General features: G+C 43.1%; 1 protein-coding gene and 1 long non-coding RNA gene across 2 annotated transcripts; both read right to left on the bottom strand.

The window, feature by feature from the left end:
* Positions 1–30,960: 30,960 nt before the first annotated feature.
* Positions 30,961–46,932, bottom strand: LOC146173703 (male-specific histamine-binding salivary protein-like). Its single transcript, XM_084583166.1, has 5 exons — positions 46,723–46,932; positions 39,007–39,176; positions 37,102–37,184; positions 36,122–36,208; positions 30,961–31,159 (listed from the first exon to the last, which is right to left on the bottom strand). Exons 1-5 carry the CDS (start codon positions 46,837–46,839, stop codon positions 31,020–31,022), a joined length of 597 nt encoding a protein of 198 aa, XP_084439292.1. The 5' UTR covers positions 46,840–46,932; the 3' UTR covers positions 30,961–31,019.
* A 10,456-nt stretch (positions 46,933–57,388) lies between these two features.
* On the bottom strand, positions 57,389–69,670 carry LOC146173702 (uncharacterized). Its single transcript, XR_014701785.1, has 5 exons — positions 69,367–69,670; positions 68,299–68,486; positions 64,463–64,542; positions 59,909–59,995; positions 57,389–57,600 (listed from the first exon to the last, which is right to left on the bottom strand). It is a non-coding gene; the product is annotated as an uncharacterized LOC146173702 (long non-coding RNA).
* Between the last annotated feature and the right edge of the window lie 2,419 nt (positions 69,671–72,089).

The following is a 72,089-nucleotide window of genomic DNA, read 5'->3' as shown; positions in this document are numbered from 1 at the left end:
CACTCAATGGACACCGCAATAGGTACGCTAAAACACCTTGCATTCTTAATGAGTGACATTAAGATTAGTTATCTTTTGTGCTTCTAGTTAACAGGTAGAAACAGATCTATGTATTAAAGGGTGGCATTAGTTTTGAAGCAGGACTATGACCAGATGGGCCACTACGCTGAAGACTGAGATACATTACTTTCGAGATGCTCCCGCCTCTTTGAGCGGCTGTCTCCAGCAGAAGAAAGGAGACGACGCAACCGCGAAAGCGGATCTGAAGAAGTCTACAGCCACCGAAATTTGCAGATTAAGAATCGAGAACTTGTTTTGAGGAAAGATTCGCGTTCGCCTCGTGTAAAACGGTATCTCTTGCATCCGGGTTCTCTTATCGCAAAAAGTACTTGTCACCCGCCAATTCGTAGCTTAAAACGAACGGTAAACGATCTTTTATTTCATGTCCTTCGCTTATTTTTTTGCCGGACCAATTTTGGCGTTCTCGCTTCGCAGGCCTCGGAAGAAAAAAAACAGCGCTACAAAGTTGCTCCCTCAGTTTATTTTGTGCTTAATTTTTATTTTTTGCACGCAACATCCCACTGTCAGAACAGAGGATCCGGGTCGCCTCTGGGTTCCTGCCAGATAACGTTCAGAAGCCATGAAGCTACTTATCACCACCACAAATTAAAGTGCTTAGATAAATGTGCGGCAGCACGCTTATATATTATAATGCTAGGGCAAGACGGAAAAATCGTTACATTCAGCTACAAAAGGAAAGAAAAGATTCCACTGACAGCCGAGCAGAATGTGGGGGGGAGAAATGTATATGTCCGTCTATTTGCTTTTGTTTTGTAAGTGATAAAGGAGCTAAAATGCAAAGGAAATTAACTTTGTGATGATACAGAATTGGAGCGAAGTTAAGGTTCCTTCTGAGTGTTGATGTACTGGTGAGTGTCAACGTCAGATGCGATTTGAATGCTGGAGCCGAAGTGGAAGCTGCCGCATAGGGTCAGATATATGTTTTGACCCCACTTTATTTTGTGGTTTACTGGCAGAGCCCATTTGCTACTCATACTCAAGCAAAAGAATAAATAAATAAGGGGGGGGGGGGGGCGTCATTCTCTGGAAACCCACAGAGAAACGTATTTTTTTTTTTTTTAGAAACCTCGAAACAAAAGGGTTAGCTTTGAAAACAGCGTAAATATAGCTCCTTTCCATATTTCACTTGTTCATACCCTCCCGTGGCATGGTACCTAGACTCAGTACAAGAAAGACGATCCCGGACAGCCAATAGGACAGAACAAACATCGCCATCTACTGCGAGATCCTGTTTATCTTTCTTGAGGCTGCCACACCTTTTTGAAACGAAGGCTGCACTATGACATTTAACAGCCAAGGTCAACCTGGCGCGCCGCTTGACCTTCAATGAGCCAGAGGACACAGTATGGCTATGTAGCTTGACTATGGTACCTCTTATGGCGTACCGCCTCTTGACCTTAGATCTGGACCTGCGTCATTGAGCTTTGACGTAAGATACAACATCACATATTCCATCTTGTAATTGATGGTGTCCTCGACTCCATAGTCTCGGCAATCTATTCGCCGCAAAACCGTCTGCCCATTCTAAATCTAAGCTAACCTAAGCCTAACCTAAGCTAAACCTAGTAAAACGTCGCTTTCGCTTCTCTTAACTAGATTTAACAGGGTTAAACCTCATATATTTTTGTTCCTTGGTTTCGCAAAGAGCCTAATTCGCTAAAGTGCAGCTATTTTGTCTATACATCGTGTACAGTTTCTTGTAATAACCAGGATTATAAAAGCATCGTCGTTTGCTGCACAAACCCAAAATATTTGTTCTCGACATTTAGCGGGTCAGTGAACTCCCAGGGAAAGGTCTATTTTCACACCTGTGATATCCTCATGCTAGGAATCAAACGTACATGTAGTTTTCAGCATTTACTGACTCGCCTGTGGCAATGTGAACTGAAACCTAAAGGTAATATTGGAAGGGGGGGGGGGGGGATTAAGGTAAGGAGAAGGAATCAAGGCCGTTATACGTTGTTCAATGGGCGTTTTATTCTATAGCTATATTGCTGCGCATTTCTGGAGACATACGTACATGAGACAAGGCCCTTCAGAACATGCAGATGAAAAATATAACAACGTCATCATGTTCATCTTAAAAGATCAGAGTGCGTCCGATGCGTGATATAAGGAATAAGCAATTCTAATAGGACGTAGAACTTATTATGGCTTACAAAGCATGCATTACGCACTGCCCCACTTTCGAAACAAATTTCGCGCTGAGGACCTTGACTTCTGAAGGACATGCTTATGGAACTCGGAAGAAAAGTCTCTCGGAAAAAATACGAGCCTTCCTGTTCGCATAGGAACAATCCGTTGGTCACTTCTTTCTGTAGAGGCCGTTGTGAATTTTTATCTTTCCCTGTGTAATCATTTCCACATTTATTTATTTGCAATACTGCCAGTGTCTCGTTGACACCTCATCGGCATAATATTATATTATTCATATTTACCACATAGTAACGATAATAGCCAAAGCAGAGATACATTCATAATTCAAGTAATCCACGGAGCACAATGTGACCAAATATCCGTTCATAAATTGGAACAAGCGCCTCAGAAAAGCAAACAGACAGACAAACAAACAAACAAACAAACAAACAAACAAACAAACAAACAAACAAACAAACAAACAAACAAACGAATAAGCAACCAAGCAAGCAAACAAATAAACACATACAACTTCAAAAACAGAATGATTGGGATTATATAATATTTCTCCTAAGCATTTTATAAACTGCATTTACCTCTCTTTAGCTATTTCATTTACTTTCTTTTGAAATGCAATAAAGGTCTGTTGCGATTATGTTCAGCATCGAATTTCTTTTTGTCTTCGTACATATGTGTGACTGCGAATGCTGCTATGCGTAATCACGGGCGTTGTCATCTCACGCCGAATAATAAAACAGCACACTAATGGAAGCAGCGGTGGCAGTCTTTAAGGGCAATGAAGATAATCGTGGCGTTTCCGGAAGAGGATGCAGCGGCCCCGGTAGCTCTTTAATTAAAAGGAACCGATATCTATTGCCAATTCAAAACACATAAATCCAAATCCCGGAGCTGGCACAGCAGGGGTTGACGGACGTGCAAGGAGAAATTACCATGAATATTTTCTCCTCGATCCAAAACAAGCTGCCGAGAAAGTTTCTCAGAGCCAGAGAGCCGATCACTTTCCGGGACCTTCCGAAAGACGCTCGCTTTACAAAAAGCAAATAATCCCGAGATGTGCTACAAAAAGTGCGTGACCAAGAAAAATATAAGGCGACTGTTTTCACACGCTGATTGCGACAGCGCACCGGCTACTGTTGGCTTCCAGGGGTGCTTAAAGTGCTGCTTTTTGTTTTTCATTCCCGGCTTCTTTTACGCCACTCGGCGCATTTGTTTTTTACTTCGAACCATTATCTTTTCTACGACCCTTTGGTGATCGCTTTTAGCGACATTTATTGGGAAGCATTTTATATTTTGCTTCGAAGGCGGCACATATCGCTTCGAGCCAAGTCGTCTGCAAAAACCTGTACTCGTTGGCCGCCCTGCTGTAGCTTGTCGTCTGCTACTTCGTCTGCGAAGCTCCGCGGCCGCCAGCTTTCCAAGGCATGGGAGCGCGCCGCTCGAGATAACACGGTGACGGAGTTCGGGATTGTCTAAGGACCTTTCATAATTGTTAAGTTCTTGAAAACACGCCTGTCCCCTTCACTACACGGTTGTTAAAGGAATATAATGACACCACACCCGTACACGTTTCTGGTCTGTTTAGCGTTTTACTTTCTTCCAGTTGTGGCGTCCGTCTCTATAGGTCGTCTGCATACACGTTCTTCTTCTTGTGGTCCCGATACGCGCTCTTATTGGGCCACATTTAATCGGTCGCCCTAATTGGGAATCAAGGCTATAGCTGACCTGTGAGAGTGAAGGCCTGGATTTTTTCCCGGGATAATACAGTATGGGAGACCACAGACGGTCGCCAAACAACGGCCTTTGAATGGCGGATGGCGTATCGTATCGGTAATCGTAGCAGTGGACAAGTGGAAACCTTCGGCGGCTGAGACGAAGCCCTACTTGAAGCCAATCTCGCGCTTCGGCATTATGCGTATATCTTTATTAGCTCTCGCTCCCAGCGTTCTATAGCTAAAGCTTTGCAGGAAAACTGCGGCCGAAATTACATTCAAAGCCAGCTGCTATCATTGCCATGATTCTTTCTTCGAAAAATAAGGGAGTGCATTTGCAAAACCACCCACGATAAGTTTATTGTGAGGGTGCATCAGTTAAGAACTTCATTCCATGGATTCTTTAAGCTGATAAATTTAAGCTACCTTTGATGATTGCGTAAACGTATACATGTAGTTCCTAGCTCAGAATTTCACTGTGCCATTTTTTATTGCTAGGAATTTCGCAACCGTTCTTAAATATTACACTCGTATTCGTTTCGAGCCCTATTACAAGGTGTTCGGGCAAATTACTAGTTAGCCCACAACGTCTACGGCATTCTGGATAACCGTATAAACACTGTCAGTTTTAATTCAAAACGAACCACTCCGGATTGTGGAAATATTTTGTGCAATCTTAGTTGCTGTTCCGTGGTTCCTATATATATATATATATATATATATATATATATTCGAAACCGACGCATTGTTCTTTATACATGGATTTTGTGCTACCCATGATTTCGCTATGAAATGCCCTTTTTCTACGTTTCACTTTGCTTAATTTTTGCACTGGTTAGCTCCTCAGTCTTTTTGTTGTGGTTGTTGCATTCTCTCGTGCTGCGTTGTACGAATGCCATGCATACCGCACATTTGTTCACACAGTTTTGAAGGCAAGGCTGCCAAGATTCTCTTTTTTTTTTGTTAGTACGGCGATTTGTATTATCTGCACTCTTTCTCTCTTACTCTTTAGTAATGCATTTACGTACACACATGAGCTCTGCATACAATTTTTTCGCCTAATTTTATGTTGCATTAGTTATGATTACCATGTGTATAAAAACAGTCCTACCGGCACAATAAGGGGGGGGGGGGGGGGGGGGGGAGAAAGAAGGGGCAAATTCTGTTTGAGCCTTCGTCAGCTACCTATATGTTGCTCCTAGCCCAAGGAAATAACTTGTAAGGAAAGTTTGAATCTTAAAGAAATACATTCGTTCATATCTATCTTAGGCACAAGATGCAGGTATGCAGTGCGCGTGTAAAATAAATTGGTAAAGGTCTTGACATGGACGTAACTTCTAGAAGGAAACTATGATAGAGTACGAAATTTGCGTCCAAGCAACGGTGCTGCGCCCTTGTTAAAATATTTATTTATTTGTTTATTCAAATACCCTAAAGGCCCTCCGGGGAGGGTATTACATAGAGGGGGACACACGAAGCACTTTGATAACACTTAGTTCAAAAACAGAAAAGAGAAACAAAATACAAACACCATTTTAGAAGAACTGTAGAACAACACTAGGGCGCAAATGGAAAAGTGTAAAAATTTGAACAGTTGAGATTAATCATACAAAAGGAGGATTAATAACTCTATATAATATTAATCAGTGGTGTACAGGGACGTCACATAAAATATGATGATAATTACTGTCTGAGAGGCCCTAATCCGCCCCTCCCCTCTGCCCTACACACACTTTTCGGTGCGGGAAAATTTATGAAAAAAAAAAACAAAAAAAAAAGCAACAACAACGCTAATGCTTATTTTTTCCACCCAAAAAATCAAATAAATATATGGTTCCATTAGAAAAACTTCCCCCGGTTCGCCGCCGCCTCAATGAGCGATCCCCTGGCACTTTATTTTCAATCCTCTAGTTAGCAGATCCTGAAATCTAATCTCGGTGGCACTAAATAAGCGTCTCACTTTCGACAAAGTTCCTATACTCAGAAAAAGACAGACAATCAACTTTTACGAGTCCAACAATTGTATGTAGTTGTCCTCTAAACCCCTTCGGTGCGATCGCATGCAAGACAATTCCAAGTAGCTTCGAAGACGCCGCCGAAATTCGAGGAGAGCGCAGAGAAGGGAGTTGCTCTCAAGCACACAAGCGAAAAAAGTGAGGTACTGAAAGGGCAATGCGAGGAACGAGAGGAAGCACCTGAAAGAAACTGCAAAGAAAAGAAAGAAGCAAGAAGGCCGGTGGTGGTGCGGAGGGGGCTGTCACTGTTGACTGCGACCGCTCTTCTTTCTTCGACAAACTCAGGAGGAAGGGGAACAGCTGTGGCCTCGTGTGGTGCGAGGCGCGGTGTTCTCCTCCATGTGGCGCCGTCGGGTGACTGAAGACGGCGCCACTACTGCGGCGGACATTTGCGCCACCTGGCTACCTACTGGTCAACTAGGGAGCGACGTGCTGACCAGAACGGCAGTTCCGGAATTTTCACTATAAATGGAAATCCTCGTATTAACGAAATCCCACCCTCCAACCCCCCTAAACCCTCACGGGTTGGTAATACCTTGCAATTAAGTGTTGATCAATAAAAAAACTCCCAATCTGCGTTGTCCTTTTACGCCAAGGTGTACCCTTTCGTAGAAGACTACTTCACTTAAAATTCTCTTAACCCTTTTAGCTAACTTCTTCGTGATGAGCCACGATTGTCCCCTAGAAGCTGTAAATTTTGCTAATTTCTGTTTTAAAGATAGATGCTTGACCGTGGTATCGTGTTTATTCTCTGCTTCCCCTTGAGCCCTGACACCTCCTCCCTCCCCCATTTATTTTTCTTCCGCCACTTTGTGACTGCCCTGTTTTCCAATCCATTGTCGTTGTGCGATACCACCCTTGCATCGTGATGAAAAGAAGCATGCAGTGATACGGAAATTAACGTTGTAGTTTATCCGATCAAGAGAAACGGCACCGCTGCACTCCATGACGTACCTCTTTCATGTAGAAAAAAGAAAACAATAAATTTTTTTTCTCCACCCGATGGCTGACAGCAATAAAAACAGCAAAATGAGGAATGAAGGCGTCACGACAAGATAAACCAAATATTCGTCCAGCTTTCTTCCTACTGCACGGAACTGGAGCAGCGCGGCAAAATCGGCCGCACCATCCGAAGGAGGGCGAGGGATTCAACGTAGCAGGAAAAGGAGACAGCACAAAAAGAGATAAGTTAAATAAAATGAAAAGCTAAGGAGAGGCAGCGACGTCTTCGCGGTTGCTGCCGAGAGGGGCGGAGTAGACGGGCACCTGTCCGGGCCGGACGGGGGGCAAAGCGTGGGAAAAAAAGACCCGCACGCGACCCAAGTTTTGCTCACTTTCGTTTCGTGTGCTGCTCCATTTTGGTACATATTTCGTATTTTCCCTTCCTTCCGTACTTAATCTTTGTCAGTTACTATTTCTTTATTTCTTGTTACCCTCTGTCAATGTCGCCTCTGTTTACCTCTCCGGCCGTTCGTTCACCTTATTTGCTTTTGCTGCTCTCTCTTTACGGATGATTTCAACTGGGACTGCAATAGTCCCCTCGATAGAGAAAAAAGAAAGTTGCTATTTGAAGATACTGCAGTCTCTCTTTTACTTCATTAATTACAATGCTAATTGCATAAATTTAATTATTTGTAAAAATGAGACAGATAAGACTACTGATGAATTTGTTGTGTATGGTGGGCCCCAAGTATCGCTCAACGAAGGATAACAGGTGAGTCCAGTAAACGGCAAAAAAAAAAAAGACAAGGAAAACTAAACTACAGTACCAATTATTAGAGTTTGCTTAAATATGTGTTTTAAGAAAACAATAAATAGAAAACATGTAAGCCAGTTGCAGATGAGCGAAAAAGGAGATCTTGAAACCCGACAGATAATTGCAATACCTGCGAAACAGCGGAGTACCTTATCAGTCAGACAGCTATAATATTAAACGAATCGTTTTCTTGAATATCGAGGTAGAGAGAGAGAGAAAGGGAGAGCTTTTAGGTGCTGCTACTTTTTAGCTATCGCCTCGTCCGAAATATTGGCGTTTGAGTTAACGATTGTGTCGATGTGAGCCTCAAGCGGCTCATGCATTAATCTTGATAGCAGTTTAAAGCAACCCAAATGAAGGGCTGAAGAATTGTGACCGTCCGGAGCTAATGCTGAATTTGAGGCATTCAATTCTGTAAATAGTTTCAAACGATTGTCTTAAAATGGCACAAAAATAAAAAAAGGAAAGAACTTTGGCAGGGTACGTATGAAATACAGTTCTTTATTTATTTCTATTAAGATATGAAGGAGACGTTGGTGCGTAGTAGCGGCACTAGTCATTTCCTTGTACAGAACTGAAGAAAGCCCTTGCTCTGACTTTGAAGGAAACGAGTAAAACTGCGCTAAAGACGGGACTGAAGGGACACGCAGGCACAAACAAGGCCCAACTATATTTATTTTCGAAACAGGCGGCTTATAAAGCCTCTCAACAAAACAAGAAAGACACTATCGCGAAAACGCTCGACATGCGAAACACGCACAACAGCATTCATCAAAGAACACAACATACGAAACTGCACAAACGCAGTACACGCGTCCGGAGAAACAACATTAATGAGTGGGCATAATCACTGTTGATTGCACAGTTAAATATTGTGAACAGTTAACACAATAGCGAATAATGGACATTAGCGGGACATATGAGTGTTGCAATATGCAATGGCAGAGCAGAATGAAACTATAGGGCCCACTGAGATCCGTTTCTTTGGGTATGGCGCGGCAGCATCAATGACACCTGACTGCAGTTCCGCTTGATGATCCTCACGTTCGCGTATATACACTTTGCTACTTTCCGAATCACTGGTCCCTTGCCTTGTGCCTGCATTATCCTATGCATACTCACTCATTAGCGCATATAGTCTTAAGGTACCTAATAGTGTGAGAGCCCACGCTACGTAGATACTTATAAAATCCTGCTTTAACCAACCTGTATGGACGTGCCTGTGTGGCCTATAGAAGAAGCTTGTCTTATTCATCGCCCAAAAATCCTGGAAGCTTCGATTCCCCTGAAGTCCTGGAAGCTTCGATTCTCCTGTCATCTTCCTATCTCGAAGGAGAGGCTCGAGTTGGCAGCGCCTGCCATGTCACGTGGTCTCGCGATGCAACGCAGTCTGCCGAGCAGTGAGTATCAGCCATCACATTTAGCTATATACCATGCTCCCAGGGTCATACCCAAGATTTCTCGCTAAAAATATCGACAGCTCCGAAAAGAGCGGAGTTTCTGCCAGGCAGCGCGATCCATATAGGCAAATACTGAAACTACGCTGGTAGCACAGACAGTACGCTCCCAGCATAATCCAATACTGGGCCGTTGTTTTGTGCTGCCTGGGCGGTCGCGTTAAAATAGGGGAACATACTTATAGGCACTTGCCCGACTTAGGCGGGGATAGAAGAATATGAACCCGAAAAGAAGCTAGTTTCCTGGTTCCATCACAATATTAAATATCTCAGCACTAGGAAGGAGGCCAGCGTCAAAGGATAGTGAATACTATAGTGAAAACTTCAGCGGACCCTGACTTTCATTTAATGTATAGTTTATTTTAACAGAGTCGGATTCGAAAACAGGGGAAAACCGGAATGCTCTGGATTTCTTTTGATTGCCCCTTCCTTGGCTGCACCACAAGACTTGTTTCCTCCAGACACAAGAAGGCATAAAAAAAAAAAAATAACTTGAGCCTAAATAATAGTTGTACGATCGATAGCCCGTTTTGTTTCAAGCGTTGGCAATAAGTCTTTTAAGACGCGTAGACAAATGGAAGACAGAACACAACACTTATCTCGCCAACCCCTGGATCGCATGTATAGGGCTGTCAAAAGTAAATAGGCAATATTAACAAAATAATAATAGTTTCACTGTACCTACTTTATGCATTATTGGATAGCTATTGCAGACTTAATGCCACCATGAGGATTACATTGGGCAGAAATTAACCTCCAGCATTACGCTTCGGGTTAAAGAAATCAATATTTCCGATAGAGTCGCGTTCCATTTACTTTTGACGGCAACTATTATGTTAAAAAATGCGAAAATAATGCATCATAAGATCGGAAACTGCATTTTAGAAAACGTTTCAAGCCTCGGATCGTTGTGAAATGGACAATACTGTCTCTGGGGAAAGCTCCTTGCTTCTTCACGCTGCCTAGTTTAACTCCGTCGGAAACCAGTTCTTAGATTTAATGAAAGCCGAGCACGTCTCCTATTTTCGTAACCATTCGAAGCGGAACAGTGAATTTCTTTTTCTCTTCCCACGATATTTGAATGCGATAATATTACGTTCCCGCGCATCGCGTGTTGTTATACATGGTCAATGAAGTAGATAAAATGCATCCGAAACACATGTGCGATGTCCCCGCCGGGGTGGCGCAGTGGTTACGGCGATCGACTACTGTTCCCCAAGGACGCGGGATCGAATCCCGGCCTCGGCGGCAGCTTTTCGATGGAGGCGAAAAGCAAGGCGCCCGTGTGCTGTGCGATGTCAGTGCACGTTAAAGAACCCCAGGAGGTGGAAATTTCCGGAGTCCTCCACTACGGCGTCTCTCATAGCCTGAGTCGCTCTGGGACGTTAAATCCCACAACCAAGCACATGCACGATGTGCTCATTATAGCCTATTGAGTGCCAGTCAGTAGCTGCATCGGGCGCTGACAAAATTTTCTGGAAATGCCGGGATGTAAAGACAAAGCGATCTTTTCCTTCGTTATACATATGAATGGAGTGTAAGCAGGGGTGCTGCTTGTTGCGTTTGTGATAAGACCGATATCAGCAAGTATATATATACACACTGAAAAGTTTGCGCGTGGACACAAAGACAAGAGAGGAAAACAAAGCCGAGTGCTATTACAACTAAAGTTTGTTCATGACGTAAGCCCAAATAAAGAGGAAGGAACAACAAAAAACCAAACAAAGCTGATAAGAAGAAAAGCGCGTTACCCAGGATATCTGAGTGATTTGGCCAGAATAGCAGAATAGCAGATGCAGATAGCGCTCGCCTTTATTTTCCTCTCTTGTCTTTGTGTGTGTGTGTGTGTGTTTGTGTTTGTGGGGTTTAACGTCCCAAAGCAACTCAGGCTATGAGAGACGCCGTAGTGGAGAACTCCGGAAAGTTCGACCAACGGGGGTTCTTTAACGTGCACTGACATCGCACAGCACACGGGCGCCTTGCTTTTCGCCTCCATCGAACAGCGGCCGCCGAGGCTGGGATTTGATCCCGCATCCTTGGGAACAGTAGTCGAGCGCCGTAACCACTGCGCCACCCCGGGGGGGTCTCTTGTCTTTGTGTCCACGCGCAAACTTTTCAGTATGCATTTCAACCAATTCGCCAACTTCCCGCGACTCAGACTATGGAGGAAGCCACGGAGGGCTCCAGAATTTACGACCACCTAGGGTTGTTTATCATGCGTTGACATCGCAGAGCACATGGGAGCCTCGCATTTCGCTTCCATCGAAAAGCAGCCGTCGCTGCGGGATTCGATCTCGCCTCCTTAGGTTCAATAGTCGAACGCCCTAACCACTGAACCCCCGCGGCGGGGTCCAGGAAGTATATATAGGGCTTGATTGCTACTTAATAAACCACACGTTAAACTAAAACTCACTAACTGACTCGATAGCACTTAATGAAGCCGCATCGCGCGCGGGGTTGGATGGCGCGTCCTCTGCTATATGAGAAGGGTTCAATGCTACTGAACCGAACGTGGAGCGAAAGCATTAGCTGAAGGTGAACGTGAGCTCCACTTCTTCTCGTATAGCTACGCCTATTCACGACGTAGCTGCGGCCACCCGAGGTCTTGAAAACCTACCACAGTGTAGCTTTCGCTAAATAATAATAATAATAATAATAATAATAATAATAATAATAATAATAATAATAATAATAATAATAATAATAATAATAATAATAATAATAATAATAATAATAATAATAATAATAATAATAATAATAATAATAATCGTCATCTTCGTCATCATCATCATGACTATGATGATGATAATGATCCTTTTGTAGCGAAAGCTACACTGTGGTATAAAAGAATGATGCTTGTTTATTAATATTTATTCATTCCGGCTTTAACACGTCCCTGCTAAACGTGTGTCTGCTGAAATCAAATCACTGCCGACGTCACAGCTGAAAAATGCTGCAAAAAAACAGATTGCACATTACACTTCAAGTCACTGCATTCTACTACGGGCCATTTATACCGTTTGGAATGCGCTGTTGTGTCCTTCGCTCCTTCCGTATACGTTATTTCAACGCACATGTGTCCAGACGAGTATGCTGCTTCAGCATTAAGGTATCTATGCGTGCGCGTGATACCGAGATATGTTACGGAGGATAAAAATAAAAATGAGCGATCAGAAAGCCATCTTTTCATCCGGGGCGTCACAAAGAGGGCTTTCGGAAATGTCACGAAATCCACTTCATTGATCAAAGTGCAGTGATTTGTTACGTAATATCTCTGTCATGCGTTTCGGCTCTAAGGATGTCCATTGCTAATTTAAACAGCGCGAACAAGAAGACACAGGACAAGATAAAAGGAAGCCACAGTACAAGCGCTCACTCACAACTCAGCCTAAGTCTTTACTCCAAGGCCCAGATAAAAACAAATATGACGAAAACGAAACAATCACGTGAAACAATCCCTGGGTTCACCTCCTGCACAAAAAGTCACTCAAAAAAGACGTCTCTGCTTGAAAGAGCAAGGGAAGTCTTGCTAACACACTTATTGTCTTTTGAAATAAAATATGATCCAACTATCTCTCTCGTCATCTTTTCTTTGTGGTGATACAAGTGGAAAGTGGCAAGGACAAAACATTTCTTGTCTGACATTGCCATTCCTATGAAACGATGAAGAAGGAGAAGAAGAAGAGGTGTACTCCCATGTTTGACCAGGTTAGGATTTTGTATAGCCACAAAGAAAAGATGACGAGAGAGATAGTTGAATCATATTTTATTTTAAGGGACAATAAGTGTGTCAGCAAGACTTCTCTTGCTCTTTCAAGCAAAGAGACGTCTTTTTTGAGTGACTTTTTGTCCAGCAGGTGAACCCAGGGGTTGTTTCCTGTGATTGTTTCGTTTTCGTCATATTTGTTTTTGTCTGGGCCTTGGAGTAAAGACTTAGGCTGAGTTGTGAGGCAGCGCTTGTATTGTGGCTTCCTTTTCTTGTCCTGTTTCTTCTTGCTCGCGCTGCTTAAATTAGCAATGGATGTTTACCAACTCGCCCAACAAAGTATATTTCTAAGGATGTCGTTTTATGTGCAGCCTTCTGGGGCATCACTTTTAATATCGAGGTGACGGTGGTATACCCTCTACTGTTATGCCCATGTTGACTGCAGTTGTCAAAGCATCCAATAAATCGGAAACATTTCATATTATAGCTTTTCCTGGGCTCGCATGCCAACTAGTTAAACCTCACATAGAAATTCAAGGGGATGTGCTTTCAGTACTTGCGAGGCAAACGTAGAATAGTTGTAAAAAGCTGTTTGTGGCAATGGTCAATCTCTCCGGGGGGCAGCAAAATATTTACTCTGAAATTGTTTGGCTTACGCTCGCAATTGTGCGTGTAGTTGAGGCTTCCAAAGAAAACCAATTGGGCGTGTTCTTGACAAAAGAAAAAAAAAATATCTACAAGCACATCGAGGAAGGATCTGCGAATTGCTACGGCGCAGTCTTACAAAATATTACATAATGTTATCACAGAATTTGAGCAACATTTCTGAGAATGAATCAGCAGAAGGCGTTCAGAGGATGTTATAAAGCCAAAGTTTTGGATTTCTAAAAATTACGCCGCATCTCCGCGGGAAGCTCCGTTAGCATCTGCCGTTTGAAAATACAGAAAAAGCGATGAATGATTTAAAAAAAAAAAAGAAAAGAAAAGCTGAGTTACGGGCGAAAAAGCCCTGATCTCTTCCTGGCGGCGGGAGACATTCCTGTTTTCAGCGAGTACTCCACGGGGAAGCCGGCATAATGCGCTATCAGTCGGAAGTAGCCGTAAATCTACATTAGCGCGATCTGCTGAGAGCGGCAGAAAGCGACGTCCGTTCTCACGAGCTGTTAAACGCCTCGTCATGAGACGTGTATTGAATTACGCGGAGACTTCGCGTCACTCATTGCGAATAGAAGCGTGCAGCATTGCGCTGATTATGAACGATTAGGCTCCGCGGCATCAAGTATCATTGCTCACTGAGCACGAAACATTGGTATTCTGGTTGCTTTAATACGCAATGCTGTAAGTACTAGTGCAATGTGACCACTAAATTTATGAAACATTATTGTAGTTTGCATTCAGTAATGAGTGGCGGGTTGAAACAAACGCAAAAAAAAAATATCCTCCCGCTTAATCCAGTCTTGGGTTTGTTTTAATCTACAGAAGCGAATAAAGTTTATAAAGATGGCTTTAGTTCATGAGGTCTCAACTTTTGATTCTTTGCTGATACTCCAACTGCAGCTACCCTTAAACCTCTGGTGCGTCAGTTGTCGTGTTATAATTACTTGTTTATTTAGGTGATAGGGCCGATCCCGTCCAAAATACGAGGGTATACACGTCACAAAAATCAATGAGTTTAAGTGCCTGTTATATGTCTGCCTAAATATATATATCAGCAATATGAGAGTTCAGAAGTATATTACAAGGTGGCAAGAACTGATCTTCGCAAATATGTGATTGCAACTCGAAACGCACAACGAATGTAAGAAAAGGTTAGTGACAAAACAAATAATTATTGGGATGTAAGATGGTTATATGGTTATCGGCAACGAACGCTGTAAAATCATTGAATGATGAACTGTTAGGTGAAACCTGTTAAAAGTGTGTCATTTAATTACGTGCAGCCCACGAAAAAAATATATACATATTAATCCTGATATCATATATCATGACATATATATCATGACTAGCGATATGTCAATTGTTGCAGCAAGTTATAATTAGTTTTGCATTTGACCACCATGTATTCAACCAAACTTAATCAAACCGTGCTATGATCGTGCTATGACTGTGATTACCAGAAGAAGCTAGTCAGCTGTAAAGCATACCGTATACTCTACTACCCTGCTGCACGTTAATGGGGCGTGGAAGAGCACGCACATATTTTCCGAGGGGTGACACTTCCGCGAGGTGGCGCGAGCGAGTGCGCGGGTAGGTCAACACTTCCGTGGGAAAATCGCCTGCTCGCTTGGATGTCACGTCTGCTCAAGCGGGGGAAGTCACGTTTGAAACGCGAAGTGACGAGACGAATGTCCTCATTTGAGTGACATTTAGCGCAGAGTTGTCTGGCTCCTTTTACTACACCTTTTTTTGCTTTGGGTGCGTTTGTATATGTTGTTCTTCGCTTCAGAGACGAGCTTCATTTCCTGGCACTTCCTCAAATCCCATGTCGTTCCTAATAACAACGCCGTTGAAGGATAAGAAGACACAGAAGAGAATTCATTGCTCTGGGATGTATGAGAGGATCTTCCGGCTTTTTCATCAGAGCCGCTATAGAGTTTCCACTCCTGGATGCAGATTTTTCTTGCTTTATTTGGATTGCAGGATTTTTTTGCATTTCTCATGGCATTTGCCAGGATTTGCTTTGTTTTTTTTTTCTGTATGGCAAAGAATCCTCCAAATTCTATGCCTGTAATTGTGATCCTCATATTGCCATTTGATCATGTATTCAACTCCATACAGCTAATACTGCATCGACCATAGAGCACTAGCTTAGGTACCTTCTCCACATTCTTCGCAACCGGGAAAGCAACCATTAATTGTTACACATCTTGACATCCTACCGATTATACGCGTACCTATTGTACAGTGTATTCATCTGGCAACCACACTCTCTTTATGTCCGTGATTGTAATCGCTCCCTTAATTGCCGTTATCGGCTCGGAAGTAAAACTTATATCAGTCATCCTCACAGGATTCTCACCTAAATTGTACTCACCAGGAGTCGAAATAAGTCCTTATTAGCACTTTACAGAGCTTCTTGAAGTGCAAAAAGTAAACGTTTTTCGTCTCATCCTGTGTACACACTGATGGCAACTGGCATAGTGGCGTCGCAAAATGTTTTTATCTGGTTTTCTTCATTCGAGAACAGTATGCACTCTCTTTACGTAGTTTGCCACACCTCCAGTCTATGGCTATAGTAGCTACCAACTACCTCTCACACGCTTTGGATTACAGCGGCGCAACCAGCACTACACTCAAAATCCGGGTGAACTTCTTTCAGCAGTGAAGCACTTTCCACATTACAGAACACAATTGGTTTAATAAGTTGATACACCGAAGTTTTTATTTTGTTCGTCGCTGTGATTGACCAATCGAGTGATCCTGTATCCACCAGGCCATTTATTGTTCGTGCTAACTTCTGTTGTTTAATTTGTATCCACCCTTGCATGCATGGTGTGACGAGATTGATTACACAACCGACACATTCTAAAGTCACCACTTGAATAGATCTATATGCTTCCACAGCTTCTATGTACCCTTAAGTACTTCTTGAATTTAGGAAACGTGACACAAGCGCTTGTGTCACGTTGTGTTCTTTTGTTTCCTGCAGTAGCACTCCTTTGCGCTGTTCAACATGTACCAAGTCGCACAAGAAGGAGATTTAATTAAGTACTTCTACCATCTCAATCTGTGCTTGATATCAACGGAAGCGAAACGATCAAGGTGCGCTTGCGTTGTGATGCGCCCGTTCACGCTTCCTTCGGGGCCCGGTCGTGTGCTGCTTCTAGATCTTCGAGAGACTTACCTGAAATCAGACAACATTGTGATCCCGAACTTCCGGCCTTCCGACTTCCTGTCACATTTTTTTTTTTTAGTACCTCCGTGAAAAGCACGTTGTGGCTGCTGCCTTCCACCCCATCCCTACGGCGAAGAGCATAGGGTAGTCTCTATACCCTCTTTCCCCTCACCCCAACTTTAAACCCCCTCCCCCCCCGCGCCCGCTAAGAGCCCGCCGGAAGTCGCTGGTGGGGCGAGGACTCCTTCGAGTCTGGGAACCACTCCGACCGCCAAGGAAGAGGGTGGGGGACGGGCAGTGGTGCGAGCTATTCGGAAATCGAGAAACGAAGGGAAATGAAATTGTTTAAAGAAAAAAAAATACCGCCCGCTATAAAACGTAGCCTAGAGATGAAGAAGGAAGGGAGCAAAGAACGCGTAACGAGACCGTAGTGGTGCTTTAAAGATTGTAACGGAGCCGAAAGCAAGAATGAAAATCAAAATAAGTAATAAAGAAGGCGGGACGCGAGACGAAAGGAGCTAGCCGACAAGTAAATACTCGAATTCGATGTCTGCTTGCGCTGCTCAAGCTTGGGTTAAAAGAGAGGACGCGTGCTGAGATGGACGAAGCAAAAATTGAGATAAAAAAGGACAGCGTGCGTGAGTACGCGCGTAAATACGATAGAATGCCTTTTTATTTTCTTTCTTAATACTTTTCTTTGAAGGTTCATTCAAACGTGGCAGCTAGGTGAGCAAAGAACGCGGTCGCTTAGTAGGGTACGCTGTAGTACAGCGTAGCTTGCCTACGGGAAAGAAAGTTGCTATTTCGAAGGCATGAATGAAATCTCCTTCCCCCTCTCTCTCTCTCTCTTACTCTCTATGTGTGAGAATTCACGTGTTCCCTGGCGTGGTTTCGGGGCCGTGGGTAGAGTGTCGGAACTGAGAGCCTTCCGTGCGCGGGTTTGGAATCCTGCGGGCGCCGGATGGTATTCGTGCGGTCGGATATGTGTGACCTTTCCCACACCTCAGCAGAGGCGTAAGAATACGGGACCGAGATCGATTTCACGTTTCAAAGGCGGGTGAATTGAACTTCCCGTGTGCTATACATCGCTGAAACGGAAAACGTCCTAGGGATTTGACCAGACCTCGATCACAAAATATCCGCAGAGATAGCGTTCATGACTCTGCTCTGCTTAAGCTTAAACAGCAATCGACTAAGACAGCTTTGAAAAGGAAAGTGATACGTTAAATGACAGGAGACAGGAAGGGAGCGAGGAATGGAAAGAGACAGGGCATGTGATGCAAAAGAAAGGGTTCGTTTGGTTAATGGCGCTGATTACAAAAAGGACAAGGGCGAGAATAGCATGTAGCAGCAGAAAACTTGGTGAGGCTATGTGCGCAAAAGAAGTCAGTGCGGACACTGCGGAAGGCGTCTGTCCTGCAATAAAGCTAGTTAGGCTGATGACGACAATAATGATGAAGGAACGCTTCTTTTTCTTTTTTGTTTAGCCCTTTATTTGTACTCTAACAAAAATAACAAAAAAAAAAAGCATAGCAGAAAGAGGGAGAGCTCGGACCAGCAAAGCTTCGCCAGGCTTATGTAAATTCAAGTTAATGAAAAGGAGCTTAACTCCCAGAATAAAAGAGCGTAACTAGTTTCAAGAAAAACAGGGATGAAGATACCCTCTAGATCGATGAGGAAGATATCCACGCCACCATGAGATAAATTACTTCTAGCCCAAGCTGTGTTTCATGAGTGCGTGCAACTGTTCTTATTGAATAGATAGTAAAAAACGTAGGTAGTATAGTGGAAAGTGAGCCATATGTCTGCCGCGCGTCTTTTCTGTTTTGTCCGCTGCAGCGTTGTGGAAGAAATGCTACTTAATTAAACCTAATGGAACGAGGAAGAAACGTTCTTTGAGAGATCATTCCATCTTATACGCCCCATGTTTTGCGATTGAAAACACGGTCGAAAGTAATTTTCTTCAACATGCTTTCGAGAAAAACTCTTTCATGCTCATATAACAGCTCTAGCAAATTTCTGGACTAGTGGCAAAACCACTCGCTTCAAAAAAAAAAGTTAAAATTTACTTATTTTCCTTTTACGCTGGAAAATCTTCACTGGCAATGCATATACATACTCATATCATCATCTAGGAATCAAACGCGAGCAAAAAATATTCGCCAACGGAGCCCTCAAATACTCGGGAAGAAAGTAACTTGTTTCTGCTGCGCGCGGGATGCCCTTGAAAAGAAAATAACAAAAGTGTGCCCCTTGCGAACGTTGCGAAAACACGAATTAACCAATGCGATACATTTTTACTCGCATCAATGTGAAATTTTGGGCCGAACGCGCTGAAAATCACACTGTGCAACTTCCAATTAATTTTTTTCATTAATCTATTGTTTTTCTACTCGACTCGAAACACTTTTGAGTAGCAGTATATATCCCAGCTTGTGTAGCGTCTTATAGAGCTCGCAAATATTGCGCGCTTTTTCTGAAACTGAAACGACTAGCAATGTATATATACTTGGATATGTGTAATAAATGACCTCGATTTCGGCAAGGAGAAACTATAAGCTCTCTTTCGAGGAGTGTATCAGGGAGGAAATGGGAGTCAATGATATCTTAGTCTAAATCAGAAAAAAAAAAAAAAAAGCAAATAAAATAAGCTTTGGCAGGGCATCCGTGCGGAGGCAAGGTGATGGATGTCGCTTAGTGTAACACACGAGATTCTAAGAGACGACAAGCCTAGCAGAGTGCGGTCTGCCAAAGATTAGGAAGTTCGCTTTTAGTACAAGTTCTTTTCCGCAAAAATGTTCAATGCAATGAAGATTGCTTAGGTGGTGTCGTAGTTTACCAGGAAAAATTAATACGTATGTTCCGTCTGCCATTAGATCACACACAGTGCTCGGTTTTATTTGGTAGTGGAGGGTCCCCAATTACAGAAGATAGAGCGCCGCCGTGGTGTCTACGTCGTTAAGGTGGTCGACTACCCAGCCGAAAGACACGGGCTCCCCCCGCCAGCGGCGGCCATATATCTTGATGAAGCCGAAACCCAAGGCGCTCGTAGGAACCACGAATGGCCGAAGTTACCTGGAGGCCTCTAATACAGCGTCCATAATAGTCTGAGTCGCTCTGAGAGGTTAAACGCTGTAAATTAAACCAAGCCAAGCCAAACCAAAGGTAGTACAGTTACGCGTAATGTAGTGCATCACGAGCCCGCAGAACATCACACAAAAGTGACCTCTTAGGGTCATTTTTTTTACCTACACCAGCTACACTAGTGTAGCAAAACACGATTGGAGGTATTGGAGATTTGCTACACCGGTGTAGCTGGTGGAGGCTAAAAAACAAAATGGCTCTCTTGTTATTCAACGCCTGCAAAAGAAGCGCGAAAACAGCGGCCGCTGCCAGCGCTCCATACGCCCGTGTTTACCATTGAAATGTGCGACCTTGTAGATATACGTAGATGACGAAGGTTTGTCCTTGACATCTTTGCCAGTGACCCTGGGATTTCAAATCATTCGGTACAATTGACGAGTCTCTAATTAGCTTAAAACATTAACTTCAGTTAACGCGTTGGGCGCCATATTCCACTAAGCAGACGGCAAGCAGAATCGGAAGCAGACGGCGCGACCAGGAACAAGGATGCAAGACACGAAAAAGTGATGAGCTAGGCACGCCGAGTCGTTCTGAGCGAGCAAGGGCGGCGGACTTTGAACTCTACGCGTGTGCAGCTGCAAGCCTTCACCTTACAGTGAGGAGCCACACGCCGTGGTCGCTATCACTTCTCGCCTTGACATTGCACGCGTGGTACAAGGGGCGCTGAAAGATGGCGGCGGATAAGAAGCCGCTAACGAGGCAACGACGTAGTGGACGCCTTCTCAAGTCGGACTTGACGTTGACAGACGGCGCGTGGCCATTTGACGAAAAGAAGGCTTCAGGGTGGGAGATCAGATGGTTCTCTCTTCTTTTCATGTGTTGTAAAAAAAATTCGCTTTGTTTTTTAGCTGGTTCTTGTGTCTTGGGTATATTCTCTTGTGCGGACAAACAGCAGACGCACTTATCGCTTTTTTACTCCGCAGACGGAGTCCCTCATGCAAGTTCGTCCTTTCTACTGAACCGTTAAAAGTGTCCTGTCAAAGGCCACCTGTTCCAAATCGATTTCAAGATCCGGGCGCTGAATGATAGAAAATAAGGAGCGTTTTCGATACTCGGCCGTTTGCCTTAGGCGACAAGAGAAAGAAATGCGAAGATAGGCTCGATGAAGTTTATACTATCGGCGTGATTCAAATATGTTGCTCGCGACTCCCGCTGTATGCACTGTTACGTGGTCTGCAAATGTGGAAATCAGATGGGGCCTAAACTCAGCAGTTCGCTCTCCGCAACGTAACTTGCTGCAGTGAAATAAAGTGATTTAGGCTGCTCATGGTTAAGAAGGAGAGCAGTTGCAGGAAGTTATAGGTACAGTGGTGAGCAAATACTACTGCATGTAAACGCCTTCTAGCGACAGTGACACATGCTTGTGAATAAAATGGAGCACCGTCACGATTGTCTTGACCCCAGATGGCTGTCACTAGATGGCGCTAAAATGCAGTTTTCTGGTTTTCCGGTGCCCTACGACCGGCTGCGTGCTGTATACCACTTTTTCTCACGATTGTACGCGACGCAACAGCTGAGTGGTGATGTATTCACCTGCCAAGCACTAACAAATGTTTATCGGAATAGTCCAGAATTTGAAATTAAAGTATAGCTAATGGAATGATAAAAAAAAAAAAAGACAGTTGGAGGACAGTTTAGACGTAAAGCGTTTGGTATAAATTCTGAAAGTAGTTCATCTAAATAATATTACGCGGTTGCAAGTAAATGAAGAAACTGGAAATGCTTTCAAGACCAGGCGGCCATTAAAGCATGTTTGCGCTCCACTGTATTCCTGGCCACTGCCCATCTTCGTCTTGCGCAGAGCAGTATAACGGAATTTGCGTTATTTATATAACGGAAGCCGATTTTTTTTTAATCTTTTTTTTTTTTTTTTTTTTTTTTTACGAACGCCAACTTTTATAACTGCAAGAAGCAGGCACCGGCCGTCATTTAACGACCAGCGATGAGTCTATATAGAGGCATTCTTCGCATTAGTACAGTTTAACATTAATACCTGCAGCCGTACTTTTTTCGCATGTACTCACGTCTTTTGCACGGGTGCAGCGTACCATTTCACAGCATTTTCATCCGCGAGAATGAAATTCGGATCATAGGCGGGCTAAGTAGGGGCCTAATTATCATGCTGGGCATTAAATACTTCTATAGGCTAGAATCTTTAGATGCTTTTATAAATTTGATTGCACCAATTGTGCAAGGCGGGAACCGAAGCCGGCGTGATCTTCCCCAAGTATATTACAAGCTTGCAGCGCTATCGTGGTGAGAGAGGCAAGGTAATATGGCATGTAAAAAAAAAAAAAAAAAATTATTGGACCCGTCATTGAGAAGACTTTATATATCCTCACTTTGACGCCAGTCTAAGGTTGATTTTTTTTTTGTTCAGAAATACAATGGGGGGGGGGGACTAACAGCGATAACTAATAACAGGTCGTGGCGCGACCTTAGGCAAGTGCCGACAAAATGTGCGGTGAAATATGCGTATAGAAGGGGAGCTATTTAGGCAGAGTTAGGGAAGACAGCGAAAGTCACTTTTCACGAACATTTTACGTCCAAGGGGCGTGATCATCTGTCAGAAATTAGGCAGTTATACCACAGAGCTATACTGATTTCCTAAGGTCATTCTGTACATACACCACCAGTCACTGAAACTTGCCAATATATTGTTGATCGGTAGAGGTGGCGTTGCGTGTGAACTTATAAAATCGGATATTTGCACGACTGCCATTTTTCTGTTTTGTTTAAGAGATTTTCACTTCAGTTCTATCACGACTCCACTAGAGTGTTTTCCATATTTTCCTGTACTTCTACTGGACTGATACGCATCTCCCTAGCGAAGGGGAGAATTTACAGGGCGTTCCTAAGAGGTCGAATGATGTGGTAGTCCAACTTGAACAATGACTTTCTCGCCTTCGTTTTTTCTTTTTTCTGGAATAAAAGGAGGTTCACTATGGTGATTTTGTTGAAAATGTCTCATTCCGGGTGGTTTGATGCCCCCTTATATATCCACCCCTTCGCTTCTGCACTAACGTCTTCGGACAATGCAGCTATTGAGGACAAATGTAAAAAGAAAGGGATGAAAATGGCTAATTGCTTTTGACTTGACCGTTAGCAATCGCGTGACGTCGATTACTTGCACTGCACCCCTAGAAAAAAAAAAAAGAATTACAGACGATCAAGGAGATTCATGCAGCATATACGCATGGGCGTTAATTTTCTACAGCATGCTATGCTTTATTATTGTGTTAGCTCCTATGTAAAGAAATGAGAGACTCCAGAGAGATTGCACGGAATCATTTATTGTACGGTGGCAATTTTCTTTCAGGAAGCCTCCTGCCAATAGGTGCCCAGTAGTCTCAGCTGCTGAAACTTTTTTCTCTATATTTTCAGTGCCTTGTGCTTTGTTCCTGTGAAAATTTGAAGCTCTATAGATTTCTCCGCCCTTTCTCCATGTTATTTTGAAATCGGCCAAAATTCAAAGTTATAAAAAGAATTTACAACTTTGACTCGAATTTAGAAACTACCGCTTCTTCTATATTTATCGAGTTCCCCTGAAAACAATCCGAAGTACTTTATAAACACCAGGCCTTAAAAAGTAATGCATTATTTAAAGAAGAAATATAAAAATAAATATAAAACTGCACCCATGTTTTCATTCTACAGAAGTGCTTGCTGCATCCTCTTATGGAGTAGGCGCCAAAAGTTTGATTTAGTACTTTTTGCATTCAATTGAATTTTAACTTACGCAATATCCAGAGCCTTCTTCAATGGTTTTAATGTCGTTTTCTGCACGTTGACAATGTTTATTATTGCTTAAAGGGGAATAAATTCGCTATTTCAGCCAATTTCATGGGAGAACGCAAGTGACGGTTTAGCTTTTTCTTTATCCTATATTTATCCTAACTTTTTCTCTATCCTGTATCTTTTCTTGTGGCGAGGTGCAGTGGTATTCACTCCGGTTCTTAATTATAATATTTCATTTCATAGTGGTGAAAGAAATTAACAATACTCTTTTTATTGAACACTTTTTCTAATGTGCAATAAAGTACAATAATCAGCAAAACACTTTGCAGCATACTAGTTTTGTTGGCATTGTATATTTCTTTATAGCAGTAGCTCGAACGAGCTGAGAGGATGAGTATTCTTGTTGACAGAGCTATCTAGCTCAGAGAAAAGGCGACCCAACAAGGAGCGAACCCGCCGTCCCCCTGAACTGCACGCTCTGCAGGTTAGGGAGACGGCGGGTTCGTTCCGTGTTGCATCGCGTTTTTTTCTAAACTAGATAGCTCTGTCGACAAGAATACTCATCGTCTCAGCTCATTCGAGCTGCTGCTATAAAGAAATAAATAATTCCAACAAAACTAGTATGCTGCAAAGTGTTTTGCCGATGATTGTGCATAAGGACATATTACAAAAAGTGGTCATCATCATGAAATGAATACTGGTAAAGTTTGTCAAAATCGAGAACCGAAATATGATAATTAAGAACTGGATTCAATACCACTGCACCTCGCAACAACAACAAAAAATGTACAGGATAGAGAAAAAGTTCTACCGTCACTTGTGTTCTCCCATTAAATTGCCAGAAATAGTGAATTTATTCCACATTAAGGAGTCATCAACACTGACAACATGCAGAAAAAGACTTTATAAGCACTGAGAAGACTGAATATTGCATGAGTTAAAATGTAACTCAATTCAGCAAATACTAAAGCGAACTTTTGAGCCATAAGCATTTTTATATAATGAAAACATGTGTGCAGTTTTATATTTATTTTTATATTTCTAGTTTACGTAATGCATTATTTTTATCGTCTTATGTTTATCAAGTATATAGGATTCTTTTTAACAGCATTCGATAAAAATCGAACATGCGGTAGTATTTGGGATTTGAATTAAATTTGTACATTTTTTGATATTTTTGAATCTGGGCTGATTTCAAGATGCCATAGAGAGAAAACGGAGAACTCTAGAGCTTCAACGTTTTACAGAAACAAGCACAAAGCCGCACGGGTAATACAGAGAAAAAGTTTTACTGGCAACATTTCAGTAAGTCGCGCCAGAATGTAGAGCTGCACATCGACAATTTTCAAAACAGCAGCTCAGTTTTACATTCAGTTCACTAATTTTAATCAATATAGTACAACATACTTTAATCCGTAATATTTCTGAGGTACTGAGAATTCTTGAGAGAGATTTTATCACATTTTTGTTTTAAATTGGAATAAAAGTTGTGTTTTCTTGCTGTTTCCGTATTTTGGGCGCGCGCATTTGATGAGTTATGAACACACATAGTGGTTTAGAGCTCCCAAGTTTGCCGGACATTAAGGAAATAACATCAGTAATTGAATGAAAAGGTGTTAGTGCCAACGACGTAAGGCATCATGCCGCTATTTAAAGTTGAAAATGATTTTTTTTTTTTCAGATTGTGGCTCCTGGAGCAATGTTTGCGATTTTTTCTAAATAAACTGCAGCAACAAAACAAGTTTTTAACAGTTCTCATAATATTAAAAGTTGCATACATCCGATTAGTAAAAACTAATGGACGACAATATTTTAGTACGTAGGCAACAGGTCTCTAAACTTGCAACTTTCTGAAATGGCAAAAGCGGTGCTGTCCACCTCTAGCCATATACGAATTTTAAATCGACCATACCACCTGGTCTCGTGACGTCGCACCACCCGTCGACCAATGAGTACCCGGCCATGTCACCTCTCACTTAACTACTACCTTCCAGAGCATGTTCCAAAGGCACACAGTTGTTTTTCATAGCTGCGATGACTCAGACAGTGGTGCAAAGTTTCCACTGTTTGTCACCTGCCAACTCGGAGTTGTCAAAGCTTATTCGTGATTTTTTTAGGCTGCGAGACCTCACACGATCGACGACGCTGGTACCGACGCCAACGCCATGGGACAATTTTTTTTCGGTGGTGCCTTTGGCCTTGTTTTGCCCCTGCTCACCACAGCAAGGTCACTTACCGAGCTACAGCGACACAGGATAGAAAATAAATACTTTTGTACGGAAACGGCGGCAAGATGGTCATCAAAGTTGTCATCATCGCAGAGAGTAGTTGTGAGATGCAGCTGAGAGAGGCAGTCAGCGTCGGCATGTTGGCGGCCGCTTCTGTACAACACCGCAAAGTTGGACTCCTGAAGGTGTAATGCCCAGAGGGCCAATGAGCCACTGATAAGCCCCTCCAGCTCCCCCCCCCCTCCCTCCCTTATAGCTCGAGGATCCCGAATAAGAGGAGCCCTCCACTACGGCTCCTCTTTCTCTCTTTCCACTTTAACTCCCACCTTCCCTTACGGCGCGGTTGCGGTGTCCGCAGAAAACAAGTGAGACAGTTACCGCGCCTTTCCCTTCCTATAAATAAATCAGTAAAAAAAAAAAAAAAAAAAAAACTCAATAAACTACATAGAGCTAACACAATCTCCAGAGCACCAGGATGATGATGCTGATGCTGATGATGCTCAGGGCCATACCGTTTGAAACGGGTCGGCACCAAAACTGGTGCGCAGGCCAAAAGTGAAAGGGAGAAAGAAGAAAGTTTAGAAAAAAAAAGGAAGAACAAGCAAACAAACGACAGAGGACTGGGAGAAGAGAAGCACGAACAGGATGATGCCACACCCTCCCAGGTGAAGTTCGGGGTGGGGTAGCTGGCTCCACACTACACTCCTACACCACGCCGCACCACAGTCATCCACTACAGGCAGTGTGGCGCCATCTCTGTTTTACGTAGAGAACGTAGAAAGAGAAAGAGAGAGAAGGCAATTGCCGCGAAGCTTGATTATGGTGGCTAGAACGTTTTCAGTTAACCTAACTTGATCAGCTTTTCTCGAAATCAACGCGGAAACCGGTTAACGCATTTGTGATCGGTGATTTGCACAGACATAATGGCATAAGAATAATTTTCAAGCTGGTGAGGACTCAAGAGTAGACTTTCAAAATTTTAACCGAACCTGCGGTTTGCGCTGTCCCACGTTTCCCGTCCGCGCGACTGTGCCGCCATCTCTGTGCATTGTACGGCAGTATCATCGCTGTATGATGTGGCGCGAGGTTTGAATTCGTTGGCTTCTGTCGAGTTCATTGCAGCGTCAACGCAAATACCACTGGCAGCAATATGGATAGTTACATCTGATATAACAGAATCTGAAGAAGGGAGCGGGCACAATAGGACCGGGTTGTATTTTAACTTTATGGGGGGAAGCTGAGAAGACAAATCGTGCAATTTACAGGACTCCTAAATGGGCCTCTTTCTGACGAGTGAAGCATTTCGGCTTTCTCCCTCGCTTGGACAAATTCATTTTAATAAACCACTCTTTAGCAGCTACTTAACAAATAAGTGCGAAAGGGGATGTGAGGCGAAAGAAGTTGTACTTCTTCATGCTAGAATGAGATACGCAATCAATTACATGTACAATAGAATTTTAAATAAAGTGCCGATGTAAGCGCTTGTCTGAAAGAGCATCGAAGAAAAACGCAGTCAAGCTTCAAAAGCTACCAATACCAAGTAGCAGCACTGACGCAAGTAGGTTTCGGAAAACAACGTACGACACAGCGATAAACTGTCACAGCGCGGTGTCAAGCAAACTTATTAAGCTTTTCGTTTGCATCTTTGCATCCCTGATTCCCCAGTCAAAATCCTTTACGTGAAGGAGGAAAACCGATTTTGGTCCTTCGGGTATCACTCATATGCAAGTTAAACACAACGGATATGTTCATCAATGGTATTGTGGAGTGCACTCGTCAACCATAATGAAAACAGCACTCGCATGGCCTCTCACTACTCTAATATCACGAGTTGTCGACCCCTCCCCCTCCCCAGCCCGCTTGAAATTCAAACAAAGTGGGGTAGGTGAAATCTCAGTGGCCAAAAAAAAAAAAAACAACAACTATAAAATATTTATTTTTGTTTGCATGCAATGTGCCGTTATAGTCGACTGAAAAGACATCTTGCACGCAAGTCTCACAATAAAACAGTATTTACTGTAAAGAAATGCACTGCTTGCTTCGCGCGAGGGCAGTTCCATATAACTGCAACTAGAATCGGCGCTATTTTGTCGGGGCCACCCAGCAAAATAACTACGACAACGCCTTTATCGGCGCATCATCATAGTTACAGTACAAAACAACCTCCTGCTCTTCAATTCGTTCTGCTTGCGAATGAAAGAATTCCCACCTGTATGCGTTAACTCATAATTTTGTGTCCTGCAGGGCCATCCTTTCCTCAAGGTCACGAAAATTGATGATGGACGAAGAAAAGTTACTTTCTGTCTTCTCATTCATTTTAAGGCGAAAGCCTTTAATGGCTTATGCTGCCGTAGACAAAACGTGTCCCGCATTTGCAGCGGCTCTGATTGGCCGAGGCGGGATGACGTCATAGAGGTCTCGACCAATCACAGAGCACCACCACAGTATGCGCGAATGCGTGCCTTATATGGCCATATGGTACCAATGATCAATTACTAATTAATGACTGAATAATTACTCGAATTATGAATAATTGATCGATGACTAAATAAACAATTAGTTCATTAATTAATACACTGCTCAACAGATAATTAACTAGTTATTGATTACTAATTACCCAGTTGATTAATTCCTGATTAGGACCAGTTGCGTAGCAGAATTCAGCACTCAGGCTTTCACCTTTCACTACTTTAGTCGCTAAAGTTCCTCGTAATTGTTTCCTCTGCGGTCGCTGGCGTGGCGTGCAGAAGGATATTTTTTTGCAAATCGGGATGCTTGCGGTTCACGTTTTCTAGGGGTGAGCGATGAGTCGTAATATTATGAGAAGTTATTTAAGTACCAAGAAATAATTAAAAAAATATGCCTCTATTTCAATAAACCTGACACATATTTTGTAGATGGGTATCGACCTGTCAGCCGCATGATTATTATCTCGCGCTCAGGAGATAAGAATGTTGCTGTTCGCGCGCATATATAAAACAAGACGAAGGAAGAAATCGACTTTAGATGTTGAATATTATCGCTTGCATAACGAGTAATTCACGACGGGCGCATTTTCCAACATGAAATAGCCTATGAACGCTCGGTTTCCGTATATCGCAAGACTGCGCCATAAAAAAAACATTGAATCCGAAGATCCACCATCACGAGGCTGGCAGTTCTTCGTTATTTATCTAACCAGATTGGCAACATGGCAAATACCGCGAAACAGCTTGAGGAACCGTGAAGAAGCGAGAAGCTACACTCCCATATCTCCTAATTACCCAAACAGCGGCCGAAAGCCATCCTTTTAATCAAATAAAAAATCCATTCATTCATTCATTCATTCATTCATTTACTCATTCATTCATTCATTCATTCATTCATTCATTCATTCATTCATTCATTCATTCATTCATTCATTCATTCTCTAAGCTTATCCCATTGCTTTTCTATGGCAGTCTTAACTACTTGGTGCGAGGGAAAGGCAGACTTTAAAAGTGAGTTTGTTTTTCGAGCGAAGGTGAACCATTCCTATTTATATCTGTGCATTAGTATCGTACGTGTGCATCATAGTATGTGCATACTAGTATTATAGTATAGTATACGCATTATAGTATTGCGTATTTGTCTTGTACTTAAGAGAAAATTGCTAGGCGCGGTTGAAAAACTGAGTAGAAAACTTTCTCGACAAAAAGTGCTAGCCTCATTTGAGTCGTACAGAATATGTGCGACACAGCAGACTCTCGCACCTTATTTCATGGACCAACTGGGTTTCGCCCAGTAATGAGGAATGCCAAGACGCGACCCACGACTCGATGTTCGGAAGTGGACGCAGTGCACGAGGCTCTGTTTATTGCAGTGCAAAATGTTTTATTCAAATTAAACCTGACAGCGGAAGTGCTTGAATACATATAAGTGAGACAGCTCATTAGGGGCTATTTTCCGCTTTTAGTATGACTGAATAGCCGCAACTTAGTCACTCTCAAAGACAAAATATTTTGTCATGCGGAAATAAGTGCATGCTTAGGCAGGTCGACTCGCTCACTTACTGCAATCTACGTTTCTCGATGAAAAAAACAACAACAAACATAACCGACCGGCAACGCATTAAAAGATGAACGACACTCTATTTTGTCGGTCACAGCATCCATGTGTCGGCTAATAACGGTTGTTATAGCAAGAAGAAAACACTGAAAAATGAGGTTTAACGTCCCAAAGCGACTCGGGCTATGAGAGACGCCGTAGTGGAGGACTCCGGAAATTTCGACCACCTGGGGTTCTTTAACGTGCACTGAAATCGCACAGCACACGGGCGCCTTGCTTTTCGCCTCCATGGAAAAGCTGCCGCCGAGGCCGGGATTCGATCCTGCATCCTAAACCCTCAGTCGCCAACCAGATTGCAGTTAGTGCATGTCTTGTCCCCCTTATGTGCTGCGCTAACAACGATTCCGCATGAGACAAGTAAATAAATAAATAAATAAATAAATAAATAAATAAATAAATAAATAAATAAATAAATAAATAAATAAATAAATAAATAAATAAATAAATAAATAAATAAATAAATAAATAAATAAATATTAGATAAATTTATTTTCCGATCGGGTTTATTGAAGTTAACATTTACATTGAATGCAATTACCTTTGCTTAAAATGAACTTCATCACTTCCTGCATTTACGTAATAACATTGATAAATCCTTTAAATATTATTCGTCATACTGAACCTAGTAACATAACATAACAAACACAACTAACATATCATAATAAAAATAATAGCTAATTGATGAAATAATTTCTGTTTATAAAAATTAGGAATAAATTTTCGAAGTTTAAATGTAGATTTCAAGGCAAAACATAAAATAAGCAATGGCTCGGTCAAAGTTGTAACAGATTTCGAAAACAAAAATTGCGACAAAAACTTGTGCAGAAATCGCAACTCAGTTTGTTGGAGAACGCACGTCCAAATGGTTACTGACAGCAATACGCTACCGATAATTGTGTGCTGGAAGGGACTAGAGCGGTGTCATTGGCACATCAGCTCTTACAGGCCCTAGCTGGTGCTTCTGGAGTGCCATATGTGTCCCATTCATCACAATTTTGCGTCAGCAGTTCCCCGCAGCTATTTCCGTGGATATTGCGAGATACAACAGAGACAGAAAAAAACTGGTTGTTTATTACTTCTGTTTGCTTATCGTTTCCACAAACAACGTTATTGCCGCCGCATATTATTGGTACAGGTCGAATTGTAAACGTTAACTGATGTATACTGCTGGCAAATGTAGTCGAACATGAAAATGCAGATGTCAGGGATGTCGTTGATGTTGTTTTCTGCTACCCAGAGCTCGCATCCTGAAATGAACAAGGCCAGAAAAAAAATAATTACAAGTCATTCATTTTTCTAATGGCACTCAATTCTGTATGTTCGTTACATTTGCTTGAACTCGTCTGCAACATCATAATATTTATTGCCGTAATTTGTTTATTCGATACACTTTTATCTTCTCTTTTGTCCGCATATTTTAGTTCTGTCTGCCTGTTCTCACTAGGAAATTCGAAAAAATAAAATAAACATCGAAAGATGTAAGTGTGCGTTAGAAACGAGCGCACGAAACTCAGGCATTCAACAGGAGCGTCTAAACACTCTTAAGTAGTTGATATTTGCGGCTATGTAAATGATTGGCGATGCACCGGATGCTGTGCACACTCCACTAAAGACTTTTGTCTGTGTTTAATTATGGCACGCGCTTACCGACAGTTTAAAAACTAAAAATAAGTCCTCTTCAAGAATCAAGACAGTTAAAATGATAGTTAAATGTGGTGGCACAGTACGTGTTTTGTTCTTCCCTCCAGCACTGAAGATCATTCAGCTAACCTACTAGAGAGGTAGGTCTGCAGACGTTAATTTCATTCAGAACGGTTTGCTGTAGTTTATAATATAGCTTGTCTGCATCTCTAACAAGTCTTTCATGCGGAAAAAGCCCTCATTAGCACTACCGAGTTTATGCGCTTTGCTTAGTTATTTCAGTGGGCGTCATCATGATAAATGAAGTCTTAAAACACGGAGAAGAGGAAAGGAACAGGGGCTACAGCCGAAACATATAGTGTGTTCTATTTGCTTTGATGAGCGAGCGTTAGAACCTTCATGTAATAGATCCTGTCCGTCGCTATTATTGGCGCCACGAAGGCCTGGTGGAGCGGTGCATAGAGTACAAACTTGACATACTTGCGGCCCCGAGCGAAATTCTAAACCAGGGCGGGTGGAGGGTAGGGCTCAGGAATTTTCGTCAACCTAGAGGCCTTTAACGTTCACTGGCATGCGCCTGGAGGCCTTTAACGTGCACACGAGCGCCTGGAGGCCTTTACCGTGGACACGAGCGCCTGGCTTTTCGCCTCGCCATCGAAAAGCGGCCGCGGCGGCGCCGAGATACGATCACGCATCCTCGAGTGCAGTAGTCGAGCCTCCTAACCACTGCACCACCGCGGCGGGCTGATCAATGGTATTCATCGGGAGGGGAATTAGCTTGGGGGCTCCGATTTCGTTACGGGTTTGTATTGACAAGCTGGGTTCATGACAACTTAAGATGCAGTCATTTCTCTGCGTGTTTTCCAATTCTTTGAAATTATTTCGGATGGCGTACGAACGTATTCTCCACACGGCTACCTTCATTGCTAAAATAAATCTTGCGGTCTTCCTGTAATAATGCCGAGAAGAACTGAAAACTTTATTTGTTATTGTTTTTTCAACAGCCGCCAGCACGCGGCTTTGTCACGATGATTGTAACGTGCGGAATGATTTTGTTTATGCTGAGCACCGCCGAGATGCGGCTTTATCATTTCCAAGATGCGCCGAGATATATCTCGATTCCGACTTTAATTGAGCACTGCCGAATGCTTAGTATTCAACGACCGACGAGCACACTCTTGCTGTATATCGCCGCTGTTAAGTTGCTTAGTTATTTTATGGGCGCAAGTAAGTCCAATAAATAGTTAATCCAATGCAGCGCGTCTCTTCTTTTTTCGTTTATGGCGTTGTCACCACGACGTGACAATATTGTGTATTTGTATTTCGTATTGTATTTGGATTATCCCAAACTGTGGCTGTATGAATGCAGGGTCTCTAGGGCTTAGTCGGGTGGCGACTTCGTTTAGACAATTGTATTTTGTCAAAATATCAATAAACTCAAATTCGACAAAATGTGTTTAAATGAGATGTCCAGTAGCCATCAAACATGAGCTTCAATGTAACCGCGCGCTTAAACTGTGAAACTGACGAGCAAAATTGGTCACTGGTTTTATAGGCAGGACTCATATGCGCAAGCGCCTGCGTGATCTTGAGTTGGAACTGTCTCTGCCCGTTTGAAATTTGATGAATGCCACGATGTTGGAAGGAATCGCGCGAGGATGGTAGCTTAACAGTTGCGAATTGTTTGAGGCGATGGCCGTGTGGTTTACAGCAGCAGCTACGGAAGCTGATTTGCTCGCTTCACCAAGGTTTGGAACCGCTCTCGAGGCCATAAATGCGGTACAATATCGAACAGCGCGGACACAGTCAAACACAATAGACAAAGAAACAGCGAACATAAAGCTCCGCTTTCATCTTTGTGCGTGCGTCTTTTCACGCTGTTAGGTACATGATGCTGTACCAAACAGCTCGCCGAAACGATAGTGTAGGGTAAGCTTCTTTCTATTCCGCTCCACTCTACTGTACACTTATAGATGGACGGCATAGGTTTGTTGGCGTGGCCGTTCTAACGTTAAAGCATTACAAGCTAATTCGCCGAGAAAAAGCGATGACCTCATGTAGGCAAGATGTAGACGCTACATCGCCATTGTTGCCATTCTACTGTTTACTGCTGATGTAACGAAGTAGGCGCATAAAATAATACTAGCTGTAAATGCAAGACCAAGAAATTGTACAGCGTACGCAGTGGGACATTCCAACATGAATTGATTATATATAAGCAATATATTGATCAATATTTCTCAAAACATAAATCTACTTAGCAATGAAAAAAAACAAAATTCCAGCTCGTGCCTTTTAGCATAGCTATAAAACGATTGAGGGTGCATAAAACTTGCTTGGACGGAACGAGCGATGGTTCCGTCAGTTATGCGGCTTCAAGAATGTTGATAATCCAGCTTGTAGTTATTTTATATCTAATATACGGTGCTACTTTGTGCACAATAACTCTACCACACTGTTTTCTGCAGCGTATCAGTTTGTCGTGCAAGTAAAGATATCGCCGAAACAAGCACGTACATTGTAGCGTCATATCCGCATCATTTTATTACGGCAATCAGTGGTCGCTTCAAGGAATTATTGCCTTCGGTGCTCAAATAATAATTAATCTTGTTTAAATCGAACTAAGTGACTAGGGAACTGAATGTTCTGTTAGTAGATGAGGGCAGTTTATTCCTCAAACTGCCTCTAGGATCACTGCGTGTGTGTTACACTTCAGACCTATGCGCTGAAGCTATTGTGAAAGTTCCGTAACGCACACTGTTATATTTGCGCAATGCGAAATGGAGCCAGACGCATTAGTACGTATTGACGGATGCACATTTGTTGCTTTGAATTTTGCGAGTATAAATTGTAACTTCAAATAACACCTTTTCTTACATCATGAAGGGTTGTCCAAGTCATTATTGCAACATGTTCAGTTTATGAGCCGTAATGAGGGTGATTTAGTCACGACGATTTTAGTGCTCTAAATCAGTAGACGTTTAGTAGAACCAGATATAATTCCCGAGGAACTTCCCAGATTGATGAACGCCATGAGTGTCCCATTATCCGGGAACAAAAGCAGAATCTTTAGTCTGAAAACTTCTGACCGAACGTTTGCACGGACCATTGAAAAGTTAACACAATCAATTAGGTAGGCGGCATCTGTGGTTAAACTGTTAAACATAGGCGCTTGCTTAACGTTTCTTGAAATAGAATAGCACATGTGTTCGGATGGCAGCAAGAACTTTGAGGATGGCGTCGCGAGCGTAACAGTTATTTCTTAAACATTTAACAGCTCGTTCCGACACCTCTGACAAATTTTGTGCCCCGAACCACCGCCTTTTTTAAACTCTGATAGTATTTATAAATATTCGTCCGGGCTGAGAAGAATTCTGAGTACCCTTTAAACGGCCTGCCGTGTGCTATATACACTCATACTTTTGCATAAGAACTTGCGTAGTATAGAAAGCCTGAGCTCTTCAATACTACCAGCTGCGAAACATTCTGTAGTGCCAATGTATCAAAAAATGGCGGTTTTGAATGGTCAAAATTCGATTGTATACGAATAGTGGCGGCACCTGCGGCCATTAAAGGAAACTGCGACTAAGTAACTCACTTTCAGATTATTGATCAATGCGCAACCACCTGCAAAATAAAATTACTTGAACGCTTGCAGTAGCAAAAATTCTTAGATATAACAGCCGTAGAGTTAATTAGGACGAAAAAGAAGAAAGAAAAAAAGGGATTTTCAAAAGACAATGGCGGCAAAACAGAAGACTTCCATTTATCGCTCCTAGATGGCGCGACAATTCATAATTCAATTCAATTCAATTTATTATTTATTTGCCATCCTGGTACAATGATGGCGGGAGCCCGGGGTAAAAGCTGCCGTTTGACAGCTTGACAAAGCCACGGGCCCCCACTTTGGCAGCACCACAGTAGTGCGAGGCACCCTATAATAATCCGAAAAATGCATAGTAGCCAATTTTGGGGCGGATTTTCCCAACTGATGATCCAAAAGCTCTGATAAAAAGTATGCACTTGCGTCACAATGGCCGTCAATTTGTGATACATGTAGAACATTAAAAGGCTGCAGGTATCTAATTACTATATTGCCGCCGTGTCCGCCTTGCAGAGCAGAAGCTACGCTCCAAACCACAAAATGACGCCTGTGACGTCACTTGAATACCTTCCATAGGCCGGCTTTGAACGAGGACGAGATTAAGGATGTCAGCGAAGAAAGCAGACGCTTGTCTCGATGCAGTTTTTTTAGCAGAAAGAAACAGTTTGAAAAAACAGTCACGCTTAGCAGTTATTCGTAGCTAAAGAAAAAACATGAAATTTTTTATTTCTGTCGGCCTAATTTGAGTGAATGGGACTCCTGTGTAATTGCCAGATAACATTGTTTTGCGTGTTTCCCTTTCCTTTGCTCCATAGTATAGTGTTCTACCCGTAGTGTTGAAGTTGAATACCATTTTAAGATTCGAGATATCTTATAGAACTGAAATCTCATTGTGGATGATATTTTATAACGTATTACACCTAATTCACTTGTGCCAAAAGAAGCCTAGCTAGCAGGTACGTACCATGTCGGTTTCCACGGAATGGGAAGTTGAAAAGAGCGCATTCTAGTCTATAAGTAAATATAATTTCTTCGGAAAACCATAATCCACCTGCAAATATCATAATAAAAATAAATTTTTGCGTCGTAAATGTCAGGAAATTATTTCGTTGTTGGGTAAAGAAAAAAAAAGCTGCCCGTGCAAGAAAGCCTACACCAATGTTACCCTATCGAAAAACCCCTATGAGTCACAATAATCTCATATAGATTTCTCATACTAAACTCGTATAAGCCTCATATAATCTCGCACTGATATCATACAACGTATGTGAAGCATATGAGATTGTATGAGATTTGTATGAGTTTTTTGAGTTTAGTATGAGACATCTATATGGGGTTATTGTTACTCATACATTTTTTTTCGCTAAGGTAGACTCACAGATCCTTCCAGTGTAACCAATATCCCTTATACATTTAACAGCTCGTGACAAATTGTGGGCCCCGAACTACCGGCCCAGCAGCTTTAAACAGTGGTCATAAATTATACATATTCGTCCCGGCTGAGAAGAATGTTGACTACCCTTTAAAGGGCACGCCGTGCGCCATACTTATCCTTTTGCATATGGACTTGCGTGCAATAGAAAGTATGTACTTACGTCACAGTGGCCGCTTACGTCTAGGCTTACGTGTGATGAAATGAGTTAGATTTATGAGGCTTTGTGCAACGCAAGCAACTTGTGATGAAATGACGTGCGTGATCACGTGCCCTTCCTTTATAAAGCACTATTAGCGCATTACTTTTTTGTGACAGGAAAGAGCACGAGGATCGCTGTTTTGTCCCTTCTTTCCTTCCTGTGTTATTCTGTCTGCGCTGTAAACCAATTTCAGTAATGCACCAAGTAGCCTGCGAAAACGCACTCTTTTGTAGCCAGGTCTTTGGACTCTTTCTGGTTGATTAAGAAGTTGTGAAAGCGGCAGTTTTTAGGGGTGATGACATGCGCATACCTCTCCTGAGGAACTCAATGACGTTGTACGTGCGCCGGTACCCGTATCTCCTTTCAGCCTGTACGTCGATATCTGCGCGGTACCTGAAGAACACCAGATTTAGGTATTAGCGTGGATGAGCCTGAAGCCATTTTCACTGCGCTACAAAAATGCCCTTGTCGAATTGGAGTAAAAAGAAAGGGAGAGAGCGGATAGTAAGAGTAAGAGGCGAAGAAGAAAGCTTCATGAAAAACCTATAGGGACGAGCACCCGCAGCTATGAGTAGTTGAACTGGGTGGCTGCATTTTTTAACTATGCGCTTTAAAACAGCGCTGCTAGTAACTGCGGTTTTTACTATCTAGTGCCCTAGAATGTATGAATCAATCAATCAATCAATCAATCAATCAATCAATCAATCAATCAATCAATCAATCAATCAATCAATCAATCAATCAATCAATCAATCAATCGATCGATCGATCGATCGATCGATCAATCAGTCAATCAATCAATCGATCAATAAAGTAGACAAATAGCTCATTGCTGATATTATTGACTGATTGATCAAATACCAAATAGATGCATTAATAGGAGAATTGATAATTCGATTAACTAAGTAACTAGTCAATCAATTGAATAATTAATAATTAATTATTTATTTAGCCGCCTCGTGCGGCTCAGCTAAGGAGCTTCAAATGAGCCGCAAGCTTCGATTCAGCCTTGATTGGTTGGTCCATATTGTATAGGCTGCGCATTTTATTTCAAATTACTTAAAGAGCGAGAGAAACAAGAGATGTCAAACAGCATAATGTGCGCGAGTAATTCCGACATCGCCCTCCAGCAAAAGTAGGAGCCTAAACTCTTGCTGTGACGTCTTGCTCTTCGTCAGGCTGACCTTACCGTGACATTAATTTCGATAAGGAGGTGTGAGAAACGAAATTGTCAAGATCTGGACGTTGGCGTTACTGCCGTATTCCTTCCTGACATTAAAAATTATTAACCTGATGGATGTCTGACCGTCGCCCACGCACTTTCAAAAGCCATTTTAAAGTCACAGTATTGAAGCCCCCGTTGTGCTGCAAATCTGGCGATGAGAGAAAAATTATGAGGGTTTTAGCATGGCTTGAACTTAGGGATAGAGCGAAAGCTGAGTGTGTTGCAGCGAATTTTTCTGCTGACACCTGGATTTAATGTGCCGCTATCACAACGTTCGAACGAACCTTCTGTCCTAGCAACCCGTTGTTGTAGTTCGCCTCTACCAACTACCGAGTTATCTGTCTTCTTCTTCTTTTCCTTCTTCTTTTTCTTCCCCTTTCTTCCTCCAACTCCTGGCCCAGCTCTCGGTCTATACCACGTGACAGTTGCTAGGTAACGGTCACGTGGCACGGTGCCACGCCGACGGCTTTAGAACCTAGCGCAGTGTAGCTTTCGCTACAAAGTCACCGGTGTGTCTTTGTCAGGTGGTAGCTGCGAAATGAGAAGGACGGCCTGTTGGGCTATTGGGTCATGTCACAAGTCCACGTGACAACTGTCTACTCTGGTTTCTCTTTTGAGATGGAAATCGTACCTTCCGTAACGCTTGGATCCTGATCTCAACCATCCTCCCCGACCGCGCATGTGTTTTTCGACGGCTTGGCTAACAGCGCGGATTTGTATCTGTGTCGGAATGTATTTCCCATAATGTGACAGATTAGGACTGCATTACAGTGGGTATCTGTGACATAACGGAGTCACAAATTAAGCAACTAATAATTAAAGGCCATTGCGTGAACAAGAGCCCTCAATGTGGGCTGCAGACGGGAGCCTTCAACGCAGTCGTATATTATATTATACACTTCATGATCTCCCAAATTTGTGTACCCAAAATTTTTCCATTTTGGTTTATTATAGAAAAAAATGTGGTGAACGAAAAAATTCCGCACTTACCTTCTGCCACTTTTTTCGTACGTAAACCTGAGTTGAGCAGTTTTGTTCGTGGAATAAATTTTAATCGCCTTTAGCTTTACGCAGGTGGTGTTGCTGTTATATAAATAATAATTCATGGGAGTAGTAGATTTAACGAGGTAGTAAGGTGTTCGATAACAGTGGTCCAAAGTCTGCAAAAAACGAATGAAAGGGACATGTATAGGTGGTGGTATTAAATGTCCGACGCATAGCATCCGAGAACACAGGTCACGATTAAAGGACTTTCGTCAAAAACATCGTCATATCACAGGCCCTTCTGTATAGTCTCGCTTTGTGTAACAAGTGGACAAGTTTCAGTAAAGAAAAAGAGGACAAATGGCGCGGATTCGTACAAACTGCGTTTCAACTTATGCATAAATAGTACGGTCCGCAAAAGGGGTTAATTAATGTCACTTTTAGTGAGTGCTCTTAACATTATGAAGATTCCTTTCCTCGCATGGAGATATACGGTGTCACAATAAGACAATGAAAATTGATGTACAAACAATAGGCCTAATATTTAAAATGTTATCACCCTCTTCGCCCTCTACAAAGGCCCTCAACTGCCAAAGCACTGCTGATGTTGGCGGGGCCAGTATGTAGAGCATCCACACTGGTGCGCTATTTCGTGTCGTAGCCCAGGTTTACGTCGTTATAAATAGGTGGATGTAATGCTATAAGGTAACCTCAAGTTTCTCTGTATAGAGGGCAGAGATTTCAATGAATGCACGATTATTTATCGTCATTTATCGCTTGAATATTTATTTTGACTTAATCAATGTAAGCATTGCTATTCTGTGAAATCGGCAATGACATGCAACATTTGGCTTAACTCCTGCAATGGTGGAAGTGAACTGCGAATTTTGCACAATACTATCCTGTCTATCCGAATGGCTCACCTAATATAAACACGCTTTCATATACTCTGGGGGACACAGCGCGAGATTAAAATATACCTGTTCGCATGGGCATGTAGCTAAATGTATTTGATATTGTTAACTGTCGTGCATTGTTGATTAATCGGAGCATATGATATGAGGTGCTGGAGGAAAGCTGAAGGACGCTAGCTGCCCCTTGGACTTAGGCCAGTCAAACAGAGATTTACCTTCTGCTCATCCCCGGTGAGGGCGCTTAACCATAAGACCGGTTATATTAGAGGTTCTTGACCTTCGACTCTTTGTTTTTTCTGTAAACAGCTGCTCGCTTTCTACAGTGCAGGCTATTATTTGTTATTTATTTTGACATGTACTTCACCCTGCAGCGCTAAGACATTATAGCAGGGGAGTAAGCTTCATAATTCAATAGATATCGTAATTTGGTGCATTTAAAAGCGCCCTATTGAAAGAAAAATAAATAAACGATATAAAATAAGCTTGAAAAGAGGTGTTAAGAGAAAAAAGCAAAAAAAAAAAGCAGTCATTTGTCAATTATGTTTCTTTTTTCCTTGCTACCAATGTATCGAATGCGATCTCTTTTTTACCCTAGCCACCCTAACTTTTAATGAATGTTAATATAGGTCTGAATACCAGGTTTCCTAAATTTTCTTATCTATTTTTGACATAGTGGCGGCAGGGGTGCAACGCGGCAGGCACTAGGTGTTCCCAAGTGAGGTCTTTCCAGTGAATTTTAATCTACAAGCTTAGATATTGGGGAACGCTACGAAGTGCTCGTGCACTAATTGAAGAATTCAGGACATTTGATTTATTATTTAAACATTATGCTGATCAGATATGAGACATTTAGTAAAAGCAGCCCCTAAGTGCTTTGTTACATGTGTTGTTTCAGTGACCTGTATTTTCGCGACGGCGGACATTAAAATGGCAGAAGCTGTAGCTCCAAAGTCTGTTAATTGTTTGTATGGTCTAAATCAACCTGCCCCATTTTCGCATCCCGTGTGGTTTATATTTTCTCTGTATCCTATACGATCGCCGGCAAATTATATGATATAAAAATTGTTGACTGAGATGTCATTATTATATATCAAGAAAACAAGTGTCCAAGAACAGATCCCTGCGGTACTCTAGCAGTCCCATTTATGTGTTCTGATTTGCTGTCACACGCAACCACACACAATTTTCTTTCAGGAAGATATTGTTCAAGCCCTTCAAGAACTTCGCCATGAATCTGTAAGACTTCTTAGGAATGCTGCTTGAAAATTTAAGAAAAAGGCAATTGTTTCTGGTCCAGTTTCAAAAGCTGTGCCTACTTCGAGGAAAATGTTTAGTAAATGTGCAATGATTGGAACAAGAAACACCCTTTTTGGAAACCATGTTCATCCCGAAAAAAATATTCGAATCAAAGTGCTTGACTACAGGCACCGCAGAAAATATATTAGCATAACTTTACATGAAACAAAACACAATGAAATATTCCCATAGTTTGCTGCAGATAATTTAGAACCATTTTTCAACACTGAGACATGTTTGTTTTTACCTTTAGAAAACATTTTGGATTTGGCGATCTACATGAAATCACATGTAAAAGCTTGGAGGCCACGGGGAAGCAGGCTTGTAATACCTAGGCAGGTGTTTCACGAGGGCCGAGGGCTTACATCAAAAGAGGTATAGTAAAACATAATTTACTTGAGGGACATTTGTGTTTCAGTATTACTCATGAATGAAGCAGTACTAGACAATCAACGCTGTGTACCAATTTAAACCTTCTGTGTTATTATTTTCACATGGAATGTCTGCTTTATATGCGATTCTCGTATTTACACCTAGAAAGAGTTTGGATTAGGGAAGATCGACGCTTCTATCCTGGCAAATTGAGTCTCCTTCGCAGAGTTACGGTACCAATGCAGACAATTTAAACGGCCCAAGTGGTGTTCTAAGCACATTTTGATGCCTTCTTGTATTCCTTGTACATTCCCGTTCATTGGTTTATAATCTATCCCTGTTATTTATCTGTTTCCAAGCTTTCATTCGTTTCTCCAACGGATGTTTAGATATAATATGCATTTCACCTAATAACAACAGTAAGTTCTTAAAAGACACAAATGACAGATTTATTCACCCTAGCTCTATCGGCTTTCGCCGTATGAAAAGATAAGACCAACAGACACTGAAAGTGTGAAACTGTCGCAAGCCAATTTAAGCGTGTTTATATTAACAGCTTATGTGAAAAAAAAAGGCCTCTGTGTGAAAAAGTTTTCTTTCTGGTGTAATGCTGAAAACAAAAAGAAATAATGTTAGCGAGAGCTATGCTTAGCAATGATTAGGAGTTCATTATAGAAAAAAAAGACGATAGAAAACCAACTTGCTTTTTTCTTTGAGAATAACAATGAAAATGCAGAAAAAGACTAGCCGAGAAGAGCGACGAATACAGTGCTGACTAACAACTGAAAGTTGTTTTTCTACTTCCCCCGTTGGAAGAATGAGTAAAAACACAAACAAGTGCAATAACAGAGAAAAATAACAAACAAACAAACAGACAAGAAAACAAAAAGATAAAAATAAAGCAAACAGTAAAAATAAATCTTGTCAGCAAAGACGGGCAAGCTCAGTAAAACCAGCAGGGATTAACAGTCCGCCAAAAGTGTCAGCTCTTTTTGTAGTTGTCTGAAGGCAATTACTAAGAAAATGGTCACATCTGCCAAGAAAAATATCACTGAGGAAGGAGGAAATATATGAATCAGAAAATAACATTTTTTTTGGATAAAAATGAATGAGTTCCACTCCATAAAGTTTGATTGCAGGCACAGGGAGAGTAACTGTAGAAACCTTTCCAGTGAGTTTCACAAATAAAATAAATAGAAGTGTGTTCCCATATTTGACCAGGGTAGGATTTTGTACCGCCACAGAGAAAGGTTGAGAGATAGTTGAAGCATATTTTATTTCAAGGGACAATAAGTGTGTCGGCAAGACTTCTCTTGCTCTTTCAAGCAAAGAAATGTCTTTTTTGAGTGACTTTGTGCAGCAGGTGAACCCAGGGGTTGTTTCATGTGATTGCTTCGTTTTCATAATATTTGTTTTTATCTGGGCCTTGGACTAAAGGCTTAGGCTGAGTTGGGAGTCAGCGCTTGTACTCTGGCTTCCTTGTATCTTGTCCTGTGTCTTCTTGTTCGCGCTGTTTAAATAAACACATGTGGACTAGGAACTTCAGCCAGCGCGTCGCAAATAAACGGAACTTCTACGACTTCGACTTCATGTTTGATATTGCCATATTGGTTTCGCAGATGTAGGCGCATCAAATTGAGCTTGCGTGTCTTGTTCCGTAGCTGCCCCGAACGTTTTTGTGGCCAAATCAATAGTCTTCACGGGCTTTAGTCCCAATTTCCGTGAGACGTCGGTTCTATTGAAAGTCCGTTGACTGCCGTTGTAAAAAGTGCCTCTTATGTACATGGAGTGGCTCTCTCTGATAAGCCATGCTCTAAAAGTTTGCAACAGTACTTGTGTCTGCACGTAATTTGTTGCATCATTCGCCGCGGCATGCAAGTTGACACCGTTTGCAGTGGTAGCTGCTTGTCGTGAATAATCGGTATAATTTCAGATTGAAGTGGCATGCTTCCCTTCACACTGCAAACAGCGAATGTTACGACGACAGTCATTCGACAGATGCCCTGGATTCGTACATCTAAAACAACGGCCGGATCTAGCTAGGCTTCTCCACTCTGGTAGACTCATGTCGAACGTGCAAGATTGCGTTCCGTGTGACGTCGAACGGCAGAAGAAGCACTCACCGCTTTTACCAGACGTGGCGATGTGTAGCGCAGAAGCCGTAGGCAAGGTGCTCTAACTCCAGCTGCGTGTTTCGTCGTTACCACTTCGTGTGCGCACGACCGGTGAGCCATGACGTACCTCTTGACTGTTCATCGCCCAATTGATCCAGTTTGTTCTCGAGCTTCCACCTCGATGCGTAGATGCTCCAGCAACCGTTGCAGCTCTGCTTCTGCCGACTGCTGTTCAGTGTCACTTGACTGAATGCTTGCAGTAGTCTGTCAAGACTCCACTAGGTATTACTTGCACAAGAATATCTACCAGTATGGCAGAGTAAGATAACTCAGGCACACCAAGTGCATGCAACCCTCTGATGTTGATGGTGACGTAGTCCAGAAGACTGCGAAACGTAACCCCATCGGCAGGAGACTTGACGGGCTTAAGTGTCCTGAGGTTGGCCATGTACCGCTGAATAATAATCTGTCGATTTCCGAAGCGGGTCTTTAATATGCTGATGTCGCCGTATAAGGTTTCAGACACTTGAATGCCGTCGATTGCTTGTGCCGCCATTCCTCTCGCAGGTTGTTCAAGTAATGAAAGCGATCTATGTTGCTCAGGTCTGGGTTAGTATGGACGGCATGGTGGTACATGTCCCAAAAGGGTGGTCAGTGGAACACGTTGCCGTCAAAGCGGAGCATGTCGAGCTTTGGTCGGCGAGACTTAGCTCGGCCTAGTCGTTCAGCAGCACCCATCGCAGTAGGTTCACTGTCTGCCGTCGGGATCTCACTAGAAGTGTCGGTAGTATGACTAGGAGCATGTACAGCAGCAAGTAGTGCTTGCAAACCCTCGGTATGGTGACGGAGTAGAGCCAAAATTTCAGCGGCTGAGTCTTCGTACTGTAAAACTGATGCCGATTCTCCTCCCACCTCCTTGTCCGAAAGAAATGTCTCTAGCTGTTTGTTGAGGGATCGCAGGCCCTGGTTGCATACTGTGAGGCGCTCCTGAAACTGTATGAAGGAGAGCAGAGTGCCAGTGCCCGATTCGATGAGTTGAGCCACTTCATTCCTCAGACGGGTATGCAGCACGCTGGGTGGTACGCTTGGCTTTGACGCGCTCCATCTGGTGTCAGAAAGGCGGCTGGTGTCAGATGAGCGCTCCTATATTTTTGGAGGTTTGCTAGAAGAGCTTTTGGTAGCCTTTCTGGAGGGCCGATGCGTTGTTCTTGGTAACCTCCAGATAGGATCGATGGCGGAGCTCACGATAGCTCCCGGGTTTTTGCATCATGAATTGTAGAAGAAGGAAGGCACACCAGCCGATGCTAGCCGTTCTTTACGGAGGTCCCAACATGGCGCTCACACTCCTCCCCGAGCTCGATGCTCTCGCACCTCTTCTTCCTTTTCGTCTTCTGTAGCCTCAGGTGCCGTTCTTCAGTATTTCCTTCTTTTTACTCGTGCAATAATATTTACCGCCTTTTGTTTTAAGCAGTAAATGACGAGGGACATGGATTTTTTATCATACCTCACGTATTAACGTTACTTGAGCAATATTCAGACACAAAAATTTCATATTTATCTTACGATACTAATAATAACTTGAAAGAAGCGCGAGTGATGAAGCGCAAAAGTAACTAAGTGAAAAGTAAACAACGAAGACATCTTTTCTTATTATATTTCTTGGTACGAATAATTTAACACAAAGCAGTGGTAGCTTTCTGCGGACGGTTCATTTCACAAGCCCAATTCAGTTTACCGCCTAGGAAGACGTGAAGGGAGTTCTTTTAATAGCATATACAACATGAAGCTTGCAGGACCAGACGAGGCACTCATGCTTCTTGGCGCTGTTTTTTTTCCGAGGCATGCATCTAAAAGCAAGCATTTTTTTTTCTTCTACTAAAAGTCCGGTCGGAGATCACAAATCTTATAGGCTAACAACATGCCATTTCCGGAGTGAAGGCACTACTCGATATTAAGGGTTATACTTTATCGCGCCTGAACAAAACCAGAACCGCTGGAAGCCTTTTGGGGTTCAAAGAGGAGTTCAAATTTTGATAGCCGGTTTGATTATAAGAAAAAAAGTACTCGTTCAATTACTGTTGCTACTAAACACTAATAAGCTATAAGAAAATGACATATAACTCTGACCTATAAAGCGAAGCAAGTATGTAAGGACTTAGAAACTATGAACACATGTCCCACATTTTGTGTTTGGCAGATAAACGGTCAGGTTAGAAACAATAATATCACTCAGATTATAGACCAAGCTTGCAAGCTATAGCTCAGGGATCAGAGACTACAAAAAAAAAAAGGAGTTCCATTTTACGAATTTCATTTGGATGTTTCTCGCATCACCGGAAATTGACTGTCATCACCATGCATGCTCCACAGTTTTTGAACAAAATCCTGTCTTACCGTTGTTACTGTTACGTTGAAAACCTTCTTACTGAATGAACTATAATATTGTAAGTATTGGAACACTGAAGCAATAAATGCACCCACGCGCACAAACAAGTACATATATGTGCACTTGTAAAGGTTGTTAATCTTCACTTTGAAAATTAAATTTAGCAAAAAAAAAAAAAAAACACTGCCCTGACACTGCAACATTTTGATGATGTGGACAAAATCAAGCAAGAAATGCAAGTGTCCGTAACAAGCAAAACGTTGTGCAAATGTAGAAACTTCCTTCAGCATCTAGAGGAAATGTTGGAAAGATTTCTACAAGCAAGACGTACTTCGGGAGTGGGTTTCACACAAGTAAAATTTGTCTGTAGAGTGAAATCATACTTCAGCACCACGCACATTATCTGCGAATCTCAATTATACAGTCTTTGACAAATTAATGATAACGTGTGGTCGAAATTTCCAGGATCCTCCTCTACGGCGTCTCTCATAGTCTGAGTCGCTTTGGTATGTTAAACCTCACAAATAAAACCAACCGAAACCAAACCAAAATGTGTAATTACTATTCAAATGGCCCCATCTATGCACCTTAATAGTGGGCCAATGAGGGAAAATAAAAAAAACGAACAAGCACAAAATACCTGCCAGGCGTCCTGATGCTTGCCAAATTTATCTTCTTTCGCCCAGGGTGGCATTACAAGACCGATAGCATGATGATATATCGAGATTTCTAGCAAAAACCAAGTAGCAATGTACATCGTCAGGCTCTTAGTAGGCGCGGTGCGAGATGCAGCCGGGAGGAGCGGTCAGGTTTTGCCTTGCTCCATCTACGGTGTGCACAAGTGGCCCGTAAGCTTTTATAGCGCAAAAAGAGAAGCTTCCATTAAAAAGCGCTCTACTACTCGGTGACGACAATAGTCATAGCACGAGACATTTGTTTCTCGATGAACCTTCTCGAGCCGTTATCAATTTTGAAACGAGGAATACTTCTGTTGACCACGGAAAGTGGAGTTACTGATATATTTTTTCCAGATTTTGATTTCATCTTTCTTGTGAACCTTTTTTCTGTCATTGCCTTAGAGAGGCAGAAATAAGAGATACTTCTATCGCTACGTAGCTTTCTTTCCTCAAGCACACTGACAACACAAAAAGTCAACAGTGACGACATTCGTTTCAGCGCCGTGCAAGCTATGTTAGATTTGATATTTCTTTGGTGCATGACTAGCTCATTTTGTTTTTCGCAAAGCAGCAAATTACAATGATTTGTCTGTTAAGACTGATTTTACTGTGTCTTAACATTTCAGTTCCACTCAACCTTTCGCGACATGCTGCAAGAACTACGCCAGAAAGGTGGCTAGAGAATAATGTATAGCGATCGTTGTTACCTTAGAAAGAGCCTGATAAAACTGCCAAAGTTCATGCGTTAAGTGATAGAGTGCGACCACTGTGAAAACAGGGCGGGTTAACCACAGTTCATTTTTTTACTTCAGTGTACAGCCCTCACAAGATTTTATTTAGGCAGTGCACAGACATTTCATTGTCTTGGTCAATAAAGCCCATATACCTACTATAAATAGACCTTCCGCACTCGTTTACAGAAAATCTATAAATGTATGGTCGTACACATTTAGTAGACCTTTGGTTTGGTTCATATGGCTTTACGCCCTGAAGTGACTCAAGCAATGAGGGATGCCGTAGGGAAGGGCTACTGGAATATAAACTGGCCGAAGTTTGTTAACGCGGTTAATGCACGGCCATCTTGTTTCCGAACTCTATCGGAACGCAGCCGCTGCGGCTGGAGTCGAACCTTCGTGTTCGGAATCAGCACAGAATCGAGCGCACTAGCCACCGAAGTCACCGAAGCGTGGCTTTTAGACTGCTTTTGTTTCTAGGCAAAATCGTAATGAAGCTCTGGTAAAAGCGGTAAATATTAAAATGGTTTATATTAATTCCGGATATACCGAACCCCAGTATCTCAAATCGTTCCTTATATTGAACTCTCAGCCTTTCCCATTGAAAATTATATGCAAAAGTACAGCCGTAGTGTTTGCGTTTATCCAACTCCCACTCAGTAGAACATTCTATATATCGAACTGTGCGCCGCACCCCAGCAAGGTGCACTTATCCTAATCTAGTCTCTAGTCATGTTTCGCTAGCGGAGCCAGGCTGGCTGCGGAACCTTGGGCACCTCCTGGCAGCGCTAACGCTGTAAACCATTTGATGAGGTGAGCATTGAGTACTTTCGACAGTGGCCTTTTGCCTGGCATGCTTGTTCTCAGCGCGACACTAAATCTCACGCGGGAAAGCCAGATTTAAATGCAGCCGTTGTGCGGTGGGGCCAACTGACCGAAGGCTTGCGGTGGTTGTCGCGTGGTCTGCTTCGCTGCTGAAGGAGACGGGGAATTGAAGTACATCCAGCTTTAAGTGATTTATTGGATAGTTTATGTCATGCCAGTAACGATAACGCCTCTTAGTGTGAGCGATGACATTTACAAAAGCGCCGCGGACAGCAGTTTAATGATGTGAGCCCCAACTTGAACGGCGCATGCTCTACGGGACGCTAGACGTTATAAGTACGTTCAGTGTGAGGTTCGATGCTCCGATAGACTCTAGAGAACGCGCTTGCCTCCACAGAGAGGCACGTGGCAGTGCATTCTTCTTTTTGTCGTCTGGCGCGAGTAAGTTCGAGTTACTTTAGGCTGTGATAGGATGGATGGATGGATGTATTGATGGAATGGATGGATGGGATATAGGAGCGTTCCATTTGAAACGGGGTGGTAGCAGTTGCTATCATGCTCGTTTTTTTCCCTACATCTAATTATTGTTTTAGGTCGGTTAACTGTACCGTCATTCCATTTATTGAATGTTTCTACATTACTAACATTATGTCATTTTTCTGCTTTTAAGCTACCAATCTTTCAATAGTTTTTTGCTAGCTTCCACCGCAGGTTTATTCACCCGGCCACTGGTATCTTTAAACCCCAGGGCCTCAGGAAGAGTGACTGCGCCTGCATCGACTTCCAGATGGATACCATCACATTCGAGTATAAGACGGTTAATTGTTTTTATGGATTTACCACATACTGCACATGTGCCATATTTTTGGTTAAGTTTTACTAGCTTTAAACAAGCCGGACGACTATACCTTAGCGGCTATAGGCGCAGGGTGTCTGACCAGGGCTCCAGGGGTCCTGGAGAGCTGGATTCCGATCTAACTCACTCATTCGAAAGTGAAGCCCGAGTTGGCAGCCCTGTAAACTAGGCCATGCCGTGTGTCTCGTGCCGTCACAGAACGGGAGGACCGGTTAGTGGACGACCATGTCCCACCTGCCAGTTACAGCTTGTTCATGGTCTTGATTCTTTCCTCACTATCACTTGAGACTGACACCGGCAATACAGACTTTAGGTTTTCTAGTGAAAGAAGCTTTTAGCCCTATCGCGTTAATAAAGAGAAAATATCGCGACTGGGACACACTCACCGCGCCTTATCCGCTCGCCACCAGTTGTGTCTAGGACATCCAAGTTTAGATAATTAATTTGTAATTAACTACTCACAATATTTAGTCGTAACTACTTAATAAATAAATTAATTATACATTAATTAGCGACTGATCATTGATTGGCATACGGCCATGTAAAGCACGCATTCGCGCATACTGTGGTGGTGCCCTGTGATTGGTCGAGACCTCCATGACATCATCCCGTCTTGACTATTTAGCGCCGCCGCAAAAGCTGGACACATTTCGCCCACGACAACGATGATGCATTAAAGGCTTTCGCCTCAAAAGTGCCCCTACAAGGCTCAGTTGACGTAGAAACAAAAAGTCCGACTACGAATGCGCGAAGTGTCGCTAATTGGGTGCGAGCGGCTGCGAGAATAAACATTTGAAAATGAATTGTAGTTTACAGGGTACGCGCATATCTTACATTTGTCTCGAATACTTACAAAGACCACCTCCATACATCGGTGACACCAGGATATGGACACAAATAAACTTTTATGGCCCCTTTAGGATTGCTGCAGCCATTTAGCGTGGATTCGACCCAGATGTCTACAGCGTCAGCAGACGGGACCATGGACCCTTAAGTGCGGCGCCTAAATGTGTCTTTAATATTAACCCTACAACGTTAAAAGCCCCGTGCACTAGAAACTGGCGTTGGTGTATGCTCCTTGAGCGAAAAATCACGAAGATGGCGGTGGCATTTCGTAGCTGGCAGCTGACATGGCCACGCATGTATCGATTGGACGTTCAGAATCTGCCCGCCAGTACACGACAAGATCATGTCGATTAGTTAAAAAGGGACCTTAAGTGTCGGGTGGTCGCTATCGTGTCGTACTCTAATAGGCTGAGCTTTCGTGTCCCCCATAATTTTTTTTTATTAGCGCGATAGCGCCGAAGGGCCCGTTCTGCCGATAATGCTGCGTTGGTGTTGTAAGCGAAAAATAACAGGCAATGCTTCTGCAACAGACATGGCCGGGCTCCGATGGTCTTCGGGTTGTGTGATACGGCCGATTTGATATAAGGTTCCAACTACGCTCTGACGATTCAGGTAGGAGGCCGAGGAAAATTCAACCTTCCAGGACACTATTCCGGTATGGCGCTTATATCCCAGTTCACGAAGGCACGCACATATGGTTTGCTGAAAGCGGTCTATTATATCGATGTCGGGTGGTCTGATAGCATACGGCCGTATACAAAAGAGCATTTGTCATAATGGAGGCGTAAATTATTCAATAAATAAAAACTTTATTACATTTAATAATTAACTAATTTGTGTGGTTAATATTATTATCACTACATAGTGTTGTATTAGTTAATAATGCATTGCAATCTGGCAGTGCCAGTTACCTTATCTATCTGAGAGCGGCCATGCGTGGGAAATCTGTCTTTTTCATTTTATATTTTACGTTAACTGGGACCTGATGGGGCTATACGTGCCAATAAATGAGTTGAACTTATGGTACTATTTTTGTTTTGCCTATAGCTTCATAAATTTTAATTTCATGACAGCGGCGTGACCACATAGTTGAGTTATTGAGATAACGATGTCTTACTGACCAGTTTCGAGACAACTGAAATAGCGGTCGTTGTCTATTAAGTTTCAGTTATTTATGCTGTAATGTGCCCTGAAAACACACCTTCACATAGAGTTAGTTTTAGGGGCACCGGTACATAATTATATGAACGCTTATTGTAAAGTTCTTATTCTTTCAGAGAGTTTTAGAGAAGCACTGTAATGTAAAGTCAGTTTCAAAAATGGCGACATTACAAAAAAAAAAATTACACGGGTTCAACGCTGCTAAATCGAATGTGGAGCGAAACATTTGGCTGCGGGCAACCAAGAGTTGCATCGCACACAACCAGCGTTCCGTTGAACGCATCAAAGTTCACTGATGTTTAGGTGGTAAATGCGGTTTTGCATCTAAATGTGGGGGACACTTAAGCGTCGCCTTTAAGGGTATGACGGGATAGCGTAGGCTACCAGCCCACCTATAAAACCCTGTTTTAACCAAGCCCCATGAACGTGCCGTAGTGGTCTATAGGGGTAACGTGAATAGCAGGGTCCTGGCAGGCTGATTATGACATAACCATCCCATGTGGAGCGAGAGACCTAAGTTGGCAGCTCCTTCCACGGTGCCGCGGTGCAACGTCTACGGCCTGAAAACCTACTGTAGTGTAGCTTTCGCTACAAATGACACAGTATGGAGTGAAGCAATGCCGCTTTGCTTTGGTCATATGGACATATGAACTTTTTGCATATGAACATTCCTGCGCAAGCTGCAGAATCTATTAAACAACAATAAAAAAAAAACAAAAAACAAAAAAACGAGCCTATCACATTGCAAGAAACAAACCAAAAACAAAGAGAAACCGAAACTCATAATATCTCATTGTTCAGAGTAGATGTAAGCATGGCATGTATTGCTGTGAAGAGGGTAGGGTGCATCGCATTCTATGGTGGATTACAGATAGTGCTCATGAAATAATCATTCTGTTAGCTCCTGTACAATTGCTGCCTCATCATATTTGTCCACTTAGTTCTCAGAGCTAGGACTGCGCGCTTAGTCCTTCGGCAGCATCAAGGCTTCGAATGCCGTCACTGTAAAACCCATCTATATATAATTTAGAGACGACCCACCAGCTCGTCCTGCTTCACAGTGCTTCATTAAGTCAGTGAAGCCGGACTCAGCCACTGTTTTCTTTTTGTAAACCCATCGCAGCAAGCAAAAAAAATATCGAGGGACTTTAGCGACTAAAGTCGCCAAAGACGACAGCTTGAGTGCAACATTCTGCTACGCAACTGGATAGTTGATAAATTAATTAGGTATTAAGTGGTAATACTATTTATTAGGCTATAATTCCTTAATTAACAAAATGCTCATTTAGTCATTAAATAGTAATAAATAATCCCTTCAATATTATTATTAATTGGTTATGATCACTGATTGGTATATTTATTTATTTATTCACTTATTCAATAATTAGTAATAAATAAGTACTTCATTATTTATTAATTACTAATTGATAATTGATTGGCATATGGTCATATAATGGCGCATTCGGTTAGGGGGACGAGAGCAGAGGCGCAGAGCAGTACAGGAGCACGCCGAGCGAGGGTGCAGCTGTCCTCCCACGGGAATGCTCTCTGCGTGTCGAGTGCTGCTCGCCACGACCACGTGACCACACTACTCTCGCCGGCATTCTCCGCCTGCCCGCAGAGGCGTAAGTTGCAATCTGAGGAGAGGCCAACGCTCCGTGAAGAACCGCTTGTTTTATATGCCTTTGTTCTCACAGCGCGGCGATTTGCCTCCTTTGGCCCTTTCGACGCCAGCAGCGACTCTCAAACATGCATACATCCCCTGAGCAATGGTTTCTATTCGCCTAGCACCGACGCTATGCTTCCGCCATTTTGAGCGTCGCCGACTCAAGAGAGAAAAAAAAAAAAAGATGGCGCAGATATTACGCTTTATGCCATGTGAATTCCTCTACACTCGCTTTAGAAGAGGGGACAGCCGGGAGTGCACTCGGGTGCTCTCAGCGGAAAAAAAGCCATCCTCCTCTACCTTTGGAAGCCAGTAATCCCGCTCCTGCTCTCCCACTGGAGGACGCCCGCTTTTCTGAGAGCAATTTCGATGTGCTCTCGAGGGCACCTGCTCTCCCGCTCGAATTCGCTATAAGGCACGCATTCGCGCATACTGCGGTGGGGCTCTGTGATTGGTCGAGACCTCTGTGACGTCATCCCGCCTCGGCCAATCAGAGCCGCCGAAAAAGCGAGACACAATTTGTGCACGACAGCATGATCCATTAAAGGCTTTCGCCTTAAACCAAGGACACGAAGAACCACACACGACAGGACTTCATTGTAGTGCTCTTTCGCTCTCTCATTAAAACTGCGTCCTGTTTTACCAATGATTTAATGAGGGAGCCAAGGAATACTACGATCATGTCAAAGAAGGAGCACAACACGATCAAGTGAGAGATAGAAAAGGGAGTAATCTTGCCTTTAACTGCAGAAACTGTAAGTGTAAGCCTATTTTTTGAAAAACATAGTTTCTTGAATGCGGGAAAGGTCAGATTGAAAGAGAGATTGTTGAGGCGTATCATATCAGAAAAACGGGAAATAAATGTGTCAGAGCCCAGAAATTGTTTCTGCACGAAAATGAAATGGCTTTTCTGGACAAATACGGTTGACTACCACGTGGCAATAATAGCTTAATACTTAATCTTGGTTTTATCTGAATAAAATTATGTTGGAAGTGCTGCAGTCGTCCTGTCACGCGTGTTTTTTCATGTCCTCGCTTTTTCGTTCTGTGAACGCTTTACAAGATTAATCAATACCAACGGGCCAAACATCAGTGTTGTTTTCGTTTTTTTGACTACATAGATAGCCCGCGGCGTTTCTTGTTGTTTGAGGCGCCATAATTCTTGCCCATTAGTCAGCGTTGTTTGGAAATATTTCTGGCAGAGAAGGAACAGATTAACGGCGAAGAAGACCATGATTTTGCAGCACACAGCATGAGTGACTACCATTTGGAGCTGATGGCTTGAGATGGCGCAGTAATGCAATCACCTTTCATGGTTCAACGATTTTCAGAATGAACTGAACAGCAGTCAAATTTGAAGCACATGCTCCTTTAACTGTTGTGCATTTACCTCTAAAGGGACCTAGCAATGGACATATATGCGAGAATCTAACAAGAAGATTTATGCGGTAATAAGTTATGTTTTCATTTCTTTATGCCACAACTTGTAGCGCAGCGTGGAGAGTGCGTATATTGAAATATCTGCGACGGTTTTAACGATACTGCAAGCTTATTGTTCCCGCGAAGCACAGTCAACCATGAAGCTTCCACTGCTTCTACTCTGTGTGACAAATCGCTTGTTGTTATCGATCTTGAGATATGCTTAGTGCTTACGAAATTAAGTAATTTGGAGAAATAAAAAGTTATCGATGGGTGAAATAAATGGCTATTATAGCTGGCTGGTGCCCTTTCGTGTGTTTTTTTTTTTTTACATGAAGCCTGTTAGGAGAATAACTGCTTCTTCTACGTTCATCGCCCTCCGATATTACGAATAACAATCTTGGCGTAGGTCACAGACATTCTGTTCATACAGAAGTTGTATTATTTTCACATTTGTTATTTGCAGCTGCATCTGCGGACAAGCATGCAGCCTATGTCAACGTGCAAGTAGGTCTGAAGTTTGGAATTATTTGCAGAATGGGATGGACATTAGATTGTACTGACCCCTTTTCAGTGAGTTTGGAGAGATTGTCAGGGTACTGCCTAGAGCTGCACATGTGGCTTCGTGAAATCGTTTCATGTGAAACTACTCGACGATATCTGTAGTGGCTACACACCAACCATAAGTCTCCACAAAGAAAGTAATAAAATTCTCATAAAGAAAGGTGTTAGGCAAGGCGACATGATCACTCCAGTATGCAGCTTGCGTAGAGCAAGCATTCAGAGATTTGGAATGGGAGAAGTTTGAGATAATGCTTCATGGAAAATAACTCAATAACCTGCGATCCCTTGATGACATGTCTTGCTATATAACCCAGGGACGAACTGCGAGATATGATTGATGATCTTGACGGGAAAAGCAGAAAGGGAAGTCTAAAAATTGCAGTGCAGAAGACTGAGGTAATGTTCACCAGCTTCAGAAAGGAACAGCAGTTTACAATAGGTATAGCGAAGCACCGGCAGTGGTAAATGAATATGTCTACGTAAGACAAGTACTGACCGCAGATACAACCCATGAAAGAGAAATAACTATAGAGAATAAGAATGGGATGGAGAGCATTTGGCAAGTACTCGAAGATTATGACCAGCAGCTTACTGGTATCACTCAAGAGGATAGTTCATAACAGTTGCATCCTACCAGTACTCACCTGTATGGCTGAAACGTGGAGGCTAATGAAGTAGGTTCTATGTGGGATTAAAGTCTCCCACCACTATCAACGGGTGGTTAGCGCTGATTTGAAAGGCTTGTTTCATGGCTGCCATCAGAGGAGCAGTTTTTCGGAGGGCTGTAGATATTCAAAATGAGTACACTTAGGCATTGCCTTGCCAGATGGAGGGGAGGGTGCATTGGGGGCAGCCCTCCTGTGAGGGTACAGATCTCAACCAACAACCAACATCATGCTACGGCAACCCCGGCAAGGCCCCTCCCCGCACAGGGGTGGGGAGGTTTTTGTTTTGGAGAGCGGGCGTTATCCCAGTAAGGGGCTCATGCAATCTGGATTCGCTCCGCCGGGGCGGGTTCGCAGTGCCAATGCACCGCGCCTACGCAACGCCCCAGTGGATCGAAGTCTGACGCGAGCAAGACTCCTAATAGCAGACTTCTATTCTTCGATTTTCTTCTTTGAATATGATCATTGGGTGTCCCCATTCTTCATAAAATTTCTTTGCGCCAAGGTGCCGTACTTCTCGCTGAAGGTGGAACCAAAGCTCCTTTCTGATCTTATTCTTCATTTCGAGGAGACACGGCGTCTTGGGCTGAAGGCAGCGCGAAATCTCCCTACTCAGATTTGGTAGTTGATTTCTGCGAGTGCCAAGACGAATTGTTTCCGTGCTTCACTGGGCAGCGGGCTAAGGTACCTCACCGTGCAGTACGGGATGCCTGGAAGCTTGAACAAATCTCTCAGTCGATCGAGGAGCACGGTTTCAGGATGCGATCACAAAAAATGAGCTCTGCGGTCCCTCGTACTCCACAAAATGGACCCTTTTCGCCCTTTGAGAAGCAGCTCTATTAAATGGAAGTCGACATCTGCAACGTCCATTATTAAATGGAGGTCGACATCTGCAACACCCATATGGTATCAGTTGCTGTGTGGTTGCGGTGAATCAGTGTGGCTGCTCTGTATTGAAGGTATTTGGTATATGAAGGGTGTAAATGAGCAGTTTTATACGGGATTTTGTTTTCTGCAGTGCGATTGCTGCTGGCTTTTCATCGGCCGGAAAGGATTAATATAGAGCTTCAGATCACTACATTACGGCGCGGTACAGGTGTCCACAGAGCAAGTGTGACAGATACTGCGCCTTTGCTTTTCTATGAAACCATTATTATTGCTATTATTCAATGCGTGAGTGTCCCCTATGGGTCTTTCAAGTTCACCAGCCAACAGAGTGGCGAAGCCTAAAACTAAAGAATGACTCATCATGAACTTTTGTAGTGCTTTCGCGCAAAAAAAGACCATTCCAGCGGATTGGAGCCGGTCGGGCTCTAACCTGGGTATTCGTGTTGAGTAGCTGAGCGCTGAATACTGAGCCACCCCAGCTTTATTTACTGCCATGCTTTGACAGACATTAAATACTTTGCAGAAGGAAAGTTAAAAGCCGCAGCTGCTTTTTCTCGTTAAAACCAGGTTTAGGTAGGTACATATATCCGCCATTTTACAGGACTGTTCCGAGATGGCGCCACAAGTAGGATTTAACCCGTGGCCTTCTAGATTAAGCGCGCCATCACAACGCAGCTGATCGCAGAGGCCACGGCTAAACCTCCACCATTTCTCGCGACGTCTCCCAGATGCCGCCACGTGCAGAGCTGTAATTACTGTGAACGAGGCCCATAGCCACATAATGTTATTATCAGCAGTAGCACTTAGTTGAAGTAAGGCGAAAAAAGCCCGCGATTTCACCATATAATTGACTGCACAGAGAGAACACCTGCGAATGTTTCTCACCCATCGCAATGACGAATTCTTGAGAGTATGAGCCCGGTGGTGTGATGAGACGACTCCCAATGCATTGCTTCCTTTTGCTTTTACTACGCGTAAGAAACCTCGAAAACATTTGACAATTAGTGAGTACAATAAAATGACGTTTTATTTACTTTGTACTATCTGATGCTCACTCTTATTCGTCCATCGTGATTTTGGGCGATGCGGGGGATTGGTACATAATGTCTTGTTGTAAATGTTATATGTGAAACGCCTGGGACATCGATCCTCGAGCAGAAACAAGCAGCAGAGGGGTATATCGTCGATGTACTTAGCATTCACCCACAGCTCGCATTCTGGAGAAAAACAATAAACACATAGAAATATTGCCGTGAGCTAACAAGAATACAATATTATTTTTATTGATATCGTTTCCTAAGCGCGAGACGCAAAAAAAATAACACACTCGCAGATTATATCACGCTTAGTAAGGGACTCCTGCTTTACTCTTGGGAGAACTAAGCCTAAAATGCCACGTACATAAAGGAATCCAGTGTTCCTGTGGATCTGGAATCCGGGCTGTTGCCGACTCATCAAAGAGCCCAGCAACGCATCTGACATGCCTTACGAGCTTTATCAACGCTGCTTTGGTCCCGGTTCAAGCACACAAACATAAACATACCGTACGAGAACATTCATACATGCTTACAGGTACATATTTTGTCGGAGTTGTAGTGCAAAAAGACGAGAACAAAGGAAATGAAATGGAAAGGACTCTGTCATATCTGACAGTGCAGTGTCTGTATACTTCGCTCGCTTTCTTTTCTTTTTTCTTTCTGGCCTAATAACCTGACAAAACAATCATTTTTGCTAAAATGCCTGTCGGCTTCGGTACACATTTTATTAAGTATGCGAAATTTTCTTCAATGGTATTGTTTATTGAATGACGTTCGGGTATTCCGTAGATTGCTCGGCTATGTTTTCACCGGTAGCAGGGAAATTTTAGTTTGCAGTTTGGACTTTAAGGGCTGCTCAACGGTTTTGCGAAGAAATCACGAATAACGTTCCATGTGAGTCTGCCGAAGTGGAGACGACGGTACTGCAGGGTGGCTGGCGATAGCACGACTGCGACCAGAACGGCCGTACCTGTGGTTGGTCGTTTGCATAGAACCTCCTGTTGCTTGCATCGCGATATACATTTCGCCGAAATAAAGCTTTGTAATATACTGCGTCAGATTTAATGCGATGCTATCGGTAGGTGTGTCATGAAGAGAAAAAATCTAGCTGGCGTGGGCATCGTCGGCGTCTGAGAGCTGCTGCCAACCACACTTCCAACCATGGCAGGTGGTGTTTTGAGGGATCTCTTTTTCGACCTACCACCTACGATGACTGGCAGCAGGAGAAAATTTCCACTTCCACTTGTAGGGGAGAAGAGGGAAAGGTTGGATTACGAATAACTAAGCAAACGTAAGTGAAAGAAGCAGCTACGAATGAAACAGAAGTGTGCTATAGTATCAGAATTTGAATGCGTGGAAAACTGAAACAGATTAGCGAGTGAAAAACGAATGAAACAGCATTAGATAAAACTGGTGAGGGAAAACTTTTGTCGTAGTCCACGTTGCCGCTTCATCATCCCACTGTTTTCATATCGTACTCATAGAAATCACCACCCGAGGGGCTGTCCCTGAATAACTCTCTGTGCCGCTATAGATAAAACCTCTTTAAACACCTACATTACAGCAGCACTGACGTAGCGTACACGACTCTTGTACTTAAAATCAGGGTTTGTTGTCGGCGTCCTGGAACATGTGTATGCGCTGCTGCTGTATAGTTGTTGCTGTTTCGCTTTGGTTACTTAGCTTTAGCAGGGATAGATATTTGCCATATTTTATTAAAAGTCAGTTGTCATTCTTTTTAGGGCGCTCCTTCAGCGGGAAAAGGTATGCTTATTGCTGTGAAGTTTGAAGAATAATACGAATTGTTTCTCTCTACTTTCATGTCTAACACAAAAGTTTGAAATTGACAGTGGGGCATGTCACGATATTTATGAATTATGGGTCGGCTGATGAGAAATGCACTAAAATATAATGTGATGCGTCTAAACGTTTTGACGGGATCGCGGCATGGTTACGAGAATGGTCGGTAATGCCTGAATCTGCATTTAATTTCGTGGGCTGTTCCACCTTCTAAGCGTTCTGTTTGTGGAAAGTGCCTTGTTTCTTATAACGACGCGGCAGACTCTCTATATACATAAACCACTGTTTTCCCACACTGTTCCCTTGAAAGGCGGCCTTTAAAATTACTTATGAGTACTCATCGGTTAAAATTTATTTCCCCAATACTTGCCGCTAAACAGAGTCTTGTAATTGCCTCTCTGAGAGATTTTCTTTATAAATTCTCCCGGTGCCCAAAAGAATTATCGTGAGGTTTTACACCTTAAAATGACACAATAATTTGATTACTCATAATGTCGATAACCACTTTCATAAAGTATGTGTAAGGAAATAGCAGTGGCCAGAATGAACACTATAAGCGCAAAATTTAATTTTTGCATCGATGCTCTTCAAGGGCCCTACATTTCATCGCTATATAGCTTTCAATGGCTCGCTATTTATTTTACATACACGTGCGCGTTTGCTGAGAACGCCCGAATCTGTCGCTTACCTAGTTTATTACTTTGATACGGAACGCTGAGAAGATCACAGGTTTTTCCATCGGTGAACATGAACGTCTTGACGAGCATTCTTTTTGCTGTCAGGCCGAAAAGAAAGCAGTGTGCAGCAATCAAGAGGGCAGTTAGTAGGTTTATTTTTGAGGTCAGTTACGGGACTATTTTATAGGTTTTGACTTTGAAGCCTATATTAGGTAACTTAAACGTATTGGAACATAGGGATTTTTAATGCTCTTATTTAATAAGGAATGGCTTACAAAGTACTAACCTAGAATGAGCGATATGATATTGCTGTTAAGCACTATGGAATTGATGAAACACGCAGCAGAATAGGTGAGAACACATAAGAGAGGCGCACAGGCACGCACACACACATAAACAAGGACGATACTGCATCGCTCTTGTTTATGTGTGTGTTTGTGTGTGTGCGTGCGTTTGTGTGTATCATATCTGACCAACTACCTCAAAGTTCGACTGTATCACTGGGAAATTGTTCTTATTTACCACACTGTTATTTTGGTTTTATTGCTATTACAGGTGCCGCGGCCAAAGTCGAAAGTTTCATGTACAATTCGATAACAGTGGCACAGGGTAGTGACTTGAGCTTCGATGAAGGGATGAATACTAACATGCAAACAGCGCTTCCGGCAAACTTGAAACCTTAAATTCTGTTGCATTGCCACAGTGATCTTGACTGCGTGTTTCTAAGCAAAGTATAAGCGAACACTTCGAAATTAGTCATGCAATTGAGACACACAATGAAAGACTCGCAGGATTAGTACTCGTCTTATTAGAAAATTTGGTCCCATTATCTGCTTTGTGATAACCTCTGCCAATTTCCATTTGGGAGCCCATGAGGTTTTGAAATATGTTGTTTACCTATATATGGGTATATAAAATCAAGAAAAGTCAATACAATCAGCAGCTCAAACAAATGCATCGAGTGAGCGCAAAAAAAAAACACCCTCTATATGAGTGAACCGTGATTAAAAAAAAAACAATCTTGATGTTTACAACGTGAACAATGAAACATGGTAGAGAAGCATTAATTTCTATTATACTGAAAAAAAAACACATAAAATTTGCAAAGAAGGTATTCGCACACATTGATATAACAAGATTGTTTCATGTGGAACACGCATACTTATTATTGTCCCTTTAATCGCTATTTATATGTTTCACACATCAGAAAGACATGAGGTCCTAGTGTTAGCAAGGCGGTTCCTTTTACCGTGGAATACCTCTTGTGAAAGTTCTCTACACGGTAATGAATAGTTTGTATTCTAGAATGCCTTGTGTAACACAGTGTGATAACAATCTTGCTTGCAGCCTCAGTTGCATGTGCTGCTCAAACTCGCTGGGCTTCCATTAACTTTATCGGGCCGCCCGCAAAGCTTTCGCGCCCGCAGGGTAGGTACCTGTATCGTTGATCAGGCAATGAGCGTCGGTCACTAATGTTTAGATCTGCTCAGGTGATTTATTATTCCTTGTCTGGTGCGTCATCACGTCGAAAGATGTGCTAATCCAAGAAAAACAAATTTGCAGGGACACTTAGGACTGCTTAAGCGAGAGAATGAAGAAGCACTGTAATGAAAATAAGACATGACTATAAGTATCAGTCATGACTGTGCATAATGCGTGTAGTACATACGCTATGCAGCGCGTTACTTGTAAAGTGCTGAGCAATGATGCTTTGTACAACGTATACGAGTTGTGTATATAGATAACGTTACGTTTTATCATTCATCACCATACAGCCACCCAAATTTGTAACTGGCGTGCATGACGGCAGTATGCTATGTTATTCTCAGCGTTTACATACGAGCTAATCTGCCAACATTCCAAGCATTAAAGAGGTCAAAGCCCTGGCTTAGTTTTGACCTTTCGGCACGTTTTATCCGCCATAAACGCAGGAGCACAGAAAAGATGGCTATCGCGCATGTCAGTTTAATATTTGGGTGACTGTACATGTCCAGTACATACGCTATAGCATTGTACAATGGCGTGATGATGGCATATGATTTTTTGTTTTTCCATGGATTCAAAAGCCACCGCAGGCCCTTCGATCAGTGTTTGGCTATGATGTGACCTGCCAACTGCCAGTTTCCAGAAGCCTGTTCTTGAAGTGGACCGTGATGTATGCTGTCCATGTTGTCAGGTGTGACGGAGCATTAAAGCCCTGCTTTAAGTAAACCGTATGAACGTGACGGCATGGCGTACGCTTAGATTGCCTAACTCGGCAGCCAAGGTGCCGGCTCGTTTGATTTCCATATCAAATGTGCTGTGCAACTTGGGAGATTCTATTAACGGCCATAACACGTGGACAAGTGGTGAGTGCGGAATGTGTTTTGGGTTGTCACTGCCTGCAGGGTATATCCATCATTTTCCCGGTTTCCAGTGAGGTACATACTCTCTAGCATGGGGGATGGCATCCCATCATTGGCTCCTGGACAGCAGGCGCCCAATCATGTCGTCCTGGCTGTACATTGTTTTCAGGCATAGCCTCCTTTAAACATTACGCACAGTCATGAATGACAGTCATAGTTATGACTAACTATTGTTATGTAACCCGGCCTGACTAAGCATGCCATAAAGCAAAGTACCTCTTTCGAATCCTTTAGGTGGGTAGACGTGTAGGCCAGTCGGTAAGACATGAGGGGACTAAAAACACTGACGCTGAACGGAGGAAGGCAACAATAAGAGGCGGCAGTTGCAAGTTGCAACATTCTCTAAAGTAAGAACTCTTGCGTGCCTTTGGTGATTATGTTTTGTTCTCAAAATACTCATTATCACGCGGTTGTAAGCTACAATGTTGTGTTTGGTTTATGCTATGGTGTTTAACGTTCAAAAGAGAGTCAGGCTATCACAGACGCCTACAAAATTGTGTGACAGACTAACCGACATAAATACATTTGCCTGCCTGGGGTTCGTAGCTGAATATCGGGCGTTTACTTAGCTCCCTTCCTACATCGCCCGGAAGAACGGCATCCCCAAAAGCCATAACCTGGTTTAAAGGTTGCGACGATGGGCCAGTGATTCGTTACGCTATCGGACAACCATAAGTCCGGTTCGTGCGGCAGAAACCCATTATGTGGCCCTTTTTTGAACTAACATTTCGGGGTAAATCTTGTACCGATTGGAAACCGGTGGGTACCCGGCGGCTCCGGGGATCAAACCTGGTGCCTCCCGAAAAAATTCAGTCGTTAGTCAGCGTTGTTTGTCTGTTTCTCTTCCTCTTTTGTCCCCGTTTTTTTGCGCTGCATCTAGATTACATAGAGTCAACTATCGATGCGCTCACACGAAGATTTTGATCGATTGCATTTCTCCTACATTGCGCTCTTTCCTTTCTCAAGTAGCCGTGCAAGATCTGGGCCTCATATCTGTCAATCTCATCGCCATCACAACGTGACAGAACCTTGTCATTTTACCTAACACAGAAACTCGTACTGAAACTCGTACTCGGAGAAATCAAGGCGATGTTTGGGCTTGTTCAACCATCTTGGAGACACGCAAAGAGGATCATTAAGATTCTCAAGTCAGAATTCTGGTGGCAGGTGCATTTGCTCCAAGATTGGCTGCAGATCCACGTAGAAGTTCATAATTTTCCTTCTTAGCGGAAAACGCTACCAAGACCACAAGAAGATGGCCGGACAAACCACTGAATTCTTTGGCAGCGTGTCCGGGCGACCCTTCCAGGCAGAAGCGAGCATCACTCTCCACTCATGAACCAGGCTACGGTTCTCTGAGATGCGCTCTTCCAGACAGTGTCGGAAGGGAGCTAAGTAACGTTAGAATGACGGCCTGTGGGGCGAGTTGGATCAAGACTTAAACACCGCTGCGGCGCAAAGAAGACAACACAGTGCCCAAGTGCGCATGTGGTGTCCTTTTCTTTCTTGTGTTGTCTCCTTTGCGTGGCACTGGTGTTCAACTAAGTAACGACATAGATATAAAACCCTGCTTTAACCATGACGTTGGAACGTGCTCTTCGTAGTCTAGGGGTAGGGCGTCTAAATGGCTTTCTGATGGCGCTGGTTTCATTCCCCTCTCTCATGTCCTGGTCAGTTTCTACGAAGTCGGCCAAGTTAGGTGATATTATGGCTCCGCACAATCCGCTGACCAATCACTGCCTGGCTGTGTAACCTGCCAACCACTACCTGCCAGAGGCGCGCTCATAATTTTTAGATCACAACGCCCACAGCTAGATACTATAACGGCGGCGCCAGATTCTTCGTTAGACAGTAGCCCTAACGCTATAACGTTATTAAAGAAGCTTCCTCTCAGAGGCAGCTGCTTCCACTAGGCAGCTGCTTCGCTTCCGCAGACCGGTGGCGAAAAAGTCGACGTCGAGGATCTCTCGATTGCTAGTGGCGCCCACGAATGGATAAGTTGAGCACCAGGATAACACCTTCTCTTCTCACCACGAGCTCCCACTACTCCATGCACATCTTTCGCACTCATCTCACTCCGGAACAATAGCATGACCTCCAGAGTTGAGGCAATGCTCTATCTGAAAAAATAAGGGCATGATGTTATGAGGCAATCCGTACCGTTCAGAGGGAACTTGAGGGCGTTCGGTTTCTCATACGAGTACTGCTTGTAGGCCCTCACTGTCCTGTTCATGGTGTAACTGAAATGACACAAAAAAGGCTGTTAATAATTTATCGAGATGTATTAGAAAATAATCATGAGGAGGGTTTCATTTTTTAGCAGCCGTGGGCTAGCCATTGAAGTATATTTCTTACACTCCCACTTCAGATTCCTTTGAGAATTTTAAGGTTACAAGATTGATGACAACAAAGAAAACAAGGAAGCCTGATATTTGCATGGCGAATAAAAAACGTCTTCACTGTGCTTGAAATCAAAGCAAAATTTGAAGATTTTTCTTTAATTACCTTAGTTCAAGCACTCTGCCAAAGAACAATTAGCAGTTGCAAAATTCATATACTGGAGGCATTGCGAGGGATTCCAATTGCATTTAACAACTCGGATTGTTTTACCTGGCAGTGATATGACATATAACATTGTGTTTTTCCATTTTGTCGCCATTAAATGCGGTCGCTAGTGTGTAGCAATGATTGAATGGGCACATACTGATGTCACACGTCACAGCCGGTGGACCACTCGGTCTTATTGAGTTCAGATAGTCGCCATAAGGGCTGTTAAATTTTTCTTGTTGCTAAATTTTCGTCAGTAATTATACCACTTTTAGCTTCAATTTCAGATCATCATAAGTGCAGCAATGCTGTCATAAAAAAGGACACCTTGTGCGTAATGCATACTATGTATCTTAGAGTCTCGCTGTAATCGTAGCATGCGTTTGGAGCAACAGTTTTGATATTTTGCTGACTCCTAAAATTTGGCATTATTATTTTAGGGAGATGCTTATGGAGCGAAATTTGGTATGTACGCTACTGCGAAAATATTTGCCAAATTCCTTGCTTTAGGTCGGTTAACATGCGGGAAGAATTTTCGCATCTGTGGTGGAATTAATCTTTCTAGATGCTGTTGAGGTGGCTCCTCACGGTTCGTTGATCTTGAGACGCTTTGCAGAAAACTGACTGGAAGACTTCCTTGCACACTAGGTCATTTTTACTAGACTGGTCGTAATGGTCAGTTACAGTTACAAAGACACCGCTTGCCTCGCAATACGCACTAGTTCACTTTTTCAACATTTCGCCCCCCCCCCCCCCCTCGTTTTCTTCGCGCCACAAACGCGTTTAAGTACACTTGCCGAGCACCCTGCACGAATGCTGTGTATCCAATCGGTAAAGGAGATTCGTGCAGTCATTGAGGATGATCAAATAAAATTGGAAATAGTCAATAGTACGTCGGCACCCAAGAGATGGCTCCTGCGTCAGCAACACATGCCTGTCACAAAGTCGTTCTCTCTTCCCCTCGCGGAGATGGCACTCAAACACACTTTCAAATCAGCAGCGACGCACGCGCACACACACACACACACACACACACACACACACACACACACACACACACACACACACACACACACACACACACACACGCACACACACACACACACACGCACACGCACACGCACACGCACACGCACACGCACACGCACACGCACACGCACACACACACGCACACACACACGCACACACACACACCACACACACACACACACACACACACACACACACACACACACACACACACACACACACACACACACACACACACACACACACACACACACACACACACACACACACACACACACACACACACACACACACACACACACACACACACACACACACACACACACACACACACACACACACACACACACACACACACACACACACACACACACACACACACACACACACACACACACACTATGAACACAGTCCAGATACACAGGGTTGCATCTGAGCCCTGCTCGCCGTAAGCGAATCGCGGGACAAAGTAACTAAGCATATTCCAACGCGCGTCTGCCCGCCGCAGGCACAGCGAAAGTATCCTGCATTCCAGAAACTGTCCGCGCGCTTCCCCGCCACTTTTCCTGCATACCTTTCGATCCGAAGCCGGAAATAATATCTGCCGGTAGATACTTTCTTTCGGCAATCCCCGTTCGCAAGTACTTCCGGTGAATGGACCGTCGGCAACCCTTCCCACGAGATGCCTTTAAGCAAATGCCCATGCCAGCGCCCTCGAAACGCAATTCGTTAGGGCTTCCCCAGCTTAAGGGCGCTCTTGTCTCGTGCAGCGGTTCGACATCTTAACTGGTGGGTTCCGAAAATTTCGACCACATGTGTTGAAGGTTACTTATTTGCGAGTTTTACCTTCTGCTGAGAGACGTCCTAGTGAAGGGCTTCAATAATCTCGACTAGCTGGGGTCCCTTAAAGTGCTGCCTTTACCATATCACTAGGCAGGAGTTTAAAAACTATTACGGCGGCTGTTGACTACTCAGTCTAGCCTCGGACATACACTGTAGGCCCGAGGGCGGCAGTGGTTCGCCTCAGAGATCAGGCTGATGTGTAGCCATGCTTAGCAGAGCTTATAGGCTTGGATAACTATGTTTAACCTACAACTTCGCATTTTTTAAACAGTTGATGACAGAGTCGCAGCTATCACAGTGAAACAATTGGAACTACTCTCCTCCCTTTCCCCTTCAATGACTCTTCGAGGCTTTCCTCAGTTTTGTCTGGTTGACCAGCGCCCGCTAGTGAGATATTTCCTCCTCCGGCTTCAGTAGGAAGGGATGTTTACATAATTAATCTTCGTCATAGAAAACATTGCATTGTTTCTTTTTTTATAATTTGGGCAAACCAGAGTGTTTTCTGAACCGGTTTCCGTCACCAGACTGTTTGCTGGCTTTTTAGCCAGAAGTTATTGACACAGGATTTGTTCATTCTAAGAAATCAGGAGTACCACCTCTGTACTCTTACTGAAATGGGCCTCAGCGTGCATGCCCAAATGTGAAGGCGCCCTGCTAATATTATGCGCAAAGGGGCGGCGGGGGGGGGGGGGGGAGGGGGCAGCGACTAACTGCCCATCAATCTCCAAGCTAACCTTGATTATGAGCCCTGCTTTGCAGGTTTTACCGAAATTCACCAATCAGTGGTGATATGTTTCGAGCGGCCTGCAGAAGGTAATATAACCAAGAGAAGGCTATGTATAAACGACATAGCACACAAAATACGCTGACGCGTGCACAGACAGCGACGAGAACGAAACATTAGTTCTGTCAGCATGCTCGTGGGGACGAAAGTAAGGCGAAAAAGCACTGCACAACGAGCGGACGACGCGAAATCGTAGTTTACGCGATTTCGTATCAATTCAACGATCTGGATTCTTCCCCTGCCCTTCACTCGTCGGTGAGAATGATCGACAAATGAACGAATCCATAACTGTTTATGCTAATAAGGAAGCCGGACGGCGTTGAGGGAAAGGAATATAGCGACACTTGGGGCGACGGGTGCAATGTCAACGTTGGCAGTATGGTAGTAGCGCGCTCGCCATTTTGTACACGTTGCCGCATCACCCCAGTGCTCAATTTTACATTCCTGGGGATGACACCGCACCAGACCGTAATTTCGGCCGGAGAAGTCCAAGAAAACGGGCTACAGCTGAAGTTGCTAGATGCGTCATAACCATGCGTGGGAGTGGACGTGGAATATATATGCTGCAGCGTGGTGATTTAAGTGTATACCTGGGATGGTTTGATATTACGGAGTGGGAATAAAAAATGCAATATTTAAAAAAAATATATCCAACTACGCTAAGCCTACTCATTCTGAGAAAGTTTAAAGCATCCTTCGTAACATTTCATTGACTTTGCTACACAGAGTATCGTGCGTAGTAATGTATGGCAGGTCTGAAGAAAGTTTAGCAGAAAGTAATGTTTTTTCTTACTTGGTCATCCAGTATGAATATCGAGTTTTATTCATGAAGGTGAACTCGAAAACACTTTTGTTCTTCTTTGCATCAAATGTGGCTTCCCGAAAGCTGACACACTGAAAGTATGTGCCCCATATATATGGATCCACGTGATACGTTGCTTTTAGTAGATAATAAGTTGTACCGACGGATCTATTAAGACGCTAGAAAGGCAAAAAGGAAAAAACAACAACAACAGGGCATGTATATAGTTTTAGCCGCCAATACAATGTTGCACGCCAAATGTCCCTCTAACGTGTTTCGTTAACTACACCTGTCTAAAAGCCGAATAACTGTCTTAGACAATACTTAGACTTGACTTTCAAGACAATAAACTGGTCAATATGTTTCAATGAGCAGCATCAAATTCTGCCCAATGACTTCCCCAGGTGATTCTATAGTCCGCTTGAGCAACACTTGCAGCATTTTTGTCATTCTGTAGTGCTAAATTATTAGCAGTAGCTGTTTCAAGCACATATTTTCGCGATTCACAAAACAGCACCTCTCCGTTTACCTCAGCAGGGATCTAGTGCCCTGAAATAACGTTTCTGCATGTCATTCTCGTACATAAAATGAACTAAATCAGCACTCAGGACATCTTGGCCACCTAAATGCACTTGTCTAGTGAACGAGTTGCAGTTTTTCATCAAGTGGATTAGGGCATCTGCGAATACGTTTTTAGCAAGCCAACCGCGTAATAAATTGCGTTGGTCCCTTAGGCAGCTACCCGTTCTGACATAAGTTTGCAACCTGACATTTCAATCGTTTTTCAGGTCGCGTACAACCTGGCACTAGCACATGCATTTGACCGAGAGAGGGACTTATTACAGTCCACCTCAGTTTAGGTTTGTCCTTGAGAACTCGAAATCTTCACAATGTTACAAATGCATCGGATATCGTCGCACATCGTCGCTCAACACGAATGATTCGCTAAAATGTAAACGATTTGACAACATCTTTTCCAAGAGGGCTACAAGATATTTATGCGGCCTATAAGGAAAGTTTAAACATAGAGAAAACACGCTGCAGAGCTATTGAAATTACCATTACGGCATCCTGATACACGCCAAATCTTTTTTCGTCCGCCCATGAAGGTATCATAAATGCAACCGCTTGTAGACACACTGAGCCTGCCAAAGTGAACCAGAGAACAGAGTGCATGGCCATCGTGCAGTCTGTGCTCTTCTGGGAGATGTAGGAATGAGCAAGTTATTCGGAGGCCTTCGCTTGCACAAGCTCACAAACGACTCGATCAGCCTGCAACTTTTTCACGGCAGCAGACACTACCGTAAAAGCTCCACAGTTCGATGACGACCCCAGCCATTGTCGAAAGGCTCCTTTCCAATGCAACGATTTTTATAAGGAGCCCGTGCACTTATGCGTCGATGATACTGACAGTGACAAAGAAATAAATTCTTGTCAAGCAATTCGCATAAAATTGCAGAGCTTTTGTTAACCGTTCAGTTCCCGCGTCATATAAGCAGACCACGTGCACAGCAGCAGGTACTGCTACAACTCTAGAAAAGGCCAGCAATTCCACTTCACTAAAGGGTGTTAACCCTGCAACAAATGAGCTATGAGGGCCTTTACAGTACAAGGCAAAAGCACTACACTTTCCGCTAGTCTTAGGAGCGCTGAAGAATTAGCTGGCTGCCGTCAGCAGAAATTGATGGCTTCCATATTCGTTGACATATCATTTATGGAAAGGCATGAAACCTGTGATGAATACTTAGTAGTAGGGTCTATCAAGCGCAATATCATTGCCTGTGTGCTTCTGTGCAACACCGGTAAGACGCACGAAGGATGTGCAATCCGGCTGGCTTTTTCCGGAAAGAGTTGAGAAGGGAAGGGGCCTTCACTCAAAATTATAACTACAGTTGCCGCTTTTCTTTCTCATGTTAGCAACTTGAAGTGTATCTTTGTTAGATATATATGAAGTCTGAAGTGCTAGACGTGAAAAAGTGAGACTAGGTTTCCACGAATTCAAACACAAAAATGACCGAGAAGAATTCCGTTCAATTATTGCTCTAAATTAAAAGATACTTTCTTGCTCTCTCTGGCTTTCCACGAAAACGCTGAAAAACTAGAATTTGAAGTTATGCCCGCACTCGATCAAAAGCCATGGCGCTTACATAGAAAAGAACCAGTTTTCACCGCTTTAGGGTGAAAGCCATTGCAGCGAATTCTCTAGTACCCGCATAAGAAACATGGAGGGCGCTTAAACTTTGCTTCAAGAGGGGAGTGCGATAGTGGCTCCTCCTTCCTTTCCCCTTTTCTTGGTTTTGATAGAGATTAGTTACCAGCCCCCAATTACACAACACCGAGTAGCGTTACACACACCATGGCGCATCCACTAGGCGTGCCTATAGCAGGCTTGCACCAATACACCTTTACGACCTATATGCGGCGCATCCGTATGGCGCGCTGCATACCCGAACGAAATTACTCGATCCTTTAGGCTGGAATTTGCATTAGTTTATTTAAAGAATTATTTCAATTGCATGATGTGACCGCGTTACAGGAACTTCTTTACCAAGTTTGACTTCATTTGGGCCCTCTTGTCATTTGTAGATGAACTTTTCAGAATATAGATATGTCGTGCCTTGTTAATATGAAAACTGGTTGCCGAGCAAAACTTTCCATAAAGCGAGTCATCCATACGAGTCGTCAAGAAAAACAAAAATCTATTTTTGAGAAAAAACTTTGCAATTACTGTCTGCTTCTGGTTCTGTGTATTGCGTTGTGTACTTAACTGGAAATTTGGCAGTTTAGCGTGCATTATCGATATCACCATGGCCCAAAACACTGCAGCGCAGTGGGCTCAAAAATCGGCTACTGAAGAAGACTTATAACCGAACTAGGAGTATTAGAATATATGTGCTAGCCTGGCAAAAGCTAGGGTAATAAAAAGTGGTTGTCTGAAGTACATGCCGTTTAATTCAACACCGCGATGGCTTAGTTGCCTTAAGCAGCAGCCAGAGCGGCTTACCTGCGCGCTTCATCATGGGTTTGAATGATGTTCTTGACCGTATGCAATTTTTGTAATACGGATTTTATTCATTATATAGCCCGCACCTAATGCGTGACGTCATACTGTTGCGGCAGGAGATTGGCTTCAGTGTTTCAAGGGTTTATACTGTTGTGTCTTCACCAAGTAGCCCACATGACAAGAGAGCACGACATATGCATGAGTTTTCTTCTGGCACACGAAGAACAACCAAGATCAGTGCAGCTGCTTTTATAGCCGCTATCACCTGACCCCTGACGTCACACAAGCATGCTTTGAGAGCAATGACACAACATTCAGTAAAACACGTTGTTGGGCTAGTTGGTGCATTCCAGACACAACATTCCTTCCCCATATACAGTGTTCGTCGTTACTATGGCCGATAGAGGTCTGGGGCCCTTGTCTTACGAGTGCTGCGACGGAGTGGCGGTTGTGGATTAGGTTGTGCTTGAGGACCAGGCTGGGGATCAGGTGGCGGTTGAGGATCAGGCTGTGGTGAAGGCACAGAGCCTGATTGCATAAATTTTGGTGCTGAAGTGTTGCCTTCGTTTGTTGCCGTGTCGTTAGAGGTGCGCAGCCCCGTACCCTCGGACGGAGTCATATACAGCTGGATGTTCGGATCGCCTCTGGCCGGGATGGTAGGGTGGTTAGACGTCACCTTGTCCTTGTCCAGGGCGGCTTACCTACGCGCTTCATCGTGGGTTCGAATGATGGTTTTGACCGTATGAAATTTTTCTAATACAGATTGTATTTGTTATAC

This window comes from Amblyomma maculatum, chromosome 11 (genome assembly GCF_055883805.1).
Source record: "Amblyomma maculatum isolate TAMU_Amacu chromosome 11, ASM5588380v1, whole genome shotgun sequence".
Lineage (NCBI taxonomy): Eukaryota > Metazoa > Arthropoda > Arachnida > Ixodida > Ixodidae > Amblyomma > Amblyomma maculatum.
The sequence above is the reverse complement of the archived record's forward strand: the minus strand, read 5'-3'. Positions and strand labels throughout refer to the sequence as shown.

Bases quoted from the DNA above. Each gene is read 5' to 3' on its own strand.
- LOC146173703 (XM_084583166.1), bottom strand. From the start codon at position 46,839: ATGTACATTGCTACTTGGTTTTTGCTAGAAATCTCGATATATCATCAT. The intron at 36,209-37,101 runs GTATGCGCATGT...TGATATTTGCAG, and splicing joins CATTGAGTTCCTCAGGAGAG to GTGGATTATGGTTTTCCGAA. The intron at 31,160-36,121 runs GTACGTACCTGC...TGTTCATTTCAG, and splicing joins ATTCCGTGGAAACCGACATG to GATGCGAGCTCTGGGTAGCA.